This window comes from Eublepharis macularius, chromosome 4 (genome assembly GCF_028583425.1).
Source record: "Eublepharis macularius isolate TG4126 chromosome 4, MPM_Emac_v1.0, whole genome shotgun sequence".
NCBI lineage: Eukaryota > Metazoa > Chordata > Lepidosauria > Squamata > Eublepharidae > Eublepharis > Eublepharis macularius.
In genome coordinates this window covers 69290066-69362154 of record NC_072793.1, presented here as the reverse complement: position 1 = coordinate 69362154, position 72089 = coordinate 69290066, and the positions used below count along the sequence as shown (strand labels likewise).

General features: G+C 43.4%; 1 protein-coding gene across 3 annotated transcripts; it reads right to left on the bottom strand.

Annotated features, from left to right (window-relative positions):
* Window positions 1–35552: 35552 nt before the first annotated feature.
* On the bottom strand, window positions 35553–71594 carry KIF3A (kinesin family member 3A). Of its 3 annotated transcripts, XM_054978236.1 has the most exons (19): window positions 71511–71594; window positions 67171–67444; window positions 62519–62663; window positions 62057–62141; window positions 60856–60961; window positions 57945–58084; window positions 56706–56903; window positions 56218–56392; window positions 55587–55688; window positions 52218–52289; window positions 50640–50648; window positions 49495–49651; window positions 47326–47506; window positions 44619–44729; window positions 43560–43685; window positions 42800–42853; window positions 41264–41332; window positions 40567–40691; window positions 35553–39492 (listed from the first exon to the last, which is right to left on the bottom strand). In XM_054978236.1, exons 1-19 carry the CDS (start codon window positions 71514–71516, stop codon window positions 39444–39446), a joined length of 2184 nt encoding a protein of 727 aa, XP_054834211.1. In that variant the 5' UTR covers window positions 71517–71594; the 3' UTR covers window positions 35553–39443. The 3 variants fall into 3 exon arrangements, with proteins under 3 accessions (XP_054834211.1, XP_054834209.1, XP_054834210.1); XM_054978234.1 differs by lacking the exons at window positions 50640–50648; window positions 52218–52289 and having other exon boundaries at window positions 41258–41332; XM_054978235.1 differs by lacking the exons at window positions 50640–50648; window positions 52218–52289.
* Between the last annotated feature and the right edge of the window lie 495 nt (window positions 71595–72089).

Sequence of the window (72089 nt, the reverse complement as noted above, 5' to 3'; positions counted from 1 at the left end):
TTAGTCATTTTTGTAATATTTACTTTCTTTACAAATGTACAAGAAGAACACTGGAGAAGCCTCAGAGGCACTCCTACAAGGAAGCAAGCCCACTATTCCACATAAAATCATTTGGGAGGGATAGAGAACCTGTGTTTCAAAGTGCTTGGAGAGGCTCATGTCCCCCATGATCTGAGGGGTAAATGAGCAGAGCCACTGGGGAGCCATTAGAGAAGGAGCATAGTATAGTGGTTAGAGCGGCTGACAAGGATCTGAGAGATCCAGGTTCAAAACCCTGCTCAGTCATGGAAACTCACTGGGCAACCTTGTGCCAGTCACAATTTTTCAGCTGAAGCTACCTCACAGCATTGTTGCGAGGATAAAATGGAAGAGAGGAGAATGATAGAAACTGCTTTCACCCCCCACCCTTGGAGAGAAAGGTGGGGTTCAAATAAAGTAAATAAAATAAAAATTCCTAACAGTTATCTCTCCATGATTCCACAGTAATTAAGAAAATGGGTTGCCAACCTCCATTTGAGGACTGAAGTTCTCCAAAAATTTCAACTGATCTCCAGACAGTAGAAATCAGGGCAGCTGTAGGAAGTGGCAGCTTCAGAGGATAACATCTATGAGAGTGAGCTCATGATATCCCTCTTGAGGTCTCTTCCCTTCCCAATCCCTTTGCCAGAGGACCTGGCTCCGGGGCCACAAGGCCACAGCTATTCAGCATCGTCTGATAACAGTGTCACATTGGATTTTTTTCATTTACAGTGCAGTCCTATGTCCATTGAAATCAATGGGCTTAAACTGGAGTAACTCTGCATAGGATTGCACTGTTAACATGTTTCTAACTACTTGGGTTAGAGGAATCTTTATAAATTATACTTAAATATCCTCCAGTTTGTTCTACGATAAAGCCAAGCCCCTTCCATAGCTAGATCAAGAAAAAAGCAGGTTGTGTGAGCCTCTGTGTAGCTGAGATTTCCTATAATCAAATTCAGCGCCTTACCCGTCACTAGGACCTGCATCTCTCGCTAGCTCACCACCTCACTAGGACTTATGACAGGTCAACTTGTGAAGCACTGATAAAGCACTACATATTCTTGGCTCCCTACTAGATATGAAATAAGAGGTAATGGCTTGAGAAATTCTAGTGTCACCTATAAGCAAGAGTGATAAACTGACTGTTCACTCATTAGTTATGGTCCAAAATGACATGTAGTATAGACCACGGGTGGTTGCCAGAGCACCAATCATGGCTCATATAACACCTATCCTCCGTCAGTTGCACTGGTTACTGGTTGAGTACCGGGTCCGGTTCAAGGTTTTGGTGTTGACCTATAAAGCCATATCCGGACTGGGCCCAGCATACCTTCGGGACCGCCTCTCCCCATATGTTCCCCGGAGGTCGCTTCGATCAGCCACTAAGTACTTGCTGATGGTCTCTGGCCCCAGGGAGGTCCACCTGGCCTCTACCAGAGCCAGGGCCTTTTTGGTCCTGGCTCTGACCTGGTGGAACTCTCTGTCAGAGGAAACTAGGGCCCAGCAGGATTTGTTATCTTTCCGCCAGGCCTGCAAGACGGTGATGTTCCGCCAGGCATTTGGTGGGGGCTAGGCTGTTCTCTCGCCAGCCATACCACTAAAGACCTTCCACCACCCATGCAGGAAAATGCTGTATTTTAATATTTTATACCCGCCAATTTTAATTGTTTTGATATAATGTTTTAATATTTTTATAATGTTTTTACTGTTTTAAACTGTTATTAAACCGCCCTGAGCTCGTCTGACGGGGAGGGCGGTCTAGAAATGTGATAAAATAAATAAAATATTGTCTAGTCTACAATCAAAGGATTAAGTCTCAGATGGAATTAGTTAGTTTTATCTAACAAGCTCACACTGCCTTCAATGTGTCTTGGTCATTACTAACTTGAACTGGGCCTGAACCTATACATTTTTCTACCAAATAAATGGTTCCCTTTTCAGAAACATATTTAAATCTGCTATATAAATGACCTCTGAACACAGGTTGGTGTTATCTCTTTAAAAAAAATTACACTCCACTGATGTCAGAAGCTGTGTCAGATGATGACACAGGTTTTTGTATGAATAAAGCTTTGCCTCCGCTTTCCACAGATGAGTTATGACAGATGTGGTGAGTCTAAACACCTGTAAACTCCCACCATGGCTTTCAATGAATTCTCTGAAAATGTCACAGTGGGCTTATAATACTCTGTCCTCCAGTCAAACAATATGAACTATCATAATTATTTCCACTACCTTTGCTTCAGAAATTTTACTACCACTCATTTCTTTTTAGCACCACTTTACGATAAAAATCTTATCTTTCGCTTTTCTGAAGAGACGTGCTCCTCCATTCTAAGAACTCTTCCACCTCTTTCTTGATTATACAAATATCAAATCACATTGCGGGGAGGTGGGATGAAAGATTGCTTTCTTGTGTAATCTCTGCAATTAGTGTGTATTCCCTACAGCAAGAGCATTTTCATTGTATTAATCCATATCAGCATTCAAAATACTATGCCAAGAATTATATATTTAAGTTTATTGGTTTAGTTTTCACTGTTATTTGCCACATGACTAAATAAGTCCTCAAAGCAGTTTAGAATAAAATCACACAAGTAAGACAATAAATATAATTTAAAAACCACTGGTAAAAGCATTTCAATCATCAACAGGAACCTTAAGTGGGAGAGGTTGTGGCACAATGTCCAACTTTCCATGCAGAAGGTCCCTGATTCAGTCTCTAGAAGCTGATAAAAAGTCTTGAGTCTGAAATCCCAGAAAGCCATTGCTACCTTAGCTGGAATAAGAGACAGACACAGGCTTGGATATAAAGGGCCGTTTATTATTATAACAATAACATAACTACAACTACAGCAAGGGCAAACTATGCGGTACAGGTCAAGCCACGGGGTCGCTCCAGACTTCCGCCTTGACCTGTCTGGGCGAGCCCCAAAGCCCCAGGTGTAGGCCATCCATGGAATGGCTGCAACCCGGCCAGCCAGGCCATTGGATCCCCCCATCAAGCTCCTAACACCCCAGCCATACAGCATGAGGGAAGGACTTGTTCCTGGGGATCCCTGCAGGCGTCTGCCCATGCTGTGGCAGCCGTCACAAGCATACTGCTCTGATGGCAGACCCTGTTCCCCCACTCTTGGGGGAAATGCCACCAGCTCGCTCCCTATTCCCCAAGAATCTCCTGCCAGGGGAACCTAAATGGCACCACCCAGGCCAAAACCTCTAACCTCTGCCAGCAGTGTAAGGTAGGCGAAACTCGCCCCCCGCTCTAATCAGCCAATAAAGAACAGGAGCAAAAAATTCCTACCTGGCTCTGGAAACAGCAGCCAGCTAATCCTGCACTACAACAGGGTGAGATGGGTGGGCCAAGCAAACGGCACAACTGATGGCTGGGGAAGTGGAGCCACCTTCTAAGGTGCTGGCTCCACCCCCGGCCCAATACTCATATGCCCAGGAAGGAGAGGGTCTGTCTCTCCACCGGGCAAGGTATCAAAGAATGGCCCCCAGCTTCAGCAGTGTTGCTGCCGCCGGGCATGCCAAACTGCTACCTTAGCCGGAATAAGAGACAGACACAGGCTTGGCTATAAAGAGCTGTTTATTAATATAACAATAACAGCCTTGGACAGCCCCTGCTTGATCCAATCAGCCAGCCAGCGATCAATGCACCAATGCCCTCGAAAGTATACACCAAAGCTCAAGGCTCCAGATGCATCAGAAGTTACCTGAAGCTCGGCCTCAAGCAACAAATCCTCCCTCCAAAACATCACTCCATTAAAGGACTCCAGAAAGTCCCTCCAAACCTGGAGATCATCACACATTCCCTTACTGAGGCGCAACCGGTGATGAGGCAGCCGCAAGTTCCCCATAGCCTCACACAGGTGCCTTAAAAAGGTCCTGCCTGGAGCAATTGCCTTACAAGCAAAATTCAAATGCCCCACAATTGCTGCAATTTAAGAAGGGAAACTTTATTCCTTCCTCTAACTTCAGCTAGCTGCCTCTTAAGGTCCTCAACTTTGTCCGTGGGAAGCCGTAAGGACTGCTGGACTGTGTCCAACTCTATGCCCAGAAAAACCAAAACTGTGGAGGGGCCCTCAGTCTTCTCGTGCACTAGAGGAATGCCAATCTCATCAGCCAGGGAAATAAAGCTGGCCAACAATGTAGCACATTGCCCAGTGTCAGCCAGCCCCATGAACAAAAAGTCATCTAAATAGTGACAAGTATCGGGGCAGGCCATACGGCGTCACAGCTCCCATTCCAGAAAGGAACTGAAGCGCTCAAATGCCGAACAGGAGATGGAGCACCCCATAGGGAGAGCCCTATCCATGTAATACTTGCCTTCAAAAGCAAACCCAAGGAATTCAAAGTCCTCGGGGTGGACTGGGAGCAGGCAAAAAGCCGACTTAATGTCTCACTTTGCCAATTCCACACCCATCCCACAATGGCGCACCACCTTGACTGCCTGGTCAAAGGACGTGTAGCGCATGGAACAAAGATGCTCTGGAATGGCATCATTCACAGATCCTCCCCAAGGAAAGGACAAGTGGTGGATAAGGCGGAACTCACCAGCCGCCTTTTTTGGTACCACTCCCAATGGGGAAACCCTAAGACAGGGAACGGGAGGGGCATTGAATGGACCAAGAACACGGCCCTCAGCACACTCCTTTGCAATTTTAGCCTGCACCACACCCTCCATGCCAGCCACAGACCGAAGGTTGGCTACCATGTAAGGTGCCCGCTGACCCTGAAACAGAATACGAAAACCAAACTCAAACCCAGAAATCAAATACTCTGTGTCAAGGCGGCGGGGGTAAAGGCGCAAAAGGCCCTTAAGTGCCCTCAGCTTTACTGGGCTGGGACCCTTTTGCAGATCCCTCTTGATTCCCACTGCCCCCAAACTGCTTACCACCACTTCCCTGTTTAGCCTTGGGCCACGCTTCATAGGGATGGGGCCCTGCGCAGGAAGGGGACCCATGACAGTACTTACAGGTCTTCCAATTACGTTGCCCCTTGGATGTGAAATCCCAGCAGAGCAGCCGGTGTTGAACCTGCTGCCCCGCGGGGATGCGGGTACCAGGTGGAGGCTGGGGATGGTGAATCAAGTGGCCGCTATCTGATCTGTCACCTGAATTCGGCTTAGCCGGGGACATCACCTACAGCCATAGCTGTTGGTGAATCTGATCCCACGGTAGGCTAGGATTCATGGCAGCATGCATCCTGAACTCCTTGTCATATTGGAGCCAGGCAGACCCAACAAAATCCATGGACCCTTTATAAATTATGTCCATTTATTGAAAAAGAGAAACCGTCCTCCAGGGCTGTGCTCTAGCCAATACTCCTGCTTAAATAACGAACCCTGGCAACCAATTTGACCAATTTCGGTCAACCCTCTGACGCCTGATTTTTTTCCTTATCTCTTTCTTCCAAATCATCTTTATCCTTCTTCTCCAGCTCCCTGAAGAGAAGGGTAAAGACATCCACATATTCTCCCTTAACAATTTTATCCCTGGTCTCTTGAGTTAAATGGTCCCCAAGAGGCAAGGCCGTATCCCCAAAAGGCAGGGCCCTGTATGGCACAAAACTGTATGGAGAGGGCCCGAAAGAGGAAGGACCCCACTGACTCCCATAACTGTACGGCCAACCCACTGCTGGAAATCCCGAAGATGATGCGACCGGGGATTGCTGCTGGCCTTGAGAGGTCCCAGCACCCCCCTGCCAGCCTTGTGAAGCAGTTAGGGGCCAGGCCAGCGTTGAATGTGATGGAGCCAAAGAGGGTGATGAGGTCCAAGCCAAAGCAGAATGTGATGGAGCAGAAGTGTAGCCGGGAGGCGCAGAGGCCAAAGACTGACCCCAGGGCCCCCAGGGCCAGGTGCATGGCTGCTGAGGCAACGCCAACTTACCGTCTTGCGGCACTGGCTCCACATCTATGGCAACCTGCCCGCCATCCCCAGCTGCCTCTTGTTCAACCTCAGTCACAACCACCTCCTCTGCCGGGCAGGATCCTCCCTGGGTGTCACTGGATTCACCACGCTCCATGACTGAGGCCGCCTCCAGAGCCAAAATGCACTTCATCATATCCCTCTGAAAAGCAGCAGGAGTAATTTTTTTAGTAGGTTGTCGAGCTCTAGCCCCAGACACCTCTGGCTGGGCCACACCCCGTGCCTGTTCCAGAGCCGCCAAGCGATCCAAAATTTCCATCATGCTGGGCCCACCCTCCTCCTCATCAGAAGATGACAGCACAGGAGGGTGAGGCCTTTTAGTGGCAGGCCGCTTGGCAGGCTGTTTACCCTTGGAAGAGCCACCACCCTTCTTAGGTGGCATGCTGAATTAACAGATTATAACAGCCACTCAAAACTAGGAACCAGAGGGAGACACCTCCTAATATCAAAACAAGTGACTATGACCCAAAATGGCCACCGCAAACTAGAGGCAGAAAAATGGCACCCAGAAGGCAGAGCCACAAAATGGCCACCGGGCCCAATCTCTGCCCCTCAGAGTTAGGAGCCCCAGATAAAGGGGAGATGGGCAATGTGCAACGCACTGGGGGTGCAGCTAAGGCAACCACCCAACGCAGGCAGTGGACCACTACTACCTAATACCCTGTTACCCCCTTACCCAAGGGGGGCGAGGAAGCCCCTGTTAGCCCAGCAACCCACAACCCAGGCAGCCAACAACAGGTGGTACCCGCAGCCGCAAAGGCAAAAAGCCCCAAAAGGCCAGCTCCAGGCGCCAATAAGTCGCCGCAGCCGCAGCAGGAAACATGCTGCAGGCAGCCTGAGGAGCGCTGCCACTGGCACAGCAACCGGGAGTGCCCAGAAAGGCCCACGCCAGCCGCCTCCAACAAGCAGTGCCACGGCAAAAGAGCCGCGCTGCACGCAAGCCGCGGCAAAAAGCCGCAGGGCTTGCGAGCTGCAGCTGCCACTCATCGTCCTATGCTGCTCCGACACTCGCTCGACATTTGCTCACTCACCGCCCGTCAGCCTCACTGCCACAGCAGGTAGGCCACGCTTGTGCTCAGAGAGATAGGAACGCTCCTTCCCTCTCCGAGAAAATGGCGCAACTGATGGCCGGGGAAGCAGAGCCACCTTCTAAGGTGCTGGTTCCACCCCTGGCCCAATACCCGTATGCCCGGGAAGGAGGGGGTCTGTTTCTTCTCCAGGCAAGGTATCAAAGAATAGCCCCCAGCTTAAGCAGCATTGCTGCTGCTGGGCATGCCAAATTCTAACCACAGGAGACACAACACTGAGCTAGATGGACCAGTGATCCTGCCCACCTACCCCCCAACATATTCCATATACATACATTTACTATACACTGAAATAGCACATCTTAAGGGCTTTGCCTCTTTCTTGAAACTTAGAGTGCAAAGTCTGTCTTGTAGTACTAACCAACACTCCCAGCAGCGTGGAAGCCAAATTTCTCATGCAACAGAAAGGAGAGTGAGGAAGTTCAGTCAGCTTTGGCCTAATTCAATGTGAATTGACCTGGCTTGCATAACAACTACATGGTTGAAGGAATATGATGTAGTGAGTTTATCCTAATTAAGTCCACCTGGTTATGTAGTCCTCTACCAGCCCCAAATGTGGCTGGGGAGGAATCCCTCATGCGTCCGTCAACTTCCACAGCAGTGATAATGGCAAAGAAACATTATTTCTCTGCAACCATAGCATCAGCTGCTTCAAGCTCATCCCAATTGTTTAAGGTATCTCAACATCTTCTGACTCCTCCTAACCGGGAACTTGTACTGTCTCAAGAACAGACAATTAGCTGTGACACCTTTGCAATTTTTTTTGCTAATAAAATAGCACAAATATCCTATGACCTGGATGCTGCCTGTAATATAGGCAAGAGGGAAGAAATGCTTAATACATTGTCTGGTCCACTCATGGATCATTTACCCAGTCACAGCAATTGAAATGGACGGGATCCTGGAAACTGTGAAGGCCACTACTTGTACACTGGATCCTTGCCCATCTTGACTGGTAAAATCATGTAAAGACCACCTAATGAAGCTTTTGATGTCTATCATAAATCAGTCACTAACACAAGGCAACCTCCCCAGACCACTCAATGAGGTGATTATTCACCTGTTACTTAAAAATCCATCCCTGGACAAAAATGATGTCCAGTTATTGCCCTGTATCTAATATGTCCTTTCTAGGCAAAGTATAGTTTCAGATCAGCCTAAAGGACACAGACTACTCTAGTAAATTTAGCTGATGACCTTCGCCAAAATATAGACAAAAGTCATACTTCTTTTTTGCTCCTCTTGGATCTACCTGCAACCTTTGATACAGTAGATCATGCCATCCTGTTCAGGTATATGAAGGCAGAAGTACATATAAGGGGATGTATCTTGGACTATTGGAATGGACTCAGAAGGTTGCTGCTCATACCAGCAATCTTCATTATGGCAGTTATCATGGAGGAATCCACAGGGCACAAACTTGTCCCCCAAGGCTTTCACATTCAAAGCCCTTGATGGCTTATTATGACCCTCATATCTACAGTTCTGCCTTTCTCCATATGCTCTGCCACAGAACCTTCGCTCAGGTGAAGAGGGCTTTCTGCAGATACCACCTTGCAAAATCAATAGCTGCCCGTACATGTGCATTCTATGTGATGGCCCCGCCGTATAGAATGGCCTGCCTGAAGAGGCCAGGAAAGCACCAACTCTCCTGGTTTCTGCAAGCTACGCAAAACTGATTTTTTTTTCTCACAGGTTATAGGGCTATACTGCAAAAAATAGCTCAGAAACTTGTTTTTGATAAATGTATAGGAACTGTAGGCAATACCACTGGGTACTGTCTGTTCAAGTCGAAAGTTTCTGCATCATTTAATGTCAAATTATTTATATTTTGTATCAGCAGTCTTTCATCTCTGTCTTTGGATTCATGCTTGTTTTCAAATTTCTGCAATCCATACCCTATTGTATTGTTTATTGAATATCCCACCTGTTGTACATACTGACTTACAGTGTAATCCGCCTTGAGACTCAGTGAGAAGGTAGACTATAAATGCAATAAACAAATAAATAAGCAGCATGAAGAAATGAATAAAAACCCATGTGGTATTGCAACTGTCTGACATCTCTCTTAAAACAGGCCCTTCGTAGCTCTGTGTATACCTTTAGTGAATGGACCCGCACAGCCCGCCTGGGAGTCGCCCTCTCAAAGTAACAGTGTATGCATAGCAACTGAACACCTGTTCAGACATGACACTAGACAGATACAATTCCTCATGGAAAACCTCTTATTCCAAAAGATTCTGGTTTAAACAGGAAACCCAAAGGGACAGTCAAATTTTCAATTGATAAGCCCTTCGGGAATAGTGTGAATTTTCCCCTTTTTTGATCAGGTATTAAGCATTACCCATTTTGTGTTGAGAGGACAGTAAGATTTTTATCACATCAGGAGGCTGTTGAGAGAGAGAGATGTGGTTTTTTGATTTGGGGGTGGGGTGGGGAATCCACACACACCGCAGTCTTGACGCCACCTACCTTTTTCCCTCTGGCACATGATATAAATTATTGGTTGACAAATGAGCCACATACAACTGGCATTCAACTTGTAGTTTGTAACAGTCAGTTGAGTACAGTCATGTTTTTGAAAGCCTGTTTGGTGTTCAGTTGCTTGGTTCTTCATACCTTGTCAAGGCCAACATCAGAGGCGATTTTTCACACCACTTCAAGCCCAACATCTGAGACGAATCTGCGCATAAGAGATCTGCACCAGATACAGTCTGCTATATCATCTGCCTTGAAATCTTCAAAGGTAAATCTAGGCTCCATCTTTTTTTTTGTATGGTTATTAAGAATTGTGTTCAAAGTCTTTAGTCATGTAACACTTGCAAACGAAGCAAGCGGATCACTTCATTACTGGACCAACTTCTTTTTCCAAAATATGCAAACCGTTGAGCTCATTGTGGAAGATCCTCTGTGGATCTTTCCCACTTTCCCTTCCCACAGCACCTCCTAAGACCAATGGATACTCAGGGTCATAGGGACCCATGAACAAAGGCACATAGGGTGCTGTGAAAAGAGAAAACTGGGTGGCATCACTCCTCTTCTTTGTTCCACTGGTACCCTTTCTGCTAACAACAGAGGTTGTACCAGTGCCAGAGGGAACTGAGGGCAATGTTTCCAATTTCATCTCTCCCAGCCTGTTTGTGGGATCTGACTCATTACACCTTTAAAGGATATAGCCTTTACTGGAATACTGGAATGAGCTGCCTGTGTGAATTACATGCATGTAGTTAGGCTGCTATGTGAGGGCAGGTATGTTCCTTTCAATTAATTAAAAGCAAGCTGATCTCAATCATCCATGGTCCCCACCTTTTTTTACTAGAACCCTCTGTGAAACCATTCTGTGTCTAGCTGGTTTCTGCTAATCGTCTCCTGTTGTTCAACTATTGGGTGATCAGGTACATACATGGAGGTATAATTTGGGGGGGGGGGCGTTACTAGGGGTCCTTATAACAATAAATAGAAATTGCCTGGAACTTTCAAAGCACACTTATATTGATCGTGAGTGACTTAAGCTTCCTACATCTGAAAAGGAAATGGGGGTAGGGGAGCCATATTGCCATAGTGCAGGCTTGTCAGCCAAGGCTCCCACCTCCTGCACAGCACAGAAAAAGCAATGCATGGTTGGAGAGTAGACAAGCTCATTCCAGCATGTAGAATCAGCAGTAGATGTTGCAGGATAAATAGGGGGCAAAGATGCTCTCTATGACTTGCAGAACAGAAGCTGTGCTTTGATATCCACAAATATTTAAAAAATTAAGGATTCATATTTTCATGAAAAGAAAAGGCAATCATAGGCATGAAAATGCTTGATATTGGACTAGGCCATGGCTGTCTCTGGACTCAGAGGAGAAGGCTCCTTCCTTATTGGATCTCTCTCATTTTGTCCAAAAACAGATTAATTGCAGCAACAAAAAGGTGTCAGCAATCAACTTCACAAACAAAAACAACCTGGTGAGTTCACTGTTTAGGACAAGATCACAGTTTATATCATATTTCTGTTAACTGAAGCAAATCTAAAACATAGATCTCCTCCCTATTCATTGATTTGTTGATGTTAGATCTGTTGTTAACTTGGGAGTCAATATTTTTGCTTTTCTGTGGTGTGTGTAGGGCATAGGGGATATTGTAAGCCACTTGTGAGTCCACAATTGAGTAAAGAAAAGCCAATTAAAAGTAGCTTAAGTAAAGAAATAAATGGTTACATGAAAAATATCATTAAATCATTAAATAACATGAAACAGATATCAAATGTAGATTGGCTGCTTCCACACAGTGATTTCCCTGCATTAAACGCAAGAAGCCCCCAGTTTAAATGGGAGCATCAAAGCCAGGCTGTGCCCTTTTGAGCTCAACACTTGGGACTCCTGGGGCTTTCCCCTTTCAACCAGATCAAAGAAAGGTGTCCTTTGCTTTGGTTCAGAGGAGAAACTGCAGAGCAGCCACTACAGAGAGGGGCCAGAGCTAAGATGAGCCTTCAAAGTGGCAGAGCGAAGCCCAGCATGTTCTTGCCCCTTTCAAGGGTGTTTGTCTTTTCCCAGCTGAGCAATGCTATAGCGTTACAGCAGTGGCAGGGGACAACAGCAAGTGATGTGGGCTGTGTGCCATGTGGAAACCATTCCTGCCCCTGTCCACACTACCAGCTGTTGCTGCCATGCTAAGGTCAGGAAAGCCAAATCCTCCATTAAATGGCAGTCACATCCTCTTTAGAGGGTCTTTAACTGTCCTTATGTCTGAAGCTAGTATTTTTTTTTACACTCTCCAGGGGTCTAATTGTGTTTGTATTTATACTTTTTTATGTGAATAAAATTTTATTTTGAAAAAAGTAATGAGAAATCCAGGGTAGTAAGGACTGGAGCCCCAAATAAATTTCCTAAACAAAGCATTAATTTTATGAATATAGCAGCAAGGTATATGAAAAGGAATTGCATGCAAAACATTTATTCTAATGACAAAATTAGTCAAACTCTTGTGTTTAGCATGCCTTAGAATTGATGATGTATTTACATTTCAATTTTTAATACAGTGTGAAACCTACCAGTCTACGTTCTGCCAAATCAGCAAAGCTCTGAATGCATCCAGCTGTACTGATTCTAATGTGAAAGACCTTCAGGCACTTTCAAATCAACTGAAAGGAAAGGTGAGTATGCTGGGGAAACACATATTCCTCAACTTTGAACACAGAATAGAGGAATGACACACTTATTATGTGCATAGATCCAGAGGAGTTAGCCATGTTGGTCTGTAGTTGCAAAATAGTAAAGACTAGTCCAGGGCCGATTCCAGACGGCCCTCCCCATGGCGAAACGTCGCGCGTCGTCGCGCAGAAAACACAAAATATCACGTTTTCTTGTGCGAGTTTTGTGCGACGTCGTGCAAAACTCACGCGAGAAAACGCGATATTTCGCGTTTTCCACACGACGACACACGACGTTTCGCCATGGGGAGGGCCGTCTGGAATCGGCCCAGTAGCACCTTTAAGATTAACCAACTTTAGCATCTGACAAAGAGAGCTTTGGTTCTTGAAAGCTTATGCTGCAATAAAGTTAGTTAGTCTTATTATGTGCAGAAACTGTTGGGGATGGGTGCCTGCCAGCATGTGATTAATAGGGTCACTCTCAGGTGTTTTCACTTCCTACTTTTCTGCACAAGAATGTTTACACATATGTCATCAGTAAAGATGGTGGCATTTCCTGTGACTTTCAGTGAATTCCTAAGTTACTACCACTTGGATGTTCTGGGTTTGGCATCTAACCTGGAATGGGGTTTTTGGAGCATTCAGAGGATGTCACCCCCAAATGTCTATTTCTACATATTCTCCTGCTTTGATTCAGTCGTTCCCCAAGCTGTGGTGGAAAAGTTGCAGTCGATGAGTTTTAGCATGCCATGTGGATAGAAAGGCATGTGGTTTTTGAAGGCCCCCCCAACACTGGCACCATTTTCTTTGCCGTAGCCACCCACTATCCCCCCTCCTCCACAAGAGGGCTTTTTTAACATCAGAAATTGTTAGATCATTACATCACAATAAAATTATCACAATACAGAACTGCTGTCTACTAAGTGTCATTGAACAAAAAGAGATAGAAACATTTTAAAAAGAAAGGTGGAAATTCAGAGGAGCTAAGATCGGGGCAATGTGTTGTTACAATATTGTTGCACTATACAAATCCAGGAACTGCTGGTATCAAAAAAAGCTTGGAAAATTAGCCTCAATAGGGATATATGTGTGTGTGGATATGGTGGCCACAGGGGGTTGAGGGAAGGAAAATGCAAGAGTAGATTGCGGTTATATTGTTACTGAAGTTTTTAAGCTTCTGTTCTAAGCTCCATGGGGGAAGGCACTGTATAAGTGCTTCCATAAAGAAAATAATAAATATTAATAAACGCAGGAGACACTGGAGAGTGGATACTCCATTGCTGCTTGGAATGTCTCCACCTTTGCAGTGTCCATGAGAACTGCATGAAGAATCATTGTTGTGTAGAAGAATTCCTAAACAGAGTTTCACCCTCATAAATCTCTTGAAGTCAATAAGCTTTGAAGGTTGCAGCTACTTAGGATTACACTGTAGGGCTATCACTTTGCAATCAACAAGAGGCTTAAGACACGTCACCCCAGTTAGAAATAGTTTTGTTATTGTAAGTTTTACATAATATCTACAATTGCATTAGTAACAAAAAGACTTCTATCCAAATAGATATAATTACTTGTTGCACTATAACAACAAAAATGAAATCTCTTAATATCTCCCTGACCTTTTAAAAAAATCTGCTGCATCAAAGAGTACTGTTGCCGCTTAGTGGCAGAATTCCAAACTTAAAATTCAGTTCTAATTATCTATGAGCAAAATACATATTGGCCATTTCCACACACGTTGAATAATGCACTTTCAACGCACTTTTGCAATCCTTTGGAAGTGGATTTTTTGTTCCACACATGGAAAAGCAGTTCCAAATGTTCACTAAAGAGTATTGAAAGTGGATTATCCAACGTGTGTGGAAGCAGCCATTGTCTACTAGATGGGCCAAAATAAACCCAAGTCTTCTATTACTAGTATTCAGCCTTTAGATAGCACTATCCATCCTTGTTAAGGACACAATCCAGCCCAAGTCCTACTGGATTCTCAAGACCGATGTCCCCCCAAATTTCCTGTGAGGATTGGGCATCATTTCTTATCCTTAGAACACTGAGAGCTCTTGAGAATTAGTTAAAGGGGGGAGGGGGATTAGGCTACCAACATGCTCAAGTTAATCAGATTCTAGAGAGGGAGATTTGGGTCAAAACCGACTGCCGTTCCTCAGGTGCTCCCAGCTCACTCCTTCTAATAGGAAAATTCATGGTTCTTCGTGCCTATGAAGAAGGTAGCACAATGGTTTCTTATAAAGAAGAGATGGTTTGATATGGGCTCAGAAACTTCTGGGATAAGCAGAAAAACTTTAGTTAGGAAATGGGCACACTTGCACAGATTCGTTCCAACTGTATCCTTGTGTTTCTATTGGTTGCTTCAGTCAAGAAAACTTGATCACATTGTTGTGAGGCAGTCGCCCATCCTCCAGCTCCCGTTTGTACACCCAGTGGAAATGTTTGATCGTTTCCCTATGAAACTTAATGTTGTATTTGTATTCTTTGACAGTCTATGGTGGCACTTTTGAAAAGGAAGGATTTCTCTTACAATTAAAACTTGGGCAATGGTTTCAGATTTTTTTTCTTCTTTTTAAAAGATTAACTGCACATTGCCAGACAATCACAGAAAAGATAATATGCAGAGATTCTTGATGTTCCTGGACAACTATAGAATTTCATTAACTGGATGCAGTACAAGAAGGTGAAGACTGGAAAAAGCATTTTACCAAAGAGAAGATGGTGCCTGATATAAAAACAACAACCACCCCATTCAGCTTTGTTATGCTTAAAATATGCTGTCCAAAGAAGTCTTATAATAATTTATTCAGTTAGTTATTTGATGCTTAGCAGCCAAGAAAACAAATTCAGTCTTCCTGGAACACCCATTATTGGTGGATTCTGTCCTTAATGAAGCCATCATCAGCCATCTGTGTCCACAGCAGAGCATTTGCTGTGAGCAAAAGGTTATAGATTAGGTCATAAATCCAACATTGTCATTAGTACAAAGCAAATGGCCTTCCCTAATCAGATTCAGGTGGCAGAACAAGAAAGGGAACAGTGCTGCTTTCCTAGGCGGTATGAGCAAGAGGTTTCAGCCAAGGAATGGATGGAGCAGGAAGAGTAGTTCAACAGTGAGGAAGTGTACAGCAGACATTAAATCGTATGCCAAAACCACCTTTCACCCCATAGTTCCAAGTCAGGATATTTCAAGTTCAAAAATTGTCTTTTCATACATAATGTTATTGAAATGCTTGGAAACACTGAATCTCCCATTCAACCATTCAACACTCAACACAGAAATCCTATGGTATTCATTAAGTTTGTTTTTGTCTGTCTTATGTTCCAAAATTTGCACTATTGGATAGATGCAGATGAACATTTCACCAAGTGGTATCTTACCATAGTATCTATGTATGTAAGTGCATGTTAAGTCAACCATTACACTGTTGGCCAAGGGATAAGGAAAATGTTACCATACATCATGTACACACGTGTGGTGAAATGGTTGTCTGGATCCCTCTCTAAAAAGTAAAGGCTGTGTGAAAGGACTAGTGCCTATTTATTTTTGGTGCCTTTTAGTATTTCTATGCCATTTTGTTGCTTGGACTTATTTATCTTCTATTTTAAAATAAAAAGTATTTAATATTGTGAAAAATTTTGTTGTCAAAATCAGAGAGCAAATCTGCTTAAGTGTCATAATAAAAAGTAATTCCATGTTACTTCCTGAAGAGGAAGATTTTCTGAGACTACTGACCATAAGAATTTAGCATTGCCAACTGCCTGGAGAGAAAGTGTCCTGCCCCTTTAACAAACAGTTACTGTGTAGTCATTTTCTAGGAAATGTTATCTACCTTCATGCCACCAAAAGCTTCAACTAGTTATTTTCATATATTACAACATTGTCCCTATCATCATTTAATCAGCATTTATGTGTGCTAGGTTAGGCTGAGTGTGTGTGATGGCTCAGGGCCACCCGGGAAACTTCCGTGGCAGAGTGAGAACTGGAGCCTGGGTCTCCCTGGACCTAGTCTGACACTCTAACCACTAGGCATATGTTAAAGGGACGGGACATTGTTCTCAGCCTTTTGACAGTCCTATAAACATTTTGCACGGTATATAATATTTAAATAATATTTTGGACCTATACTATACTGATATTTACAGCTACCTCATTGTCAAACCGTTGTTATTGTTTCTTTTAACTTCTCAGATTTATTACTGACCTGTAATTTAATACACATATTTGTATTACCACTAAATTGATAATATATTTACGTCGACTTGGATGTCTTTTATTTTTGTATATCAAGGGGATGATGGAATTGTAACAATGTTTCAGTTACAAAGCACATAATAAAATGTTAAAACAAGGCTTCCTGGAAATGCTGTAATTGGCACAATTTTTAAGACGTTTGTATGGGATTCAAGCTACGTTTCTCAGGCAGTTCCTCCTTAAAGAGGTTTCTCAGCTGCCTGGAGAAAAAAATGTCCTGTTCCTTTTTAAAAGAGGCTTTTATACGTGATTTTATTTATCTGGTGATGTGGTTGCCCATTTCTATACATTAACTCTCTGCTCAGGCTTCTGCAGATACCACCCTGCAGTTGGACAAAATCAACAGCTGTCCACACACATGCTTTCCCTGTGGTGGCCCCCACCTTATGGAATGGCCTGTGTGAGATGGTCAGGAGAGCCACCACTCTCCTGGCTTTTCTGCAAACTATGCAAAACTGAATTATTCAGGAGGGCTTTCTACCAGGGCTGGATCAACGGGGTGCGGGGGGGGGCAGGCACAGCTGCCAGCCACCGGGAGCGCATGGGCGGCTGAGCAGAGAGCTGGAAACCCACCTGTGCTATTCGCCTGCCCTGAGGGCAGGGGGCGTGCAGAAAGCCTGCCGCCCCATCAGCGGGGCAGGTGAATAGCATGGCAGCCTCCCAGCCACCCACGCTGCCACCGCCAACTCCACAGCACGCCGGGGCAGCTGGCTTGCCGTGCGGGTGGTGTGCTCCGCTCTGTGTGATGATGTCACGGAAATGATGTCATCACTCAGTGCCAGAAGCGTGTGCACATAGCGCACGCGCGCGCAGGGGGCCGGGCTTGGGTTGCACTGGGCACCGGCAATGCTAGATCCGACCCTGCTTTCTACTTAGATTACAAGAGTGTGTCATGCTCAGAGAGATGCCTTGGTAGAGATGGGGGACTAAATACTACACTATTGGGTACTGTCTGCTGATGGTGATATGCGACCACTAGGGAGTTTCCACACTGCTAAACGTACCATGGAAATTGATTATGCTTTTTAAAGATACATTTCATCTCTGTGCTCAGTATAGTGGTTTGGTGTAGTGGTTAAAAGCAGCAAGACTCTGATCTGGAGAATTGGGTTTGATTCCCCACTCCTCCGCTTGAAGCCAGCTGGGTGACCTTGGGTCTTTCAGAGCTCCCTCAACCCCACACACCTCAAAGGGTGATTGTCAGGAGGATGATAATAACACACTTTGTAAACCACTGCAAGTGTGGCATTAAGTTTTCCTGAAGGGTGGTATAGAACTTGAATGTTGTTGTTGTTGTTATCATGCTTGTTTTCACATTTTCTGCTTCTTTATCCTATTATATGTTTCCCTGAATGTCTTGACTGTTGTTCTTTATTGTACTTCACTCAGTGAATGTCCCACCCATTGATTTCACTTGCATCGTATAATCCACCATTGATCTCAGTGAGAAAGCGTAGTAGTAGTAGTAGTAGTAGTAGTAGTAGTAGTAGTAGTAAAAGGCCAGCCTTAACCAGAAATCACATCAGTAAATCATTTGGACCAGGGGCTTATACATACTCTATGCCTAGAATTGCCTCCCCTACCCCTGCTGCCAAACTCAGCCATGTTGAAGAAGACGCTTCCTTCTTCTTTCAGTCATCCACAAAACATTTCCTCAACCATTTCCTTTATCACTGTGATATTGTTTTATGTTCCCCCCTTCCCCAGCCTGCAAAAAAGTTCCATGGTCAGGACGTAGAGAGAGAGACTAGAGACCTATAGCTGCCTGGAGATAAAAAAGCACTCTCACACCATTGCAAGGGGAGTGTGGGAACCACCCAGCCAGGTGGAGGCATGGTGCTATGTATGGGTCACACTGGGGCAGAACAGCTAAGCCAGGTACCAGCTGCCTGCTGAGGCCGAGGGGAGGATATGCATCCTGACGGTGGGCATGCTGGGCGTTTGGGCTATCCCTTGTTCTGGAAGCTCCAATTTGGCAGCCAGGCAGACGACTCTCCCTGGGAAGCGAGAAGGTGGCACAGCCCAGACAAGCATGGTGGGCCCACCTCTGTCCAGGGAGAGTCGTCTGCCTGGCTGCCAAATTGGAGCTTCCAAAACAAGGGCTAGCCTTGCAGGGCAGGCGAGGGTGGCCACGCCCCATGGCTACCAGAGTTGTGAGTGAGTCTCCCCTGCTCCGGAGGCTGTGGTGAGATGGCGGCATCACCTCTGGAGGTCCTGCCGCTGGGTTCGAGGTGCCGGTGCCTGGCATTCATCTTTCATGGGTTTGTGAGGGGCAGGGGCAGCTCCCCTGATGGAGCTGTCACTGAGTCTGAGCTGCCAGTGCCAGGGGTTCCCAGACAACCATCTTACATTGGCTTGCAGAGGCACAGCCCTGGCTTCCCTGTTAGCCTTAGATTTTTTTTCTTTCTTTGAAAACAGTCTTATTTTCATTGCCTCTTCCAGCCTGCCCCCTAATCATGAGTGCATATGAAACAGAAGAATGCATTAATTCAACAGTGATGGCCAGACTCAGTTTTCCAACTAAAGAGGTGTAGCTAAGGGCTTCATAGGGTCCACACATTTTGAGAGCATATAGGAACACATTTTTTCTCATGTTAAATTACAGTTCGCATTGGAGCTGGTTACTTGGGCCCCTCTTGCGCCAAGTGCTTCCTCTGTTGCCCCACGTCAAATGTGGAGAACAGCTGGGGCACAGCCATTCCAGGTGCTGCATTCCAGCTGCCATGGCACAATGGAGAAAGGGAGTAGCAGTAGCTCAGCAGTTACTGTCATGGTGGGGTCCGGCAAAACTCGCTTGGAAATCCAAGGATTCTGTCTTTGCTGCTCTGCTCCATCTGGAGTCCAGCACGAGTGACGTGGAAGCTGAAATGTCAAAGGAAACATTGTTAAGCTGCAAAACTGGGGATGGTATGTGTGAGGATTTGAGAAAGTTTTCGGCAGAGATAAGGATACGCAGTACTAAGCTAAGCTGTTGGGAGGAAGAATGTCATAGTCAGAATAAGAAGCAGCTGTTCTATAAGGCCATAACACTGGTTAAAAAACCAATCAAATTTGGGCATGGGCGGGAGTACTGTTTTTTCTCATTCATTCATTCTCTTCATTGTCCTTCCTTTTGGGTGCGGTAAGACAGAGCAGGAAATCCCTCCTTACCCATTCATGTGACCACATATTGGTTGGGTCCTGAAGGAATCTAAGGGAAAGAAAGGAGTAAAAATTGTGTTACACTTGAACAGAACCACTATAGGTCCAGATGGCCAACGAGCCCTGCTGAAGAACACACTGCCATAGGTGTTAGTGGCAAACAGCAGAACATTTTAAACTTGTCGAATACAGTTAGTTTGGAACTGGTGTCATAGAACTTGTTGCCTCTTCTGGTGAAGCCTGAATATGTTTCCTATAACTGTCCTGTCCTGTGTCCTGCCAGTTTAAGTGTTGCTTTATTTCTCTGGTTTCCATGTATATGGTCAGGTTTTGAACACATCAGCTGTTCGGAACTTGAGCCAGCTCCTACCTTCCAAAGCAGACCAGAAAGTGTATCAAGCAACACCATCAGCCTACATGTCCTCATAGTTCAAGCTTGGGAAGTTGGCAACAGGAAGATTAACTATGAGGAAGACCAACTTTTTCACTAGCTAGAGGAACAGGTGTGAGCAGTAAGAGTTGATGATGTCATTCATCTGGGAAAATACCTGTTCACTCTGCATGATCATCTGAGGACAGGAGAGGATCTTCTGGGGCAAAAGAGAGAGATCTAGCCAGATCATCTCCTTCGTGGCCTAACAAACCAAGGGATTGGAACCTTGCAACTCAGACTATGCTAAGTACTCCCTAACCATTTTGTCTGCACAGTCCTGCCTCTTGAGTCTCCTGTTCCCATTGGAGCCATAATGCATGTTTCCCAGGGAACTTTTGAAGAATGCTTGTGAGGCAGTGGTCATGAGTAGAAATGGGCATGAACTGGAAAAAAAAAAGAACCATGCGGTTCATGGTTCGTCATATTTCACGAACCATGAACCATGAACTTTCACAAACCTTCCCCGGTTCGTGAACCAGTTCGTTTGGTTCGTGAAAACGTTACATCCAAGTCAGCAAATTGTCACTTCTGGGTCAGCAGAAGGTCACTTCTGGGCTAGCAGAAGGCCACTTCTGGGTCAGCAGAAGGTCTGAAGGAAGTCCAGCCCCTGTTGTCTAGGAAACTGATAGATTGGCGCCAGGCTGTCTGCAGTGACAAACCAAAAAATGAACCAAACAAAATCAGCCTAAAGTTCATGGCGGTTCATCAGAAATGGGCTCTGACAAACCACCAGTTCGCAAACCACAAACCGGCCTGGTTCATCATGACCTTTGGTTCGTATTTTGGTGCGTGCCCATCTCTAGTCATGAGTGGAGCCTCCCCAGGGTAAGGGGGACAATGGGCCAGGCCACTGCCTTCACCCTCTTGTTGGGAAATGCTCCCATCATGACCTGAACAGACCACACCTCCCTGAAAAGTTCCTCTGTCAGTGGATGAGAAGACTGGCTTCTTGGGTGATGGTACCCTTGATGCACAGGTCACACATGATCACCCAACACATTGACCTTTTCCATGGTCAGTGGCTGGAATTGGGTGGTGACATCTGCTTTTAGCTTTCAGACCAGGACCTAAGGCTCTGTACTCAAATTTACAAACCCTTTGAGGAGTGATCTCTTCCAGCTCTGTCTTTTAAAAAAAACCCTTGTGTAGAGAGGTGTAATTGACAGAGCCTTTAGGGAGGCAAAGATGAAATTAACAAACCCTCTAAGAAGCAATCTGTGCCAACACTGTCTTTTTAAACTACACTTCCCGGCTAACATTTGAGTGTCCTGTATAAGAAATCTTATGTAGAGAGATTCATTGTCTCTTGCAGGGAAGGAGAGGATCATGCTAGACCTTGGCTAAGGGCCTCTAGCCAGAAGTTTAAAAAATCTCTGCCACCGATGTGATGCTATTTTAATTCATATTCTGAAATGTTTGTGTGTTAGATTTAGCCATTGTCACTTAATGTTTTGGCCAAAAGATAAGACATATGTGCTCGCTGTAATCAGATATGTTGCTGGGAGGATAAAAAACCACTTTTTAAATGTTGTCGTGTTTCTACTCAGTTTTGAGTTCAGATAAGATGTGATGACTAATGATTTTTAAATCCTGCTTTTGATTGACGATGAAAATGTAGTACTCAAATCTCTCACAGGTCTAACCAAGTTAAATTCTGCTGTCTGTAGCCTGAGAAACTCTCTAAATGAGACAAATTTCACAAGGATGCTCAAGTGAAGATTGTCAGACTGTGGCTAGATAATGTCCTTCGTACAGGTTCTCCTTTACAAGCAAACAAGAGTCCATTGTTTGAATAAGGAAACTTTACTGCAGAAATGGTTCATTATAGTCCACTGTCCTGAATAGGAGACTCAGGATGGTACAAGATCATTGTTACCAATGAAGGGCAAAGCATGAGGTACAAAGTAACAGTTCCCAGCTGAACCAGCCTCCCCCCACAGTTCTCAAAACAACATCTTTCAGTCTTGGGAAGCTGGACTCTCTCAAGGCCAATCCATGGTAGGATGGTGTTAGACAAAACAATCTCGTTCGGTGAGAAGTCTGCTTGGGAACTGGTGCACCTGTGGGGAAAGCACTTAAACACTAGAAGCGTTAGAAAATGGAGTCAGTACAGCTCATATACACACTGAACCTGACATTCTGCCCCCCTTAAAATAAATCCCCTCCAGGTTTATATGGGTAGCGAGTATGAAAAGCTTTGGTTAATCTAGGAGCATGAACATGTACAGAATTCACCCATTCATCGAATCCAGAGTCAAAGTCCTTCCATCTGATGAGGTAAAACAGCTGATTGCGTTTGATCTTAGAGTCCAGGATCTGTTGTACCTCATAGTGTATTTGGTCATCGATTAACGTTGGAATGGGTGGAGCTTTGACGTGCCATTTATCATCTGATGGAGCCTTCTTTAATAGGTTGACGTGGAATGTATCATGAACATGGCGCAGATTTTTGGGCAAATTTACAGCAACAGTCACTTTGTTGATTACTTTGCGCACTGGAAAAGGCCCAAGGAACTTTAATGCCAGTTTGCGGCTGATTTGTGCCAGTTTTAAATTTTTGGTGGAAATATAAACATGATCTCCAGGTTGCAAATCCCATTCGGCCGCACGGTGGCGATCAGCATACTTTTTGTAATCCTGTTTGGCTTTCTCGAGGTGTTTTTTGATGAGAGTCCATTGTTGAGCTGCCTCCCCCCACCATGAAGATACGTCTGGCGCAGTTAAGGGGAAGGAAGGGGGAGCGTCCAACGGAAAAGGGTTAAAGTGGGCCCCATACACGACCTTGAAAGGGGCCTCTCCGGTAGAGACATGTACACTGTTGTTGTACGAAAATTCTGCTAGAGGGAGGAGGTCCACCCAGTTATCTTGTTGGAAGTTGATGTAGCAACGAAGGAACTGTTCTAAGATTTGATTAGTTTTTTCCGACTGCCCGTCGGTTTGAGGGTGATGGCTTGAACTGATTCCTTGCTCAATATTTAACATTTGTAAAAGCTCCCGCCAGAAGTTGGCAACGAATTGTCCGCCGCGATCCGATATTACCTTGGACGGAAAAGAATGTAATTTTACAATGTGTTTTAAGAACAGATCTGCCAGTTTTCGAGCGGTGGGGATAGTGGTACAGGGAATGAAATGGGCTTGCTTGGAAAACAGATCCACTACCACTAAAATGCAATTATGTCCCTTGGAAACTGGTAAATCAGTGATAAAGTCCATGGATATCGTTTCCCAAGGTCTGCTGGGCGTTTCCAATGGTTGTAATAGACCCGGAGGTTTCCCTTTGCGGGTTTTGGCGCTGAGGCAAATGGGGCAGGAGGCTACGTATTGGGAAATGTCTTTGCGCATGCCCGGCCACCAGAACTGCCGTTGTATTAAGTGCAACGTTTTCAAGTACCCATAGTGTCCTGCGGTGGGAGCATCATGACACCGCTGTAGGATCTCCTTTCGTAGACTGTTGGGTACATAGAATCTATTTCCTGACAACCAGTCCCCCTGCGGGGATTGTTTCAGTTTGGATTTGGGCACCTTATCCCCCTCCTTCTCCACCTCAGCTTTAAGTTTCGATTTCCAGTCTTGGCTGTGCGAAAGAGGCTGGCTTGCGCGGCTGCGTGTAGTTACCACGCCCCCCAATTGCGTAGGTGAGAAGACTGTATCTATAGTCTCCTCCCTTTTGCTCTTGTGTTGGGGCAGGCGCGATAGGGCGTCCGCTAGAAAGTTAGTTTTGCCCGGGAGGTAATTTAAAGTGAAATTGAATTTGGAGAAAAATTCGGCCCACCGCAATTGCTTGGCATTCAATCGGCGAGGGCTTCGGAGGGCCTCCAGATTTTTATGATCTGTCCAAACCTCAAACGGGTGGCGTGCCCCCTCTAACCAATGTTGCCAGTTCGTAAGGGCTGCTTTTACTGCAAAGGCTTCCTTCTCCCACACATTCCAATTTCTTTCTGCATCAGAAAACTTTCTCGATAGGAATGCACAAGGTCGAAGCTTCCCGTCCTCCCCCTTCTGCAATAAGACTCCTCCAATTGCAGTATCGCTGGCGTCGACCTGCACTATGAAGGGGTAGTTTTCATCGGGGTGGCAGAGAATGGGTTCTGTTACGAATTGCAGTTTTAAGCCTTCAAAGGCTGTTTGGCATTCAGGGGTCCATAGCAATTTGGAGGAGGGTTTTTTCGCTTGGTCCCCTTTATCTTTGGTTTTTAACAGTTCCGTCAGGGGAAGTGTGATCTGTGCGAAATTTGCTATAAATTCCCTATAGAAGTTGGCAAATCCCAAGAAAGATTGCAGTTCTTTACGGGTAGTGGGAGTTTGCCATTCTTGGATCGCCCGTATTTTGGCTGGATCCATTTTCAAGCCATTTTGGGATATACAATAACCAAGAGTTCAGTCTTATGGAATTCGCACTTGGACAGTTTGATGGGCAGTTTGTTATTCATTAAGGTTGCTAGGACTTTTTGAACCAACTGTACATGGTCCTCCTCTGATTCAGAATAAATGAACACATCATCAAGATACACCACCACTCCTTTATACAGAAATTCATGCAGTACTTCATTGATCATAGACATGAATACAGATGGGGCTCCAGTTAATCCAAAAGGCATAACTAAGTATTCATATTGTCCGAGGGGTGTATTAAACGCGGTTTTCCACTCATCCCCCGCTTTGATACGAACATGGAAGTAAGCATCTTTCAAATCCAATTTTGTAAAGATCTTACCTTGGGCCACGACGTTGAGAAGATCTCGGACGAGTGGGATGGGGTAGGCGTTGTTGGTAGACACAGCATTAAGTCCTCTGAAGTCCGTGCATAGCCGGAGTCCGCCGTCTTTCTTCTTTACGAAAAGTACTGGTGCTGCGTGGGGACTATTGGCTGGACGGATGAACCCCCTCTGGAGATTGGTGTCGATGAATTTTCTAAGTTCTTCCCTTTCATAAAGACTCATAGGGTAGAGACGGCCTTTTGGTAGTGAGGCTCCCGGTATAATCTCCACTGCACAATCGGTTCGTCTGTGCGGAGGCAGGGTGTTGGCTTCCTCTTCGGAGAAAGCCGGTAAGTAAGACCAATAATGTTCGGGTATTTGGTTTATTTCCTCCTGAGTAAGGAGAGCTTTCTCGGTGTGGGTCGGATTGGGACCCCAGTTTTGATTCCATCGATGGTTTTCGCAGTTAGCGTGACTGAAGGTGATGCTTCCCTCTGCCCAATTTATATAGGGGTTGTGATCGCATAGCCACTTACTGCCTAGAATTAGCGGGTATTTGGCTGTGGTGCTAATAACAAAAGATCTCTTTTCCCAGTGTTGGCCCATGCCCGTCACCACCGGGGTCGTTTTTGTGGTGACGGGGTTCATGTTAGTGCCATCCATTTGCTCGAAAATGACTGGGTTTTGTAATTCCCGCACTGGTAACACTAATCCATTGACCAGGGCTGGGGCAATAATGTCTCTAGAGCAGCCGGAGTCAATTAAGGCTTGTACACGGATGTGCATCTTCCTTTCAGGGTTTAACAAAGTCACTGGTATGAACAATATGGACCCTTGTGGCCGGTCCCTAGTTGGGACGGGTCGAGAGTGGATCTGCCGTTTGGGCCCTTTCACGACAGATCCATTTCGTTTCCCGATTGGGGGCTTTCCGGATTCTCCTCTACATTTAGGGTAGTGGGATCATATTCCATGAGTTCTTCCGCTTCTAGCCCTCTGTCTGGGGCATTTTGTTGGGAAGAGCCGCGACCCCTACCCGATCTGGGAGCTGGTGTTGGGCGTTGTGAGGTGGGAAATGGAGCAGGGGTTGGACGTCGTAATTGGAGCGGAGGTCTTTGCACAGGCCTGTAAGGACATTGTGCTGCAAAGTGGCCAGCTTGCCCGCATTGCAAGCACAAACCCTGTTGCCATCTAGCATCTCTCGCTCCTCGGGTAGCATATCCCGCGCCCCTTCCTCCCCTTTGCAAAGTTAGGAGCCGTCTTTGCCCCGATTGTTGTTGTTGTTCCACTAACCGGACTTCTAATATGCGATTTTCAACTTCACAGGTTAGTTGAATCCATCCTAACAGCGTAGGAGGATTGTCTTGCATGAGAGCCCGGTCCAGGAGTTTCGGGTTTAGCCCTTGTTTGAATAGGATTATTTTGGTGGACTCTTCACACCTAGGGCATTTAGCGGCTAGCTGTCGGAATTTTGTAACATAGTCTCTGGCCGACAAGCTGCCCTGTCTAATAGCTTGCAACTCTGTTCTGGCCCTGGTTTCCTCTAAGGGGTCCTCATATTGTGCTCTAATAGCATCCACCAACCCTTGCAAGGTATTGAGTTCTGGGGCCCCAACATTGTATAGTCCCACATACCAGTCTGCCGCTCTTCCTTGAAGCCGTGAACCGAGATGTTCGATCTGGCTGGCCTCACTTCCGAATAGGTGTCCCCACCGATTGAAGAACTGCACCACTTGTACCAGGAAAAATCCTAACTTGGAGGGGTCTCCGTCAAACGTGGCTTCCAGTTTTACCCAGCCCATGGGAAGATCCTGTCTTGGGGCTGGGGCGGGGTAATAGTCCGTCGGAATGATCAGTTGGGTTTGCGGCGTAATAGGAGGCTGCTGGGGAGGTGGGGGTAGTTGCGGCCAGGGTTGTGGCTGTGGGAACGGCTGCCCTGGCTGCGGCGGCAGATGTGGGGCCGGTTGTGTCGGCGGTGGTCTGATCGGTTGGGTTGGAGGTGGTATCACCGGTTGAGATGGCGGCGGCCGTACCGGTTGGGTCGGGGGTGGCCGAACAGGTTGGGCCGGGATGGGTCGCTGGGGTGCAGGCCGATGGGGTCGAAGTGGGGGAGGCCTTACCGGTTGATCCGCAGGTGGCAACACCGGTTGAGTTGGAGGTAACCTGACCGGCTGTTGTGGTGGTATTTGTTGAGGTCGGAGCGGAAGGGGCCGCTGCGGCAGGGGCATGGTAGGTGCTTGGCCGCGCGGGCTTGCCCCTCCCAGCGTCGTCACTCTCGGCCTCGGAAGGAGTCCCCGGGGTACGATCTGCAATGGTTGATCCCCCCCTGGGGGTTGTTGTACAATAGTAGTTGTAATAGTAGTCGGTGCTTGGTGGGGTATCTCCCCCCTTGGAGGAGCTGGAGGCTCTTCGAGCTGATCCGGTTGGGTGACTATCGGAGAAGTTGGAGGGGGTATTACGGGGGACTCCGTCGGTCGGCTCGGTTCCTCTCCGTTCCCTCCTGGGACCTCCGCCGGAGCATCCCCGGGATTTGGATTTTCCTCCGTTTTTGGAATTTCCGTTGGCGTCTCTCCAGGGCCAGGATCCCCCTCTTCCTCTGATTCTGATGTGTCATCAGCGCAGGAATCCCCTTCGCCTCCTTTCCCTGGGAGATTCGTGGGCAGCGGCTGCAATGGAGCGGACTCCCTCGGGTTAGAAATAACGCTTTGTAGAGTCGCTATTTGTATTGCCATTTCTTCGGGTGATGGTCTCTCTCCCGCCACCATTAAGGAGAGTAGGTGTATGGCATGGGCTAGGCTTTCTTCCATATCGATTAACCTAGCTTCTAGCATTTGGATTCTACTTGGACCCGGTTGGTCCGTTGTAGAGTCCCCAGCGGCGGCAGCCACCGGGGTGTTCGGCCCCCAAGGTGGAGGGTCTCCCTGATCGTCTTGCGATCTCGCTGCTAGAATTCCTTTGGCCAGTCCAGTAACTGCCGAAATGCCGGAATCCACAGCCAGGGTACGGTTTTGCATCTGTACCCAACTCTGTTCGGAGATCTCTGGTTGCTCCGTCCACGGAGTGAGTTCCGAATAATCCCAACTTAGGACGCCGCGGCGGGACGTTTCCCATTCAATCTGTTCGGTCGTCCTGTTCCAAAATAGCCATGGTTGGCTGCTATCCAGTTCAGGGACTGTTTCTAGACTTCGGCGCCCATCCATGGGTAACGACTGGGGCACCCCACTGGCCCTGTGCTCTCTCGTTTCTCGGGGTCGGGCTCCCCACTCCGAGGGTGTGGGTACCGAGAACAGCGGGAGGGTGATGGCCGTCGGCTTTTCGCCCTCACTGTGGAGATCGATGAGAGGAGGGGTGGTAACCGAAGCTCCGTTCCCTGCCAGAGCAGGGCCTTGAGGTTGTAACTGTTGATCACCGGGAGGAGCATACGGATCAAACAAAGGATCCCTGTCTGGGACTGCTTTGGAATCCGAAGGGCCCGGCTTAGACATGATTGGTAACAAAATGTCAGACTGTGGCTAGATAATGTCCTTCGTACAGGTTCTCCTTTACAAGCAAACAAGAGTCCATTGTTTGAATAAGGAAACTTTACTGCAGAAATGGTTCATTATAGTCCACTGTCCTGAATAGGAGACTCAGGATGGTACAAGATCATTGTTACCAATGAAGGGCAAAGCATGAGGTACAAAGTAACAGTTCCCAGCTGAACCAGCCTCCCCCCACAGTTCTCAAAACAACATCTTTCAGTCTTGGGAAGCTGGACTCTCTCAAGGCCAATCCATGGTAGGACGGTGTTAGACAAAACAATCTCGTTCGGTGAGAAGTCTGCTTGGGAACTGGTGCACCTGTGGGGAAAGCACTTAAACACTAGAAGCGTTAGAAAATGGAGTCAGTACAGCTCATATACACACTGAACCTGACAGAAAGGCGCAATGCTAACCAAGAAGATGAGTTCTAAAAGATAGAAGGCCTTGTCAATTTCCCCTCTCTTACAAATATTGCTGCTCTGGTGGGGTTGTTTATTTTCTCTTAGGCTCCCCAAAGGCTCTGTCAGTTTCATCTCCCCTTCTGGGAGCCAAAGTGGAAATAAACCCCCTGAGGAGTGACATTTGCAAGTTCTGTAGAGAGAGGAAGCGAGTTCTCTCTCCAACAATTCCAGCAGATAGAGAAATATGGCTCCATTTGTCATCAAAACAGAGATCCACAAACCTGTTGAAGCTATAGTCACTTTTGAAATTCAGAGAGATGACAATGACATCCATCACCAAATGAATGCCGTAGGGAAGGATCAACCACAAGATGTATGATTCAAAAAAGGTTGGGAGGTTCTAAGCTGTCTTCCTAAGAAGCAGCTGCTTCTGGATGGGTTTTCCTTGAATAAGCAATACCTTCTGGAGTCTTCTGAAGTACCTCTTGTATCAATGAGATAGATGAACTCTTTGTCTTGGGAAGAGGCATTGTTTAGTTTCAGTCTTCATGGTTTTGCTGCTTAAGGTTTTCCTGGGTAAGCAGTAAGAAAAAGAGGTTACTGAGGCTATAGTTACAACAAAGTACTTAAGCTGAGAGCACACAGTGGTTACACCCCTGCCCAGGATGAGCTCAGCATTTTTGCTCATCAGTCAGCTGGTATGGAGCAACCAGGAGTTCCTCTCCCACCCACCCACCGTTCCAACATTTCTTCCAAATGGGCTTGCAGTGACACAAGAAAATCTCCTTCTCCATGTGAGCTGGCCTCAGGTCTAGGGGAACAAATCCTGTGTGCCCAGATGTTTGTGATATAAAGGAAAAGTGATGGCTGCTAAGTAGACATAGAAAGGTGGGGAAAAGACTATAATGCTTTGAAATGGTCGGAGATATTTTACTGAGGAGAACCAAGGTTTCAGGCAGGCAATCAGAACAATAGTTCGATACGTTTCAGCACAAATACCACACTGCTCATCAATACCACCAGTACCTTATCCTGGCACCCATTCCACCCAGTAGTTATAAGGAGTAAGCACTGAACAAATTTCCATTTCAGTTTCAAGAAGTTCCAGAATAATTACTGCCTGTCAGGGCTGGGAAGGTGCCAGGTCCACCCCCCTCCCCCCGATTTCATGAGTTTAGGCCCATTGTGTGCGCATGGGCCACACCTGTACAGACTCATGCTGTTCTTTGCAAGGAGGGTGGGGCAACAAGGATCTGGAGCGGCTGTTTTTGCACTCAACAGCACCAAAATAGCACAGAACACAGTCCTACCTCTAAACCATCAACCCACCGAGTCTAAGAGCATGCGACAATGGAATTCCATATTTCTGACCCAGAGAAATGCTTGGAGAAGGCTTGTGCTGGGGCTTGTGTTGGGCAGCTGTGCATGCAGGCATGCATTTTTTTTTCAATGGGAGTGGGGATGGGGGTGGGGAAACAAGGCTCTATTTGTACTTAAGCAAAAACTGCATTGTCCAAAAAACCATCAATCCCATCAGTTTCTCCTCAAGCACATGAAAACTCACACAACAATGGACCCCAAGAAGGTAAGTAGCGAAATGCCACTAATCTGGAAGGTGATAGTAATTTTAAATACGTGGGTTGGCCAATCCACCCTTGCTTTGTGCAGCCTGAATTATTTTATATAACATGGTCACATGGTTGCTTTGGTCAGTAACAAATTGGAAAAGAGTAGAGGAATATCTAGGGAAAGAAAACAAAAATTTAGATTTTTGTTTTTAAATTTTTAGTACTGCAGTCTGACCTGATTAAGAAATACAGTTTTGTTCACATTTTCATATCAGTTTCAGTTTTCTGTAGTGCTGGATTTATATCCTCCACTCTTTCTGAGAAATGTACTCCCAAGCTCCTAACATTTTGGGTTTACCAGTTGAATTCTATAAACCTCAATCTTAGTTAATCTACACTGTCTCCCTATCTGTTTCTCAGCACAGTTCAAGGTTCTGGTGCCAACATTTATAACTCTTGTGGTTTGGGACCAACATATCTGAAGGTCCACCTACTCCCTTATAAATCTACCCAACCACCGTGGTCATTTTTGAAGGCCAAATTAGGGTGCCCCCACCTTCTGAGATTAGGCAGGTGGCAACCCGAGAGAGGGTCCTCTCAGTAGTGGCACCAAAACTCTGGAACTCTCTCCCCAGGAAGATTCTCCTGTCTCCTCTGTTGCCATCTTCTGTTGCCAGTGGGTAAGACTTTTTTGTTTCTCTTGGCATTCCTCCAGTGATCCCTCCTCATTCCCCAATGTTTTAACTATTATTTTTATATTTTGAAGTTGAGTTCTGGTTTTAAATTGTTTTAGTGGTGTATTACTGTGCTGGTTTTAATGTCTTTTAAAATACAATTTTAATTTGTGAGTTTAAATTTGTTAGATGCCTTGGTGTCCCTATGAAGGCAAAAGGTGGAGGAAAAATTGTATAAATTCTATTGTCACCTATAAGCAAGGGTGATACACTGATTGTTCACTCATTGGTTATGGTTCAAAATGATATGTAGTATAGAAAATATTGTCTAGACTACAATCAAAGTATTAAGTCTCATATAAAATTAGTTTTATCTAACAAGCTGATACTGGCTTCAATGGGTCTTGGTCATGAGGTGGGTCTGAACCTATAAATTTTTCTACCAGATTCTGATGTGAGAAGCTGATGTTGATGACAAGACAGCTTTTTGTATGTATAAAACTTTGCTTCCACTTTCCCTGTATGAGTTACAACTGATGTGATGAGTCCAAATTTTGATATTCTGATTTATACACCTGTAAACTCCCATCATGGCTTCTAATGAAATCTCTGAAAATGTGAGCTCATTATACTCTGTCTTCCACTCAAACAATATGAACTATCATAATTATTTCCAGTTCCTTTGCTTCAGAAACTTTTTACTACTGCTCATTTTTTTTCAGCACCACATTGTGATAAAAATTTTTTATCTTTCGCTTTTCTGAAGAGACATGCTCCTCCATTCTAAGAACTCTTCCACCTCTTTCATGATTATACGAATATCAAATCACATTGGGGGGAGGTGGGATGAAAGATTCCTTTCTTGTGTAATCTCTGCAATTAGTATGTATTCCCTACAGCATTTTCATTGTATTAATCCATACCAACATTCAAAATACTATGCCAAGAATTACATGTTTAAGTTTATTGGTTTAGTTTTCAATTTTATTTGCCCCCTGACTAAATAGGTCATCAAAGCAGTTTAGAATAAATTCACAAACAAGACAATGAATATAATTTTAAGCATTGGTAAAAACATTTAAACCATCAAAAGGAACCTTAAACAGGAGGGGCTGTGGCACAGTGGCCGACCCTGTGCTTAGCATGCAGAAGGTCCCTGATTCAGTCTCTAGGAGCTGATAGGAAGTCTTGTGCCTCAGATCCCAGAAAGCCATTGCCAGCCACAGGAGACACAACACTGAGCTAGATGGGCCAGTGATCCTGCCCACCTACCCTCCAACATATTCCATATACATACATTTAATATACACCGAAATAGCACATCTTAAAGGCTTTTTTCTTGAAACTTAAGAGTGCAAAGTCTGTCTTGTAGTACTAACCAACACTCCCAGCAGCGTGGAAGCCAAATTTCTCATGCAACAGAAAGGAGAGTGAGGAAGTTCAGTCAGCTTTGGTCCAATTCAATGTGAATTGACCTGGCTTGCATAACAACTACATGGTTGAAGGAATATGATGTGGTGACTGAGTCTATCCCAATTAACTCCACCTGGTTATGTAGTCCTCTACCAGCCCCAAACGTAGCTGGGGAGGAATCCCTCATGAGTCCATTAACTTCCACAGCAGTGATAATGGCAAAGAAACATTATTTCTCTGCAACCACAGCATCAGCTGCTTCAAGCACATCCCAATTATTAAGAGATTTCAACATAATCTAACTCCTGAACTTTTACTGCCTCAGGAACAGACAATTAGCTGTGACTCCCTTGCAAAGTTTTTTTGCTGATAAAATAGCATGAATATACTCTGTGAAGGCCATGACTTGTGCACTGGATCCTTGCCCATCTTGGCTGCTAAACTCATGTAAAAAACACCTCAGTCAGCCTTTTGTATGAACAAGAGGTGGGACATACAACAATAGAACATCTTATGGATTGCAGAAATTTGAAAACACGCATGAATCCGAATGCAGAAAGATTGCTGATACAAAACATGAGTAATCTGACATAACATTAAATGGTGCAGAAACTTTCCATACCAACAGACAGTACCCAGTGGTATCATCTACAGTCCCTGCACATTTACCAAAAGTAATTTTCCGAGTCATTTTTTACAGCACAGCCCTATTACCCATAGAAGAGGGAGCCTTCCAGTTAGTTTGCAGAAATCCTGTTTGGAAAAACACTCCTGAATAATTCAGTTTCGCATATCTTGCAGAAACCAGGAGAATGGGAGCTTTCTTGGCCTCTTCATATTAAAGGAGCATACTAGCCCCAGAAACCTATTTAAAGGAATCCGTAGTTGGGCCTTAGCAGAATAATATTACAGGGGAAGGGGAACGCATGCCTCATAGTTCAGAGACAAAGGGCAGAGATCATGACCGGTAAACACAGAGAAAGCATCATTCCCTGCTCAGTTTGCAATAGAATGGGAGTAGAGGCGAGAATGTGTTTTTCCAAGCAGACTCACAGAAAAAGAGCTGCTCACAGAAAAAGAGCTGCTCAGGGACAGACAGAAAGCGTGTGCTTCTGAAGAAAGCAGATTTGAGAAAGAGAAGATGCTAAATCTCACTGTTCCTATCACATTGTGATGAATAATGAATTTGAAAGTGACAAGTTCATTTTGGAGAGATGCATCTCGCTAATGAATTATTACACCTCCTGCTACACCAAGTGGAACTTGCTTGGCTGAAGGTGTTATATACACATTATTGATATTGGACTTGCCCAGTCAGTGGAGGGAATGAGTGATTCTTTGATTCTTTCAGCAGCAGTTATTTTCAGTAGAAATTGACTAATGAATTAAACTACCTTTTGGTAAAAGCAGGATATTTTGTATGGAGATGATTGCCAATTGATTATTTTTGATACACAATTTTGATATGTACTTCTTACACTTGGTATTTATATAACAATTTTTTTGTAAAAGGATTATTATTATTTTTACTTCTACACAATATCAATAGAGAATGATTTGATATATATTGGTGATAGATTTTGTTTAGTTAGTTTTCACGGTATTTTCTGTTGGGGATATAGGTCCGTGATTCTCTCCTGGAATACCTACCATGCATGAAAAAGCTGAAAGCAAACAAATTGAAATTGAACCCAGGCAAGACAGAAATGATGCTCACTGAGAAGGCAGAATCTTGGAGAACATCGTACTCCCAACTTTTGATGGCGTTTGTCTGACCCTTGCAGACTCAGTTAAGAGCCTAGGAGTTATACTGGATCCAGCACTGCTGCTAGAAAAACAAGCTAAAGCAGCTGCAAAAAATGCAATCTACAATCTCAGTCTAGCCAGGAAGATGACCCCTACCTTGACATGGCTGATCTGGCTACCTGGATCCATGCCATGGTAACACTGAGACTTGACTACTTAATTCATTGTACAAAGATCTCCCCTTTAAGCTAAGAGACTCCAGTAGGTGCAGAATGCTGCAGCTGTTACTATTGGGAGCTAGGAGAAGAGTGAATATTATTACCAATTTGCAATTACTCCACTGGCTACCTATCAGTTACTGGACTCAATTCAAGTGTATTTTTATTTATTTATACGTTTGATTTATAGCCTGCCTTCCGTGTAAGCAGGCTCAGGGTGGGTTACAATAGCATCAAATATACATAAATACAATAAAATCTTATTATAAAAATAATCTATAAATCTAAAGCTAAATTAAATAGTATTGGCTATCAAGGTATTAGCTATCACATACAAAACTCTTCATGGCCTTGGTTTGGCATATTTATGGGACCACTTCTGTCCTTAAGTTCCACCACAGCAGCTTAACTCATTTGAACAGGGCCTTCTGCAGGTGCCACCTTGCACATGGGCAAAACCAACAGCTACCTGTACACACGCATTCTCTGTGGTGGCCCTCACCTTATGGAAGGAGTCAGGAAATCTCCCTCTCTCCTGACTTTCACAAACGATGCAAAACTGAATTATTCAAGAGGGCTTTTTACTCAGACATGAGGGCTGTACTATAAGGAAGTGGTCTTAGAGGGACGCACCAGTGGAGGGACAGGGACCATAGACTTTACTACTATGTGCTGTTACTTTGGATATGATCCTCCTGAGTAGTTCTATGTTGTTTAATGAGCCAGTCTTAGAATTGCTTATGCTCTATTTCAGTATTTCTTCAACTCTGTGTTGCAAATCTTTGCAAATGTGCATTTATAGACCCCATTACATTTTTTCTTGAAATGTCCTTGAAAGTGATTGTACTAATGTAAACCACCTTGAGTCTCAGTAATAAATAACATAAATAAATAAATCACATTTTTAATTCCACACCCCACCCCTGTATAGTCTTAGTATGGAGTCTATATTGTCTTCTCAGAATTCTACCACCTCATTCTGGTGAACCTGTACACCACGCCTTAGCCAACGAGTGATAGATGTTTCATCACTCTCCACGCTGCTGTAACCATTAAACCCATTAACAGTATAATACTAAGCAGTTACAAACTTCTAAACCCATTGACTTCAATAGACCTAGAAGGGTGTCATTCTATTTAGGCTGCCATGTTAAGATGAAAATAAAGCACACTGCATTAGTGCATTACCACTTGCCTGAATTTAGTAAACTACTGCTATGTTCTCCAAAATAGTTACTAGGATACTTTCCAAAGACAACTCCCAAGTGTATAGTAAGCAACATATACAAACAAATAAATACACTGGGAAGCCATGGCTTTTATTTCTTGGCTTCAACAATCTCCACGTAGAGATGTTATACCACTATATACATATACAACATAAGGAATACAATTTGTATACAACAATACAATAAAACAAAACGTTAACTCTAAAAAGCTAGCAAAACAATAAATACGTGTGAATTGTACATTGACCATTTTTCTCCCTTATATACAGAACTGATGGCATGGATTGACGACCAACTGCTCTAATTTAGAAAGTATAAGAGTACTGTATAACCGATTGCAAAGGCACTAAGAGAGACCAATTTCCCCTCTACCTCTTGCAATTCAAGAACCAGTTAAATAGTTTGTGTGTGTTAGTCTAACAATATTTTAAAGAGAAAACACTAGGCCAGTTCTCTTAAATTCATTTGAAAGGAGCGGAGAGAGAAAAGTAGAACACGCACCAAGTGTGGATCGCAACAGATCACTAAATTGTGCTGCCATATACTTTCACTGGACCCCATCTTGCTCCCCTCATCAGCTTTATAGCAAGCAAGAGCCAGCAGCAGAATCCCCCAGAAGGGCATGGTAGGGTGAAGGACAAAATTAGACTACAAGGCAGATAGGCGGCACGTGCCTGGAGATGTGGTTAAAAGATAATGAGAAACCTACCATGTGTTATATTTGGTACTGCATTGGCCATAACCTATCACTGCAGCAACACAGCAGGGAAAGAGTTCAATCTGTAATTTTTCTTCCCTTTGCAGAAGTTCCTGCAATTCTTAAGATGGTGCTTAAAGTAGCTTTTTTTTCAAAGACAAAATAAAAGGGGCATTTTGTTATAGAGGGTGTTTAAGACCAAATAAATGGCCTAGGCATAAACTAGAAGCCATATAAAATAGTAAATTTTCCAAATGAAAAAAAAATCTGCTAAGTACATGCTTTCAAAACAGAACAATTTTAAGTTTCCTATTTCTCAACAAGTAATTTAATATCCAAAACAAAGCTCATCAGAAAAAAATACTAAGCTAATCCAGTAGTATCAAAGGAGAATGTATACAAACAGCATTTCCTTTGCTTGACTTTTAGGTGTCGCAGTTTTTCAACACAATTATACAACCTATATTTTAGCACACAGCAGGCATGTTCAGTGTGTATGTCCCCATACCCTGGAGTCACCACTGGGCTGCCAGATACCCAGATTATTACAACAGCGTACTGAGTAGAAGAGGAAGCTCTTGTGTACCTAGCCCAGCAGGGTAGAATAGGAATGTGTTCTGTATCACAAGTTTCAACAATCTCAGTTCTATATGTTGGTCTATCTCCAAATACTGCAGTGAAATCCAGGAGGGGACCCACCATATAGGTTCATGGATTTCAGATTAGCTGGCTGCTAGAAAATGCCACTATACTTTGCCATGATGGAGTGTATTTCAGCTGAGAGGTCTGTTCCCTCTTCAGAGTTACTGAAAAATGAATATTCAGAGCAATAGTACAGCAAGGTAAGTTTAAAGTCCCATGAGGTTAATTTTTTCATAACCTAATTTAGACATTTAATTAAGTTTTTAGTGGTTTTATGACCACATACCACAAAATATGCAGCTGTAAGCTTTTCTTCAGCCCACAATATAGCACATTTTTGGTGTCTGGACCCAATGGTGTTTCAAAGTTACCCCTATATTTACCCTGCCTCTCAATAGAAAGGGCTACAGCAAACCTGAATTACAGTCCACTGATGTTCAAAAGGACAACATTTAACCTGTCCATATATATGCTTCACACTTGTATTCAAGTGTTCTTTAGCTGTAGTTAATGAATTTATAAAAGCAACAGTGACTAAGACTCAGCCAAATTCATTCATTTTTTTCCTTAGCACAAACACATCTCCATTTTGTTTGGAGCATTTAACATCACATCAGCTGTCAATTATTTTTACAATTTAAGTCACACCATCAGCTTATGTTAACATTAGAGATCTTTGTCTCTTACAGTGTGCATTTTAATCACCACATCATGTACATGCTACAAAAGGAATACATGTAAATTATTGTGTGTGGCATCGCAGTTCAAGAAGAGTTTGGGTTTGGAAAACAAGCAGGGAAGTGGAAGGATAAGCCAAAAAGCATCTGCAAGTGGGAAAAGGAAACTCTACTGATGAGAGAGCACCAGCACACCAAGCAGCTTGACCAGTGTAACCCCACTGCTTGTTCCATAAATTCTTTCAAAAATTGCAGATAAAGGAAGTTCTTGATGTCTTGGAGAGATGCTATCGTTCCTTTTAGCGAAACTATGCAATACAAGACAATTGCACTGGACTCATTATTTCCAAGCTCTGTTTTCCCAGTCAAATAGATGATTTGATGAAAAAGAACAGAGCCTTTCTTCTAAAATGGCATTACCCTTTAAAATACGTTTTTGAGCTTCCTGCAAATCGACAGCATTCAATTTTCAAGGCTCAAGTAATATTCCACAGCCACACACATCAGCAGATGCTCTCATGGAAAACCAGAAAGAAACTTATTTTAGTTAACAGGAATCTGACAGGTTCAAGAGTAAACACACACACACAAACTCAGAAACTGATTTCATTTCCAGTCAAACTAAGTCTCAGAAAGTTAGTTAATAATAAGCTATAAGCGGAGGGAAGAAGGGTGATTGCTGATCACTGTGCACAGATGTCATTGGGACTCACTGATCCCACCATAAGGCAACATCCCCAAATTCTTCTCAGGAAACAGAAGTCATTTATATGGCTTCTCTCTCTGCCTCTACATAACATATGAAGCCTCAAGGCAAACACAACATGGATCCTTCTTGGTGTCTCTGAGCATTTAGGAATTTAGGAGCCTGCTGCAAACAAGCATCACTTTCTCCACTCCTGCAAAGAGCACTCGTAGTCTGCTGAAGTGAAGATGCATTTTTCCAGAGCAAGGGAACAATGACTCCAAGCCCCAACATACTGCTCCTATACAGCCTTAATGGGAGCTTTTAGGTCCATATTAAAATGAATGAAAGTTACACAGCAGATATACTAAATGGATTGTTCCCATAATCAAGCATGGCCCCTTTGAAGAAAGATACAGACTACAATTTAAATCCAAATAATTTCGTGCCTTCTAGGCATGGGCAAATGCAGAGCCACCTAAATTTACAGTATGAAGACTTGGATCTACCAGAGAATTTTCATGTGTGCTTGGGGCGGGGGGGGGGGTACCCCTACCTGCTATTCCTGGGTATTCCTTGTGCCCTAAGAGCAACATTTCTGGAAGCATTTGGGGCTGGAGCAAGAGAGGGAAGTAGGGAAATCATGACTGTAGTCAGAAATCCCCTCAAATCACCAATCTTCTGATAGATCTAAGCCAAAGTTTATGCATACAGTATACGTGCAAAAGAAATGGAAAGTTATTTATATAGATGTTTGTAGAGGATATTTAGGGAATCCAGAGTATCTCATGAATCTGCAGTTGCCACTCTTAAATAAAAATAATGACGTCTACAATAGTGCAACGTAGAACAAAGCAAGGGACACTACACAAAGTAAAAGAGGACTCAGGATGTGAGTTTCCATTTATCTACTTACAACAAGGGTAATATGATTAAAATAGTCACTCACAAAATTTCTTCTTCCTATACATTTCCTTTTAACACAGGCTACCTCCCAGTAGATTCTCTTGCACAACACCTGGAGCAGCATCAGCCACAATGACAAGCTCACAATCACTATACAGATTAGAATGAATGTATTATGTTATGGTAACAGAGGACATAAGGGCAGAGGCATTTTGAGTTGTATCCATGTCACAAATTCAGGCCTTCATAGCTACTTCTGTGTCAATATCACATTAAATTCCTCAATGATCGTCAGAGATCAGGATCTGTAGATTTTGGCCAAGCAGTAAGCTCATCTTTATTGCAGTCCCACCACTGTTTGAGTCTACTGAAGTAATGAATCAATCACAGCTCCGGGCTTGGCAGACCGTTTCCTGTTTGGAGAGAGAGGAAAATGCAACTCTGAATTTCAATATAGTTGTTTGCAAGAGAAATAAAGAGAGAAATAATTTTAAATCAAACATAAACAAACGATGTGAGCAAAAACTGTAAGCTCAAACTCTACAGATGCCTCTTCAAAAGGTGTATGTGGCCACTGTGTGGCATTAAAAGGGACCCGAGCACTCTGAACTGCTAAAATTATTACTCCAGCTGCTGGGTGACTATATTCAGAATAGGTGTATTGCACAAATAAGGTCTAAACCAATGCTAGGTGAGGCTGGGGGTGTGAGTGGGGAAGTAGCAAAGGCAGCCAGCGGCATGGAGGGGCACAATCACTGTTGTTGGAAAGGGGCAGCCACACACTGATTGGTTCAAGTGAAGGGCAGGCAAAACACTTGCCTGGCTCTACTCAGGCTGTCCATAATACACTTTGGACTGGCCCTCAGTAGTATTAGCTACGTATTTTACATGTTCTATAGACCAGTATGAATAGGTAGGCAGTTGATTTCTTTAAAATTCCAAGGCTGCCACACATAATTAAAACGTAAAACATAACATGTTTTAGTCAACTTAAGTTACCTAAAAAAAATGGTATTATCTGTAGTAGAAATACTGCAGTATGCTGTGGGGCAACAGTGCCCCAAGACACAGTTTTCAGGGCAGGGAAAACATGTAAGATTTGTTCACGTGCAGAGGAAGTCCCTATGGGGAAAAAATTAATCCACTTGTGATGTCATCTTCATCAGCACCATTTTGTAATCATCTCTCCTTTTAGGTCAACGTAGCTTTCACCTATTGTGCGATCACTTGCATTTCTTTGCACATCTATTAAAGCCTTCCGTGCTTCCACAAGCAGAGTAAGAATGAAAACCAAAGTAAGTAACATACAATTCCTTTGATGCCAGAATTCACATAACAGGAACATTCTCTTGGCAGCACTGCAAAAGGGATGCACATGGAGCTCTTGCGGACAGTGAAGAAAATAGAGACGAAGTGCTGCTTTCATAGAAATCTGCACAAGAGAGAAACAGTTCCCTCTGGGAATAGAAAGATATTTCATTTCTAACCTCCTGCCAGTTTTGGGCCTTGATCTTCCTTTTGAAGTTCTTGGTCTCTCTAGCTTCATCAGAGACTGTCTCAAGCTTTCCTCGGTATAAGCCAGATACACATGGGAAAGGTCCACCTCAAAGGGCTGAACAGGGAAGCAAACACAGACATTATGAGGGGCTGTTCGCATGCCAAGCCAAAGTACATCCAGAGTCATTACATAAAAAGCTCCCTTCTCTCTTCTAAGTTATAGCCTTTTAAATACTTAAAGAGAGCAATCATGTCTCTCCTCAGCCTCCTCCAAACGAAACATTCCCAGGTTCCTCAGTCTTTCCTCATAAAACTAGCGCTCCAGATGAGGCTCAAATTCACAGCCTTAATATGGCTTTGACAAGTACTGCTATATAAGTACTGTGCACTAACTGATTGTGCCACTAAAAATGCAGAGTAACCACATTCTGCAAGCCGAATTGAATAGACACATGAAGCTGCTTTATATAGAGCCAGTCCCTTGGCCCACCAATATCAGTATTGCCTACTCAGGCTGGCAATAGCTCTCCATGGTCTCAGGAAAAGGTATTTCACATCACCTATACCTGATCCTTTAACAGGAGATACTGGGGATCGAACCTGAGATTTTCTGCACGCCAAGCAGATGCTCTGCCACTGAGCCACAGTCACTCCCACTGAGCCACAGCCCCTCTTACTTACACTTACATCTTTTTCTTTTTTATCTGGCACAGGAGTCTGTTTCCTCATGTTATTTCCTGTATATGCCACACATTTCTTAAAGAAAAAAAAGCAAGTAGAAGTCAATTCATTATTGCAAGAGTAATCACACTGCTGTGAAGGCCTTTATTTTGAGAGACTGATGGCAGTGGTTAAATACCTAAAGGGAAAACAAAATGCCTAGTTAAAGCCACCCCCTTGTTGTTTTGTGTTAAAGGGAGGAAATGTTTCCGAATCCATTCTGACACTTCCTTTGCTAATTCAAGATTCTAACACAAAAGAATGTTCTAATCCTTTTCATTATCAGTTTTGTGGGTTTCAACACTGAATGTGGGAGAAAGACAGAACCAGCAATCTTCACAAGGTAAATTTGTTTTATTATGGAAGATAAAGCAAAGGCAACAAATTAACAGTGCAACCCTAACCAGATAGTGGATAGCTGTGTTAGTCTATAATAGAATGAAATTTAAGTTCAATAGCACCTTAAAGACCAACACATTTTCCCCATGTATAAGCTTTCATGAGGTAAAGCTGACTTCACAAGGTATGAACTGAGCTTTGTTTCATGAAGGTTTACACCCTGGAAAACTTGGTTGGTCTTTGAGATGCCTCTAGACTCAAATTTTGCTCATCCGAAGGACCGCTACACCCTTCGAGTCCATTTAAATGAATAGGCTCAAGGAGGGTATAACTCTGCTTATAACGGCACAGGGTGACTGTCTGGAAGAAAGGAGGACTGTAAAAGGAGAAAGCAAATAAGACACAAACTGCTTCCCCAGCAGCCACTCATTTACCCTGTCATTTTAATTACCTACAGTTCATTAAGAAAATATCTGGTGGGGTTAAGCTGGGAGTCCAACATTATCAGACAGCAGCTCTTCCCTCCTTCATTACATAAAGCAGAATGAGTGGGGATCTCACCAACGGAGGCAAGGCAATCTGTGTTCCAAATCTGCTCAGTACAAATTAAGACTGCCATCTTAAAATGTGTACCTGAGAGCAAGCTACATTGAAATTAGTGAAACCAGCTTCCAAATAAACATTGCTCTGAAATAGTACAAGAAAGATATTTTACCTAATAGAAATGCCACATATTTTGTACTGGATAATGAAAAACGAAACACAATGGATTGGATCCCGTGCTTCCTTCTCACTGTTTCAAGGGAAATTTCGGCTGCCTGCACTGGCATAAGAGGCAGCAACGGTGCTTTAAACTGCTTCTTCTTCTTCTCTGCTTGTTCAACAAAGCTTTTCATTTTACATAGCTTTTACATAGGGGAAAGCATGAAAGATCTGCCTCTGCCAGTGCCTTCCACTGGTACTGTACAGGATCCAACCCCAAACCCTTGTAGAAGCATTACTTTTACAACTGGTAGCTGCTGCCATTGTATCTTGCTTGCAATACATTATGCGAAGCACTGGCAAGATCACAGCGGTATTTTTGTCCAGCATGGGGGAAGACCCTTCAGGAAGCACTGACATTGTACATCACCTGTTTCCCTTCACAGAGCTGTGCTTACGTACCAACTGCCATTCTCCAATGTCTTCATTCCAATGAACATAGTTTTCAATCATTTCCTTGAAAACAATGAGAAAAAAAGCCCTTAACTCACATCCTCGCTCCTCACTATGAAATAGGGAGCTTCTATAACCATATAAACCCATTTCTAATAGGTCACATAAAGCCAATTGTAACATGTTTCTTGAACCCTGCCATTTCCTTTGCTTCCCACTGCTGATGAGGTTGAGTTAGTTTTTATGTTATAGGAGATATAATAACATTACATAACAACATTTGATTTATATACTGCCCTTCAGGATAACTTAACACCCACTTGGAGCAGTTTACAAAGTATGTTATTATTATCCTCACAACAATCACCCTGTGAGGTGGGTGGGGCTGAGAGAGCTCTGAAAGAGCTGTGACTGACCTAAGGTCACCCAGCTGGCTTCAAGCAGAGAAGTGGGGAATCAAACTGGGTTCTCCAGGTTAGAGTTCAGCTGCTCTTAACCACTATACTGGCTAGGTAGTGGTGGCTGACACCATCCTCCTCCCCCTGTTCCTACTCCATATTGCTCAAGCACTGTTTGAGCTCAGGACATTGTGTAAGAAGTAATCACAGTAGCAGATACTCCACAGGATCTCTGGGATTTGAACACTACAAAAACGATGCATCTCTTTAATGAAATTATTGCTCCATACAATGATAAAGATATAAGGACAAGTACATTTTAGTACGACTGAATCCTTCAAAACAAAAATGGGCTTCCTTGATTTTTGCACCTGATAGTCTTGAGGTATAAAGTTGTCTATGATGAGCATTTGAAGACGAAGTTCTCTGCTGAGCTGTCGAATGTTCTCCAGTAAGCCTTCAATTTCTCTTTGATGCTCTTGCTGCAGATCTGCCATCTATTAATATGAATACAGAAACAAGCCTCGGCAATCTACAGCTAGAATCGGCTGATAAGAATTTTAGAATAGCACTGATAAAGACTCTTCTCTCCCAGCGCGTTAAATTTGTGGTAAAGATAAATCAAGAGTATCCCTTCTGTTCTAAAAGAAACGTTATGTTCCGAACCAGTCCTGCAGACTTGTGGCTGTTCAACCCTCCATCAGGGACCTTTTGGGCCATTCTCTACTTAGCAGGCCTGTAAAAACATAACTGCAAAGGACTGCTGCCCTGCAGCTCTGTACCTGTGACAATGGCTGCTCTAAGTCTGCACAAGCTTCAAAATGTTAGAGAATTTCAGCTCAGAAATACTAAACAAATTAGATACCACGTGACACACACACACACACACACACAAAAGCTGGTATCTATAAAGTAAAATGCAACAAATCAAAAAAGCATCAATGTTTCCTCATCCCCAACCATAAGAAAATCCATTAAATTGTACTTGCGCATGACTCTCTTGCTATCTTTGTTGTGCTCACTTCCCCCCTAGGATGAGGTTTCATTTCTAACCTCCTCAGGTTACAGGTCTCTTTTTGAAATGCTCATCCTATCCTGCAAAAGTACCATATACACTAATAGAACTGTATTTAAAAAAAGGCAAATAATGCAGAAATGTATTCCTGGCATTAAACAAATGCAGTATTCATGCTAACTTATGTAACTATGTAATCCTGTACATCCACATAATGCATGTACACATAGATCACCAAAAGTTTATTCCATCATGTAGCAATTACCTTTTCATATTACTAGGAAACAGCATATTAAGTTGCATAGCAGTGGGAGGCCTCCATTTTCATTTGCTTATCTATCTGCAACACTGCTTGGTAACACACCTGCTCAGTTCCTGTTATACAAAATCATGCTTCATTTCTTTTAAGACCTACCTCTGACTTTGCAGCCATTAGCATTGTCCAGACCTTCTTCAGCTTCTTAGTTTTCCCTTGGGCTTCCTCTTGAAGGCTGGTGTACTTCTCCTCTATGTCCAAACGCTCTTGCTATTTGCAAATAATTAAAAATGTCACAAGTTAAAATATTTGGGCTCACAGTGGTACACAAGGACCAACGTGTCCAGGGATAGACTAGTAAAAGAACACCTTTCAGCATGGACTTTTTGGGACTTTTTATAAGGCTTGCTGCTTTTACAGGGTAATCTGTTATAGAAGTATATGCCAATGCTACTAGAGAAAAACTTTTTTAATTTTACAGACATCATTATGCTCTACAAGAATATTTTATTTATTTATATTATTTATTTACATTATTTATAGTCCACTTTTCTCATGAGACTCAAGGATGACTACACAGTATGTCAGCACAGTCAGTTTCAAAGTCATTTCAATAAACGTAATAGGGTTTATACAAGTAAATTTGCAAAGATTTAAAACCAGCAGAAATCCAACAAATAGTTGAAGAAATGCTGAAACAGAGCATAAGCAATTTTTAGACTGACATATTAAACAATATATGAACTACCCAGTAGGATCATACTTAAAGCAATAGTAGCTATGTCTGTAGCCATTCCCTGTACCCTTTACTAATGCAGCTCTTTGAAACCTCTCCCTTGTACTACGGCTCTCCTATCTGAGTAAAAAGCCTCCTTGAATTAATCAGTTTTGTATAGTTTGAGGAAACCCAGGAGAGCAGGAGCTAGACCGAGTCTGGGGAAAGCATTTTTGCAGTTTCCTTAACTGGTTTTTCTAGCAGTATCTCTGGATCCAGTATAACCCCTGAGCTCTTCATTGAGTCTGCAACAAAAGCAGGGAGTACAATGTCCTTCAAGATCTCAGGCTGCCTTTCCAGCCTGCATCACTTCCATCTTGCCTGGGTTCAGCTTCAATTTGTTAGCTTTCAGCCATTTAACCACAGCACTCAGGCAGCAGCCCAAGATCTCTACAGCCTCACGTGGTGATTTGGATAGTGAGATACAGAGCTGGGTATCATCTGCATATTGATAGCATCCAGTTCCGAAGCTACAAATGAGTTCCCCTAAAGGCTTTACATAGAGGTTGAATAACATGGGGGATAAGATTGCACCCTGCGGAACCCTGCAAGGTAATTCCCACTCTGGAGATAGCTGGTCTCTCCAACAGTAACAGTCTGAGTCTGTTCCATGAGAAACAATTTAAACCAGCCCGAAGCACATCCTTTGACACCCACTTCTGCCTCCAAACATCTCAACAAGATGGCATGGTCCACTCAATCAAAGGCTGCAGATAGATCCAGAAGGAGCAACAAAGAAGTATGGCTTCTGTCTACATTCAGGTGGAGACCATCAACTACAGTCACCAGAGCCATCCATGTTCCCATAGCCCAGCCTGAATCGAAACTGAAAAGGGTCCAAAGCACCAGAGTTATTCAAGAAGACCTGGATTTGTTCAGCTGCAGTTCTCTCAGAAAAGAGACTGGGTGGTAAATGACCATGTCACTTTTGACTAGAGATGGTTTTTAAGTAGTAAGTGGATAACCACCTGTTTGAGTGGCCGAGGGAAGGTGCCCTGAGTCAGTGACTGATTTTGAGGCCTCAAGGACGCATATATGTGGTCCATACATGATTTTAACAGCCAACATGGGCACGGATCCAGTGTACAGATAGTGGCCTTCACAGAAGCCAGATTCTACCAATATGCATCGCTGTAATTGATTCAAAGCAGTCCAAGTTTCTTTGCTGCTCTCATTGCAGTTTCATAGGTCTTCCAATGGGCTCTGTACCATACTCTATCAATGAAAGTGCAAGTTTTCTGCCAGCGTCTTTCTAGACATCGTCCAGCCATCTTTAGGATAAACTACAGGGATGGCTTCTGTGCCAAGAGTGGGAGAGGTTGGCAAGGAGTAATAGCTTCAAGGAGCTTCACATTCCAAGCTCCTACCACAGCCTCAATAGAGCAAGTGTTTGGAATCCTAAGGTCTCCCAGGGCATTTTGGAATCTAGAAGGGTCCATAAACCTTTGTGGGTGAACCATTTTAACAGGTCCCCCCTTTTTGCAGGGTGTCGAGGCCATATTCACGTTTGTCTTCAGTAGATAATGGTCAGAGCATGGTTCAGGCCAAATCTCCAACCCGTTAACAAGACTTCCCTTCAAAAGTTCCATGCAAAATATTATGTCCAACATGTGGCCTCTTTAACGTTTGTGGCCTGTCACCATTTGAGAGAAATCCAGGGTTGCCAGGAAAGCTATAAATTCCTAGGTTGGGCCCGATGTGGAGCAATGTAGATATTGAAGTCCCCCAGAACAATCAGTCTAGAGGTCTCCAGCACCATATTGTCAATTCATAGGGTGCTAGAGAGGTTAGGTAAGCAGTGAGCATCCTTGCCTGATACTGACCACCTTTGACAGATACCACTGCCATATCTGTCAGCTCCCACCTGCACTGGAATAGTACATCCTGCACTGGGTAGAGGGCTCAAAAGTACATCCCAAAAACCACATATCCAAGATGTTAGTGGCCATAATGACTTTTACAACAGTCCAGGGCTACAGAATAGACACAGTCTGTCATTTTGGACAAGGCTTACTGTGCATGAGACCATAAACTACGTCATCCGGATAAACAAATGCATTTAGTAATGAAGCAATCAGAAGAAAATCAGACCTCTTTCTCCTCAAGCTCCTTACGCAGCTGTTCTGCTCTTTTCCTTCGTTCCTCAAGCTCCATGTTAGATTCTTCTAGAAGCTTCTCCTGTTCCTCTGCTTTTGCCAGCAAGTCCACACCTCCCACTATTACTTTCTTTTCCAGGGCTGACAACTTCTCCAGCAGAGACTGATGCTCTTGCCTGGACACAAAATTAAGAGAGGAAAAGAAATAGAACTTCCCGTGAAACAGGATTCTAGAAACTCCAGCCTAACTCGAATGACATACACAATGGTTGCCTAAAGTCAATACAAATATATCACTTGGGGAACAGTGGATGGAAAGAAATACAAGTAAGATATGAGGTCATGCATTAGTTCTCTATTAACATCAGTCACAATGAGCAGGGCCTGTGTCTGGTCTGTTGCCCACTGTCCCTCCATATTGTTGCCCAACGTATGATATGTTGCAATAGCCTCTTGCACCTGCTTCCCTCGTTGCCTTCCAGATTCCAGGATGGTCGAGCCCTTATCTCGGATGGCTCACCGCAGCGGCCTTGGGACAGCTCCTTCCATCCTGCTACTGATTGTGTTCAGCTGGGAGAGCCAGAGGGGTGAGGGAACAAGCGAACGGGTTGATATAATGTATCCTGTACTCAATGCGTCATTCTTAACAAGAGACCTGTGTACAGCCAGACGCCTTTATTGCTTCTGTGTAACCTATGGACATATGTATGGCGAAGCCTATGATATCTCAATAAAGACCCATTTACTCAAGAGTAGACATGGGCATGAACCAAAAAAAATTACAGAACCAGAGGATCGTGGTTCGGTGCAGACCACGATCCCGAATTCCCAAACAGCAATGAACATGTCCCGTTCCCGAACCCGGATCGTGGATCATGAAACCCAGCCTGGGAGCCCATGGCTATTTATAAGCATGGGTCCCATTCAACAACACAGGTGGTCTGTGTTTGGCCGTCAGAGCTGCCTATCAGGATTGCAGGGATGGGATTGGAGTGCCCATGGCTACAGAACACCCCCTTTCCCCTCCCTCCCCTGGGTGTCTTCTCCCAACTTGTGACTGCTTTGCTGCTCCGTGGTTGGAAGGAAGCCCTGCTGATCAAGGAAACCTGGGCTTCCATTCAGGTTTCCAGGGCGACAGAAGGAGGGCAAACAGAGCTCAGGCATTCCCCTGGCTCCGTTGCCAGGGGAATAGATTGCTGGCGCCTGAGGGTCTGGATCCCCAAATCGAGCCCAAATGCCACGATCCAGGCCTCTCCCAACTGCTGGATCGTTGGCCGTGGACGATCACGATCTGCCGGGTCACGATTGCGCGATTGCCATTTTCATGGGTTTTTTATGTTCATAATGCGGATCGTGCCCATCTCTACTCAAGAGAGCTTGGATTTCTTGCTGCAAGGGTTGGGAGTCAACTTCCACGTATCCTGTCTTCCATAGACTGACAGCCTGCTTCTGGCAATTCATCCTACTCACCAAAGCACTCAAGGTAAAAAGGCAGTCTTATCCCCTACTCTCAAAAATCTCCCCTATAGTTTGTATCAAACTTGACAGCACAGGGACTCAGAACTGCAAAGAGGGCAAGTCTGAATGTTCCAAATTCTGCCCCATTCATGGTTTCTTATTTTCTCAGCATCTTCTAAAAAACTGGGCAGACTAATCAAAATCTCAGATTAAGACCCACCTCTCACATTACAGAAGAACACTCGAACAACTCCAATACACATTTGTGGTGTATGGATGTTGTACATGCCTAAAAGGCATGTATGCAGGCATGGAGTGAGAGATGTCTCTTTTCTTTTCGCATCTGCTAAACAGGAATAAGAATGCAGTTTGTGTGTGTGGACCGAGAGCATATTTCTATATTGTGTGATGTATGCACTTGCATTTTGGAAGCATTTGAAGTACTTTTGGGGGCTCTGGAGTATGACACAGTCATTAGGACTGGAAGTATTAACAAATATGCATACATTCAATCTAAAACATAGTACTTGGCTTACTTTTGCTTGCCAAAAGTATTTTGCCCAAACTGATCAGTAAATTCCAAAAACCTGTCACTAGACACATTTTAGTGGTTAAAACAAGCCTTAGTTAGTGTTTCAACCAAAAATGAATCACTAGCAACTTCTGCCACCTTCAGGTTTCACGTTCCAATGTCAAGAACACTCACTGTGCTTTGAGCAGGTCTTTCTCCCGCTTCTCAAGTTCAGCCCTGGCTTTGTTTCGTTCTTCCTCTTCCATGTCAAGCTTTGTTTCAAGGGCTTTCCTCTCTTCCTCAATCTTTGCTTGCATCTCTATCATCTTGTCAGGGGAAACCTTCTTCTTTCCTTTCAAGGGAGTTATGGACAAGTTTAAATAAAAACAAAACATATACCAATGAGCCATTTTCACATTAGATTATTTATTTCAATGAGGGGAAAAGGTCAAAGGGATTACAGTTACTACTGTAACTAAGCAGCCATGAGAATGTACAAATTTATCATACGATCCTGTAATACATCTCAGTTCTGCCAAACGTGTTCCCGACGGTTTACTAGCAATGATAAATTTGATCAATGCCCTTAGTAAGGCGCTCACATCAGAAACTTTTAATCGTCAGTTCTATAGCAAAATTCTGATTTGTTTACAGACATATGCAAGACTAAAGGAATTTGAAAACAACCCGTGTGGTATGAAAAAAATGTAACATTAAGAATAAGTTAGATATCAATAAGGGCAATTACTACAATTACTGATGCAAGATTTTCTTGATTTGAACCAATTGGTGCGAAACACAGAGCACTGTAAAACAACGAGCCAGCACCGTAAAACAAAATCAGAAGTTGCATAGCACTGGAATAATCACTGGAAAAATATATTACTGTTTGAAGTAATATATTAAATGCTGAAAGAAAAATAAAGAGCAAAATCTATCAAGCAATTTGCAAAGCCAAAAGAAGTGCTGATTAGAGATAAGAAAAGGGGCAGGGAGACATTTTTGTTTGCCCTTGTTTTGCTCCTTCTCTCCTATGCAATCGAATGCTTCTAAGCCAAAGACAGAATGTCTGTGGATAAAAAAAATGTACTCCTTTAAGGGGAACTCCTTTAAGCTACTCTTGCTCTAGCTCCCACAGCTATATCTGTGTGATAAAGAGTCTACTCCACTTTAATTCAGTTCAGACTGGACTGAAATCATCATCTTAAAGCTATTGAGTTATTTTTACTGTATCGCACTTCTGAGGTGGCTTGGTAGGAAAAAGGCTAGGCATTCTGAACCAACCCTTAGGCAAAAATCATTATACTGTATTAGATGGAGTGCAAATCAAACGCACCAACCTGCTTGATCTTGCATTTTAAGAGGAAGAGGCAAACAAATCGCAGGTAGGCAGCACACGCACAAAGAGGAAGGGGATGGAGAGGGAAGAAAGAAAAAATATTATTGCTGATTTGTTAAAAAAAAAAAAACTTTAATCTAAATCTGCATGAACATAGACAAGAAAAAAATAGCAAATTAAGACACTAAAATGCAAGATTAAATGTCAGCATTGCTGTCCAGTTTCTGTCTTGAATCAGGGTAAGCATCTCATGCTAAAGAATACTGTTAAATTGATCTTCAGATCACTGCAGGTTAACGTTGTTTTCCTGTACAACGTTATGCCAATTCTACTCTTCAAAGGTCATGCCCTATGAAACATCCAAGAAGGTTATCCACTGCTCTAGAATAAAACCAGAGGATTTCAAGTGGACAATTTGGTACAAACGTCCAGTTAAGCTTGCTTGTTATTTGATTAAAATTGACATGTCAATTGTTTGCATCTCATACGACCAATCATACATATTTGTATTTATTCACTTTCTTCATTTAGAATAAAGAGGACCACCACGAAACATTAATGTTGATTTGCCAACAGATTCATTTAAAAAAAATCTTAGATGCTTCCAGAGAAGTAGTGTCTAATTTTTGACAGGTGCTGCCAAAGGGGAGGAGAGCAGGAATGCAATGGAAACATGCAACATGCAAAATAAAAGTTGTTACACGGGGAAAATATTTTTGCTGCAGTTTGAAGGCCCAATCCATTTTGCACTTTTTTCAAGCTGAATTTAATTTGAATGATAGTCAAGTTTTCTCCAGTTGGGAGCATTCCATTGCTCAACATGCTATTCAGGCTAACCATCCTAATGCAATTACAAAAGAACATTTGTTTCAAATTGTTCACAGAAGTTGCTAAGATAGGAATACAAATCAGTGGCATTCATGTGCTCGTGACATATAAAACGCTGCAATCCAGCAGCTCCAATGTGCCCAAGAAAACAGGCAGACACAAAGGCTCTCCCCCATTCACTTCTATGAGAGAGAAGTGCATGGAATGCAAGCTGGGAATGTCAGTGCACATCTTCAAAGACTCCAGGCCCCAGCAAAGGAAACAGAATTCATTTACTGTTTAACAGGATTCTCACATTATAGGCATTAGGCAGATTCTGTCTAACTCCTTTCCCAGATTACATCTACAGGAACATTGTGAACTTCCAATTATAATATCTGTGGTATAATTAGTATAACGCTAATAAGTTAGCTCACTGATAACAAACAAAAATGGGAACCAATTTCTTTTTTCGCCCTGGCTTTCTACACAACCAGAACACTAATGTGCCTTCTGCCGACCTGAAATTAGCCGACAGTAAGCCTCTTAAATATACTTTTTAAAGAAAAAGTTTGAAACAGCAAAAGAGAAAGCATGCTTTACTCCGTGGCAGGTAGAGAGGGAAATCCACATTTCACTCTGAACAAAATCAATGGTTGGTGGGGGGGGGGGGGAGGGCAAGGAGCAAAATGCAGCATCAAAACAATGAGTGCAGTGCATAGGTTATGGAAAGGCCAAAGCTTCACTGGAGGACTTAAGCACGCCCACTCACTAGTGAAGGACTTATCCAGAGGCTTCTCTATGACAGAGCATGTGGAGTCTGAACTACTGCTGCTGCTACTGCCTGGAAAACAGAGAAGTGGGGCCCATGGAAAACCCGGGAAAGAAGAAACAAGATGAAGAAACACACAGCCAAGCATCAGTTCAAAAGGACAGGGAGCAGAAAGAGCCAGCAGACCGGCTGAAATGGATCTCATTTCCAGACCTTCCTTACAATGCTTTTCTGTACAACCACCATATCGGGTAAATAGAACAGCATGCACCCTGGCCGGTTAATAACTGGTCCAAGTAGTTCTTTTGTGTGAAATCACAGCAGACAACTGACAATTGTCCTGGTCCCAACCAGAAAAAAAATCAGAGGGAAAGGAGGTCTCCTTTTGTGGACACAAACTAGGGAGCCTTTCAAACCTCAACAATGTATTTGTTTCCAGGTCTTTTTTGGAATAAGGCAGACTATCTGTAGAGTGTGGACAGGACACTCACCAAAGAAGTTACATTTTCCAATCTCATTCTTTCCTAGGTCAAAAGCAACAGTCTAGTAGCACGTATAAGACTAACGAAATTTGTGGTAGGGTATGAACTTTCATGAGTCACAGCTGACTTCTTCAGATATATAGTCAGATATCTGAAGAAGTGAGCTGTGACTCACGAAAGCTGATACCCTACAACAAGTTTTGTTAGTCTTATAGTGCTACTAGACTCTTGCTCTTTTCTACTGCTACAGACAAACACAGCTACCCATCCTGATCTATTTCCTAGGTCAAGTTCAGCAAATGGAATACACTGAAGTAAGAATTGCCAATAGGATGTAGATCCAGAGGAGTTAGCCGTGTTAGTCTGTAGTTGCAATATAGAAAAGAGTCCAGTAGCACCTTTAAGACTAACCAACGTATTTGTAGCATAAGCTTTCGAGATCCACAGCTCTCTTTGCCAGGATGTAAAATCTAACCCTTTCTGGAGATGCTCAGGACTTAACCTTCTGCACATATATAGCACATGTTCTTCACCAAACTATCCTTATTGCTCATCATTATTACTGAGCTTGGAACAACAATATCTATGTTGCATCTCACTGTGTGGCTCAAAGGAAGAAATCTGTGCTCCTTGGTGCAAGACTGTATTTTTAGCCTCCTGTGAGAAGCAGCTAGCTACAGCACAATGGGCTGAGCAGCACTACAGCACAGCAAGGAACTTCCTTCTGAGGCCATTGCTCCAGTTCCATATCTATCACTCTCTGCTTCCTTCCTGAGTTGACTTGCAGAGTGTCTGCCCAGGTTACATTCGCCACCCAGAGGCCACTGGAAAGAGCTTCCCTGCAGCGACTGCTCCTCACAGCAGCTGGAACAAGTTTGCTGGGCTCTCCAGTCCACCTGCCTCACACCACATGGAGAACTCCACGTTATTCCTGGACATTCCCAGCAGCAGCTGGCAGTGGCAAAACCACAAGCATCATGGACAGCCTGGGTGAGGTCGACAGGCAACAGGGTTGTGTTCTGTGTTAAAAATATTGGCATTTTTTAAGGAAAACCTAAGAAGCTGTACAGGTAATAACATGGAGGTAGACAATCATTTTGATAAACATGGTCTGTCTTCCTTTGCCACTTAGAGTCCCCCAGCAAGTCACTGCATCTCCTGATCCTGAATGCCTGCTATTTTGTCATTAGAATTACGTGAGCCTTCAAAAAGTCCTTTCCTTTAAGGAAGCCTCCTGCTACCCCCCATTCACGTCAAAGACGACGGTGGGTATACAACTTGTTGAAGGAGGAGATGGCCTCCAAATGCCTTTTATTGTAGCACAGGGAATGGAATAAGCTTTCTCTTATAAAAATCTGACTAAATCAATTATGGAAATCTGATCTGGCATCTCAGACAATAGCTGGTATGTATTCTTCATAGTCGGCAAAAAAGGAACCAACATAAATTGCTAACTAATGCAAACCACATTCTTCCCCTCATTCCCCCAAGTACAGAATAGGCTCCTCAGGTCTCACAGCAACTGGTACGTTGCTCTGAATCAGAAGCAAAACTGGAGTGGCAAAAGCTGCTTCTCTCAATTCAGATCACAACAACCCTCGGGATTCTTATATTTACCCATGTCCCAAAGAGAATCCACATAGAAAAGATGAGAGCTATAAACTACCACAATAACACACCAACTTAAACAGAAGGCACACATCCCACTGAAAATCTAACAGCTTGCAGCCCTACTATCACCGCCCTGATTTAAACAGACACAGCACAGGACCTATTTAGACATTATCCTTCTCTGTGGTGACATTAACAGCAGGAACCACAAACTGCCTCCTCATCACATGTACAAGATAATACAGTATTTTTCAGTTCCGATATTTAGATGAGCTAGTGGTGTTCTCTAGTGGGTCCAATACTCAATATGCAGGTAACTTCCATGTTCACATAACTGCAGACTCTCAATGTTCGAGGTTCTCTTCTATTTGCTGTAAGGGATGCAGACAAGAGCAAGTACATACAGGAACCTAAGACCCAATTCCTGATATGAATTCATATAATATTGCGGGGAGGGCGAGATATAACAACAACAACAACAACAACAACAACAACAACAACAACAACCTATGACTTCATACCACATCTTTAAATAATATTATTTGAAAAGAAATATCCAAATCAGGCTGCACTCTTTAAAAGAGTTTAAGGCTTACATTCTATTAGACAAACAAAAGTAATTTCCCCCATCTGACGAACTAAGTAAAAGTCAGCAAATGGCCTAGCTGACTTTTTTTTTACTATTTTTACTAGAAGCAACATGACAGAAAACTTGCTACAATATAGTTTTCCGAAAGGAAGATATACAACAAATCATTTGCAAATCATAGGGATTACTGCAGCTACAAAAATAAGACCGAGGCACTAACACTCCTAAACCCATTTATTGAACTGAGTCCCACTAACTTCAGTGGAACGTCCTTTCAGGTAATATCCTTAGGACTGGGCTGTATGCCCAAATGCATAGCCTTCTGTTCCAAGTGAGCTGAAATACTGAAAGAAGACTGCAGCCATCTAGATGTAAAAACAGCCAAACAATATAGTTCTTGACTGACGTCGGTCTGATATCAGTTTCTAATATTGCTGGACTCACAGCCCACACCCTCCGTTCCCATGTCATTTGAAAAATCAAAGTCTCATTCTATTCAAGGAAAAAAGCATCACCAGCAAGCTCTGAATTATTTTCTTTTTTGTAAGTGCAACAAATCAACCTAAACATAAACTCTTCAAGACAGCCTGTTTCTAAGAAGGCCAAGGTAACTGCAGCAGGCACTGCAACTATGAAAACAATAGTATTGAAAAGAGGGAAATTGTGGCTGCTTTTTAACCATCTTACCCCTTCGTTTCTTCCTCTTTTCTCCATCCTCTCTGATCTCCCCATCATCATCTTCATCGTCATCTTCAGAGCCACTTGTCTCAGAACCAGAGATCTCTTCCCCTGCAGTATGATTGGGGTTATTATTATAGATTTAAGAAACACAGGCCTTCCAGCAATCCTTCATTAGCACAATTTTATTGAATTAGATCCACAGACTCCGCGAGGCTAATTTAAATCTCTGCAAACAATTCCAAGGGCCCAGGAGCTGGGGTTGCAAAGAAACCAGGCAGACTCTGCTGAGGACCCTGGACATGGGTCACAAGGATAAATACACGTAACCCTGATCTAGATAATTGTAAGCGCCATCAGTTTCAAGTTAGAGTACCCTTTCCTCATCTCAACTGCAATTTGTAAGAAAACTTGAGAGAGGGAAAAGAGGTGATGTTTACCATCCAACGATCATTTCAAATACCATCTAGCAGGCACATCTAAATACATTTTTTGTTTTTTAAAAAAGTAAATATTTAAGCCATCGGCGTTTCTGTGTATTTCAAAGCACTTCAAATTATCGCCAGTACTCGTTCGTCATTTCCACAGAAAGAATGGACTCAAGAGAAGCCGGAAAACCAAAGAAGGGCTCACAGATTACCTTCCTCCAACTTTTTCTTAAGCTCCTCAATTTCTTTTTGAAACTGGCGAAGCAAGGCATCCTTAGGGTCTTCATTGATTCTGGCCTTGTTCTTGATGTTCTTGGCACGGTTGGCATATCGCAGAGTGCTGATAGTCTCATCATAATTGTAGTCTGCTGGGCCAATGTTTGCACACTGAGAGATGCATGGAAAAGTTAGGGATGTGCGTTTACAGAAACAAGGGCAGAATGAGGACAAGGACAAGATGACGAGGAAAAAGTGTCACTGCAAGTAACTTGATTTTCTAAACCCATTAGACTGAATGTGACCAGCCCACTACCACCAGACAAGAGGTACATATAAATATTAATATTTAATACAACAAAAACATGCCATGCGATTTTTAAAAAATATTGACTCTTAATCTGTCACAATTCAGTCATGATCGTGCTTCAGACACACTTCCTCCCCCCTCCCCCCCTCCATTGCTATTGTATCTGATTATTACCATCATGGTTTTGGAGTTACCCCCAAGGGAATCCTGTAACAGTCGAGTCAACTTAGAGTTACGATAAGGCACATGAGTGCTCTTTCCATCCACCAAGGCAGAAATCACATTCCCAAGGGTGGAGAGAGAAAGATTAATTTTTGTCGCTTCCTTCAGTCGCTGTCCAGTGGCTCCAGTTTTTGCTTGCCTTTCTGATCCCTACCAAAAAAGAGGTGGAGAGAGAGAGACAGAGAAGGAAACAAGAGTGGATAAATGACAAGGTGGAGGAGAGCTTTGGTTAATCAAAAAATACACCCCAAATATGGCCTACAGTATATTCTGCAAGTGGACAGAAAGGGAACAACCGAAAATATTTTGCCACCTCAAGCAGCTATGTTGTACCCGTCAGTAGCTGCACCTCAGAAGAAAACAAACAGCTGTGACAAACTAAGTGGAATATAATTGTAAATAACTCGTATCAACAATAAAGTATCAAATATATTTCACAAACTAGTAGCTGCACCTCAGCAATATTGCTACGAACCCTGGTGGGCTCCTCTCAGATTCTACCCTGTTTCATTAGTTTCCCCCATATTTAATTGCCCCAATAAGGTGCCACTTGTTCTGCTTGTATGGTTGGACCAGTCCTGCACAGAAAGGAAAAAGCAGAAAAGCTGCTGCACTACAAGAAGACAGGACAGAAATAAAGCTTCTGACCCTCACTATTGAAAAGACAAGCAGACAGATCACAACACCAGCATATTCTGGAAACTCACAAGGTAGGAGTCAAGCTAGAACAGAACGTGTTCTGTTCTAGCTTTACCAAGTTTTTTAACATCATGACTTCAAGAAGCTGATATACAGTTTTTAACCAATGGTTGCCACAAGTAGCTGGAAGACTCATCTGCTTCAAGGGCCTAACACATTTTTCCTCTATCTCAGAATCTTGTACCTTCCTCAATAGATTGTTTTTATGAACAAGTGGGCTAATTAATATCTTGAAAGCTAAGCAGACTGTTCATGCATAGCCATATTCTGGATTCATGCCTTAAAATATGTTCCGTTTGACACTTAAAAAATGGTTCACTTGGGTGCTAAAACGTTACTGCTTGGGCTCGGATGAACATGCCTAGGCTTACATTCATCTGATCTTTATTCCCTGCCAATCAAGGTCCCCCATAATGCAGGTGGGGGCATTTCATTTCCAACTCAGTAGTGCTAAGACCCTGCCAGGCATTAAAAATGTCTACAAGAACTTACCGCAAGATCTACTAGATGCAGCTTTCCCATGCGAACGTGAATATTCCCATCGATGCCCTTTTCGCTGCACTCAATTGTGATTGTAAAGATAGCATGGGAACGGGAACTGTGCTCATTCATATTAGTGGCACCAACAGATCCTATTGGTACAGAAAAGCCAAAGTAATTTTAACCTTTAACAATGACGTATGTTGGCCCAATGAAGAAATACTGCTCTAAATCTCACCAGAGAAACTGCTAAACTTTGTACAGCTTATAGTTATTATTATTGCTGTTGTTTTTGTTGTTGTTGTCATTTATAGTCCACCATTCTCATTGAGACTCAAGGTGGATTACATAGTGTGAGATAAGTACAGTCAACATCAAAGACATTTCAATAAAGAATGACATAGGGTCTATAAATGCACATTTGCAAAGATTTAAAACTGGCAGGAATCCAACACAGAGTCGAAGAAATGCTGAAAAAGAGCATAAGTAATTCCAGGACTGACTTTAGTCAACACAGAACTACCCAGTAGGATCATACTTAAAGCAACAGGAAATACATAAGAGCACATACTTAACGCAACAGATAAGATGTAAAGCAACATAGTAATGAAGTCTATGGTCCCTATCTTGCTAGTGAAGCATTTCTTTGAGACCATCTCCCTACAATACAGCCCTCCATCTGAGTAAAAAAAAAAGCCCTTTTGAATAAATGAGTTTTGCATCGTTTGCAGAATGCCAGGAGAGCGGGGGCTCTCCTGACCTCCTCAGGCAGGCCATTCCATAGGGCAGGGGCCACCACGGAGAATGCACATGTATGGGCAGCTGTTGATTTTGCCCATGTACCGGGTAGTACCTGCAGGAGAACCTGTTCAGAGGAGCAAAGCTGCCATGGAGGAACATAGGGAGAGAGGAGGTTCCGTAGGTATTAAACACTTGTGTTGTTTTCTTTAGATGTTTTTTAATTCAAGTAATTGTTTTCTTACTACTAAAAGCTATCATTCTATATAATTTCAATGCTTTACTGTGCTGCCTGGGAGGAAATAAGAAACAACAGTAAAAAAAGAGAAAACACTGCTAAGGTGGAATGGCAAAATTAGTTTTTGGCATTCTTACCTTACAGTTTGTGGGTCAGCCTTGCATATATTCATGCAACAGGCCATAAACAGATTTAGATCTAGCTCCCATTCTATACAGAAGAGATTAATAAAACATTTCAAGAATTCAGATATCAAGAATCCACTGCTTGGGGCCAATTTACAAGCTTCATATACATGGGAAATGTGTCAGAGTGATTGTTATGAATTTTTTTGCCTTTGGTTTTCACTTCATCTCCCCCCCCCCCACAACCCATTTTTCCAGTTCTTTTGAGATTACTTTTATGCCGATGGTTTTTTGAAGCCAACGTCCCTCATGCAATGGAGCCTTTGTTCCTCATGCAAAATGTCTGTTTGTTCTACACACTCCCATCTACATCCAGTCCCATCCAATCTAATCACCAACTTTATGGCAATTAGATGTTTATCATCATACTACTCCTCCCTCTCTTCCTTTATCCCCTCCTGGTTCCATTTTCAATCCTTTTTCTAAATGTCACTTTCATATCGCTATATCAATATACTGTCGTAATGATAGATTCAGCGTATTCTCTGAATTCCCAGATTTCATTTTTTAAAAAGAGTAAGTCTCTCTAAGCCCCTTCTCTTGCAGAGATAAAGGAAAAGGCATATCTCCACAACGAATGGGGATAGAGATGTACTTTTAAAAAATAAAATGAATGCTGGGAATTCAGAGAACATGCTACATCTATTATTACAATAGTATATTAATATCGCAATATAGAAGTGATGATTTTTTAAAAAAAGAAATGCAAAAGCCCTGGTGGTGCGGGGAGTGCTCACTTCCAGCACCAGAAAAAGACGCACAGTCTGAAAGGGGCATAAGCTGTTGTTGCTGGGGGCTCCATCACCACAGAGGGCAGTTTGCCCTGCTGGTGCCTCCTCGCTCTGGGTCCTCTGGCTCAGGCAGGACATCCCAGTTTGGACTGGGGGGTTAGAGGTGTATAGTGGAGCTGCTCTCCTTTTAGGCTTCACCATGCAAAGTCTGTTCATTTTTTTATATAAGAATGCATACAAAATTTTTAAAGAGGGGGGGGTTACTGTGACACCACCAATGACAACGCCCTCCCTTGAAAATCCTGATTATTTCATGCATGTGAGGAAGAAAATAAACTGACTCCACAAACTGTAAAAATGCAGGGGGAGGGCAGAAGCACAGAAGAACTGTACCCAAACCAATTCCAGTGCTTGTGAATCAGCTTCTAAGAAAATCAGGAATAAGTCAAATATGCAGAAAAGCTTTAGTTACTGTTAACCAATCGCTCTCTTCAATATAACGACTTTGCATGCTTTCCCGAAGGTGGAGCTAGTGAACACCTGTATTTCTCTTCCTTCTCATACAGGCCAGTTGAAGAGACAATGTCACACACAAGAAAAAGAGGCCTAAATGTGGACAGAAAGTCATGCTTGAGGACCTGCTTAGTCCTGACATGCTCTGGATGGCCCTGAACAAGTTATCATCTCTCCGCCTAACCTACCATGCACATTTTGCTACTATTAAGTAGTAGATTATTCCATTTTACTACTAAGGTAAAATGGGATAAACTCCTGTACATCACTGTGAGGTCTCTGGAAAAACACCAATTTACAAAACTATCAAATTAACGCTATTTTTTTTTTGTCAAATTTTTTTCTCTAAGACTGCAAAACCTGTGTATGCAAAACTGTCTGTATCACAAGTAACACACGAGTTCAAGAGTATTAAACAGGCCACTCCTCTGAGGTGCCTCATAGTTAGCCACATGCAATAGACATTATAACAATCCACAAAGATTTGTGGGAACACCAGGAGGAGCCACAAAACTTACGGTTTTTGTGTCCAAGTGTCATAATCCTATCCATATCATCTGCATTGTTTACAACGTAAGCTGAGAGATCTTTGATATAGACTCCAACATCAGGTCGTTCTTTAACCTATAAAACCAAAAAAAAATTTTAAGCATTTTTTAAAAAGGTGCTGAGAAAGGATATTTCAGAAATACTGCTCCCTGTAACTTCTGTATTCACAAAAGTAACACTCTTTCAGTAATATTGCTTTAAAATACTTGGATCCTAACCCATTCTTCGCGGTGCTATTTTCCTTTGCAGAGGCAGTCCTCCATTACAGCACACACTCCTCTGGGCATTAGGTACTTTCTGCTCATTGCAAGGCACTGATCTCGTAGCAAGAAGGAAGTGCCTACCCCCAGGGGAACATGTTCTGCAGCAGAGCATCACCTCAATAATGGAGGGATAGCACTGCAAAAGCAGGTACCCCAACGGAAGGCAGTTTATTTCTTTAAAAGTGAGTATGTGGCAGAAGAACCCAATCAGAGCAACTTGTGACAGCTCCATTAGATATTACATCCATTCTCACTTTCAGTGAAGATAGGCGGGGGCGTGAAAGCAAGAGCTGGTAAAAGTAACTTATAACCATGCTCCAGATGCCATTCCGCATTTTGTGAGATACGCAGTTAGACAGAGAAGTGTGCTGCTTCTCTTAGTACCAAGATTTCCAACACAGCGCTTCTGAATACTGAGCAGCTGTTCAACCTATACAAAATGAGTTAAGCGGATGAGGTCTGCAGCCAACTGCCAGCTAATCAGCTTACTCTCTCCTTTCTTAGAAACACTAAGCAAAAAATTCAAAGACAGCAGGATTTGAGTCAGTGGGATTTTAATATCAGTTGATTCCAAGTGACAAAAATGGCAGGAGAAAAGAACAACTAAGAAGGAAAACAAATCAGTTAAGGGCAAAGAACATTTATTACACATATGCAGCTAGCTATACTAGGAAGGCAATTTGTAACCTCTGCCGATTAAGCCATACCTTTACATCCTTAGCTAGAAAGGTAAACAGTTGTATAATTTTGCCTCATTTGGTTAAAACGTAAACACTGCCTTAAAATGCACTGCTTTAAAAAGATACAAAGTTCAGGAACTGAGTGGCTGGCTGGAGAGAATGGGACTACAATTCTTTTAAATACATTTCACTTTGTGAGCAATGACTGAGGAATCCTTTGTTCTTACTTCTAGCCTCTGTGTCTGATCCTTCCCAAGCAAATCCCGCACTTCCTCGTTGTAAATTTCCAAGTAAGAGACTCGAACCAAAAACCTGAAGTTCAAAATGCCAATCATCAAGAGCATAATCAGAATTAAGTCACTCATACAAAGAAACAAAAGCAAACACAGACGCTGGATTGGTTAAATTAGATTTTACACTGACTTTTAAAAGACAACCACCACCAGCAGCCACAAGGGGGTTGGAGCACTTTCCTAGTGCTAAGGTATTTCTGGTTTATGACATACTGCTGATTACCAAATATAGGGGACAAAGGAAAAAGAAAGGACTGTTACTTTCATTTCATGCTGGTGGTCTTCCCAAGGACACCCTTGGTTCTTGTTAAGCACAACAGATGGAAATTTCCATCAACATTACTTTGAAGAGAAGTAATGGGGTTGGTAGCAGAAAAAGGCAACGAGGTGACTTACCTTGTATCTCCTTCTGCCTTTGCAATGTGCCCAAAGACATGAGCAAATGAATTCGGAATGATCCCCCTGAGTTCTGGCACGGCACGGACACCTTCCATAGTAAATGTTTTTCCTGTTCCTGTCTGTCCATAAGCAAAAATGGTACCTGCAGGACAGGAGCACCACCGGTGATTTATCATAAATGACAATGTAAGGTTTTTAAACCCTTCTTTGGCACCAGAACTATTAGGGCAAAAGAATATAAACAGCAACCTGCATATATATGTGCTTGGAAGGGGAACACATAGGTGCCTTCCAGACTGCAGCACTTTCATTTTATTTACATTATTTATAGTCCAGCTTTCTCACCAAGACTCAAAGCAGATTACACAGCGTAAGTCGATACAATCAACAGCTAGGATCTGTTGTTTCCTCACTGATACCGCAATCCCAAATGAAGCGCAGTGTCAGTGGTACTTACAGATGAGAGGATTTCTCTACATTTTCCTTGTTAACTATAGCAGATCATCCATTACATGCAGATAAAAAATGCCTTTTTTGTTTACTTGTGCTTGATGATATATTAGTGTGATGCTGTCCAAACATGCTTACCTCCACCTTTCTGTTCCAGGTCTGTGATTGGTGGATAGTTTCCATGGGAATGCCTAACTGACTGCTACCTAGGCGCCTTGAACTGGCTTTAGTGATAAACCATTTTAAAATAAAAATAATAAATGGGGTATGCAATCAGTTTAAAAGGACAAGTCTGCAAGCCTGATTATGTCATTACAGCGATTTATCAATACTATGCTCACTTTAAAAAAATTCGCTGCCCACAGCACCTCTCAAAATGGTGCAGAGGTGGGCAGCTCCTTTTGAAACACAGTAGACCTTCCTAAAAAGGAAAACCCATGCTTCCAATGCATACCTCCAGGAAACACTGGGGCAAAGGTGGTTAAACAGAGACAACAGGGAATATACAATGAATCTGTGAGGAAGCTCTGAAATAATACGATTTAAGTTGGGAGCCCAAAACTAAGCAATCAGGTCACCTGGACATTGTCAAAGCAACATACAGAGCTTCACATCTGCACATCTGCACATCTGATCATTAAGTTTTCAATTCAAGCTAGGAGTGCCAGTCCCCTTAACCTCCCGGTGGCAAAGGGAGGGACCCAGTGCTTATCTTTTGTCCTTCCTGGATGGTCCTCACATGTGCACATCTGCGTGATTATGTCACTTCCGGGAAGTGATGTCATTGCACAGGCACAGAATGCATGCTTCTTTGGCCCCCATTTAGGGCCAAAATTGGCTTCCTGAGAAGCCCGGGAGTGCTCTCGGGGACGATGCAATGACATCACTCCCAGAGGTGATGTCGTCGTGCCTCCCTGGGAGTGCACCTGGGAGGCCTGTTCCCTCACCTTTACCCCCTGCCAGCCAGATGACTGAAGGCAGGAGCAAAGGGTGGGAGCAGGAGATTCCCTGCCCTCACCAGGGGAATGGCATCCCCAGTTCAAGCATGTCTCGGGGGCTTTCAGCATAGATTCTACCACTCACATGGGAACTAGAATACTATTACTGTGGCCATAATCTCAATGTCTGTGACCACACAAATTGTATGAGTGCATCATCTGCTTCAAGGACCTCTGAATGGTGATAAGCACATTGAACACCTTTCCTCCAGGAATAGTTGGTGGCATAAGCAGAAAAGCAAATGGTTTGCATGCTTGGGCCTGCTTATACACTGACAGTACAAGACAAAAGACAGTAAAATGCAAGCCAGACAGGTTTCTGCATGCTTTCGTAATTTGAAGAATTGGGGTCAAGTTATGTATGGCTGCATGCAATGCTCACCTAATGGAGAAGCAACACTGAGGGAAGAAAAGAGTGCTTAAACCTACTTCTACCCATTGCCTTTTTCCCCTGAAAGTTCTACAAAACACCGACAGGTTTCCAGGCCCATATCTATGATATAGATGTGGGTCTGGAACGCTGTGCAGATAGGGAGGGAAAGAAAAGAAGCAGCTAGGGGAGTTGGTGGGGAGGATATTGCAGGAAAGGATTAGACACACTTTCCTCTGGCTTTTCTTTGATTTTCCCCAGGCTGCTCTGTAACAGATAAGGGGCTGTGAGGCTTGGCTGTGAGGCTGTCTTTACATCTATCAAAGACATAAGTGCATCGGTTTCCCATGCTAGCTTGGTTGACGCTTTGAGGCTGCGTTTTGCATTAAGGTGTTGGGGGTTTCTTTGCTAATATTGGTTTTTATTTGTTTCTGTTATATTTTTCCTGCTCTTTATAAGTTTATTTACGTTCCATTTTCATTTATTTTATTCTTATTTTCTTTTGACCGCTTCTGGGTGGGGAATATTATTGGCAGATAGCCTGTCCCCTTTCCTCACTCCCTATTAGGTTTAACGACGTTTTAAGCAGTACTGTGGTTTATTTTTTTCCCTTTTGGTTTTCTGACTATCTCTAATCTTTCAGAGGACCTAGAGGATTGATAACTTTGATTTGCTTCCTTTGCTGTCATTTCCAGTTATGGAAGCGCTGGGCAGGGTAAGGCTGCAGCTGCATGTAAGTTTGATTTTAATTCCTAGTCTAGTTCATTTCAAGTTAATGCAGGACATTATTTGTATTTTTATTTTATTAGACTGTTATTAGTCTTATTTAGTATTTTATTATTCCTAGTAGCTTGAAGTTTCTTTTCAGTCTGTTGTTTGGCTAGAGGGCTTGGCTGACCTTAGCTTCTCTCAGTAATTCTTTATTCCTCCGTCTCCCACCCTTTGAAGATGCTGAGCTTCACTGGTTTATTATCTGGGTTTAGTTTAGTTTGCCAAAAAAATGTGCATGACAAACTGAAGAAGAACTTTTTCTAAAAGCTAAGCAAAGTAGATTGGATAATTTTTTAAAAGAAATAAGCCACCCTTTGTGCCACTAAAAAATCAGTTTGAGGTTTTAAAGAATGATTTAGATGCAAATGAGGGATTTAGTATAAATCAGGATCTTGAAGATGGACCTTCATTATTAAGTGTAGGTGTGGAACCGCAAATCAAAAAGAAAACAGATGATTTGTTAGCCTCTCAGACTGTCCTTATTGCTGATCATGTAAAATTAATATATGGAAAACTGGAGTTTATAACTAGCTATCTCTTGAAATCTTCCATAAAGAATCAGGATGATCCAGAGTTGTGGGAAAGTGCCCCAACTCTGAGGTGGTTGAAGGAAAACATCCAGTAATGAGTAAGCCCTAGCCTGGTAATATCTTCTCCACATCTGCTCTTGAGGGAAAGATAGATTACAACTGAATAGATACCGCAGGTGGTCATTACAATCTTCCCCTATCAGGGCAGGTTGGTAAATTGGTGGGGAGAAAGAAATAGCTTGCTTCATTTTCCCTATTTGTTTGGTATGCCACCCCCTACATAGATCTGAGATACATGGAAACAATTCAGGGTCCTATTAACGGAGAATACTGTAATTTGACCCTTTTTGCCTAAAATTGATGGAAGTTCAATTCTTAGATCCATGTATTATTTCTAACTTATCTCATGATTCTTTAATACAAAGAGATGTTAAAGTAAAAGTGAAACCTTGGACTGAAGAACTGGAAAGAGAAGTGAGGGAAACCAAGTTTTCAAATCTATGCTTAATTATGGCTAAACAAATTAGGGATGTTTCTTTGGTTGTGCAAAAATTGAAAGTAGTCTTTTTGAAAAATTCACATCTATTATTTCAAAACAAGTTTAAGAATCAGGGCATCCTTAAAAGTTAATGGTTTGACGACGATTGCAAACTTTTAAGGTACGACAAACGCAAAGAAGATTCCATAAATGCAATCTTAAACTGGTTCTACTGGAGTTACTAGGGCTGAAAAAAGGATTTTTAAAAACTGATAAACGAAAAGAAAAAAGAATGAAGGGTTGGAAACTGCTGCAGGAAGCATCACTACCAGCCAATTCTAGTATATTTTGGAAAATGAAAACTGAGCCTAAAGTCAAGATGGAAGTTTATGTGCCACATTGATCCATCCGTGCTGGAACAACATTTTCGACAGTTGTTGTTTGATGCAACTTTTGTAAGCTCAAAAGTACTAGATATACTGGTGGCTCCTGAGTGGCCTCCAGTCACCAGTAGAGAAATACTAAGTTTAATTAAAGGATTAAAATCTCATAAAGCTCCTGATCCAGATGTATGCCCAGCCAAGTTATTCAAGGTTAATTCAATGTGGTGGGCTACGATTCTTGCTCCTATTTTCACTGGAATCAATAGTTCAGCAATTATGCCAGATTCTTGGAGGAGAGCTATTATTGTTCCTATTTATAAGAAAGGAAGCCTTTCAGATCCACAAAATTATCAACCTATAAACTTATTATCCGTAGCAGGGAAACTCTATGCTCCATTCCTGTATAATAAACCAACTTCTTGGATCTACTCATCCAACATTTTGGGAACAGAACAAACTGGCTTTCATAAATAGGAGCAAGCATTTATATAAATGATACAATGCCTTTGTAATAATGAACAAGTTTAACAGTGAAATCCTAAGATAACTTTCCTGAACGTCACACTGAGTAGACCTGCTTAGGATTGCACTGCAAGTTACAGAAGACTTTTTCCTTCAAACACCCCCCACCCCCACCCCTGCCACTTCATGCAACCAAAAAGCACCTACCATTATATCCTTCCAGAACAGAGTCTATAATTGGCCTTGCAGTTAAGTTATACACATCAAGCTGTTTGCTCTCTGGTCCAAAAACAGTATCAAATGTAAATGTCTTGGGAGGTTCATTGGAAGAATCTGTTTTATGGACAGTAATGGTGCCTCTCATCTCATCCACATTAACAGCCATCTTATAACACATCACTTTCTCTCGTTCATTGAAAGGCCGACAACGAACAACGACCTTGACATTGTCAGAATTGTCCGGCTTCTCCAATTTGTTAATCTATGTTTTTAAAAAAGGAAATAATAATCCATGAAAGAGTAAGAAAAAAGCATTTTAACCTTTTAGAAAGCTTCTGTTTCTGAGGCTAGCAGAAGATCATTAATCCACTTTAGAACGGAGACCCATAATCCGGGTTTGACAACTCTGTGCCAAGTTTAAATTGCCACAGAAGACTAGTAAAACTATCAAAAGAAACAGGCAAACAGAAGCACTTTGGGAGATTCAGCAGCAGTGAACGTCTCTTGTGTTTTTGGCCATTATCTCATTCACCTTTGATATTAGAATAGCCCCCCCCCCCGCCCCCCACCGCCGCAAATAAGTTTCACTTCAGGAAGACAATCATCACTTTTTTCCTTTTATGAGAGTTGACTATGCAGACAATTTAGAGAATCTCTACACAAGACATCTTACATGGGGTTGCTCAAGTGTAGGGAAACGCAATGCTAGCCGGGAGGCATAGTTTAAAAAAACAGAGCCAAAGGCTCTGTCAATTTCACCTCTCTCCAGGAGGGTAGTTTTAAAAGACAGAGCCAGCAGAGATCACTCCTCAGAGGGTTAGTTAATTGACAGAGCCCAAGGGGAGGAGAAGATGAAATTAACAAACCTCTGAGGAGTGATCTCCACAGGCTCTGTCTTTTTAAACGACCCTAGTGTAAAGAGGTGAAATTGACAGTGCCTTTGGCCTGATCTTTTTAAACTACACTTCTGGTGAACATTGAACCTCACTACGCTTGAGCATCTCCATGTAGGATATCTCATGTAGAGAGACTCTTAGTGAAACATGGTACTTGTTCAACTAAAAACGTGTTTTATGCAGTACACAATATATGAAACAATTCTAATCGGAACATCCTAGAATGTGCTATTTTCCCACAGTTTTTTTTTCAAATGATATCCTCCAAGAAACCTCCAGCTTTATTTTTCAGTAGAACTATGAATAGGATCTTGCCGTAAGTTACACAGGCTTACATATTATGGGTACAATTTTCAAGTTTTAACAGTATTCTCTAGTTGAACAGAACACATCTATATCCATTACAGTTGCTGAGTGACAAGGTTTTGATTGAGACAAGTGAGGAACCACAAGGACTTGCAGGGGGCATCGTTTCCTCCCCTCCACCTCCTTAGCCTCTCCCCCTTTTCCTGCTTCCGTCTCTCCTTCTCAACCACCTTTGTCTGCCCCCTGTCTTCACCTTTTCTCCCTCCTCCTCTGCACAGACTCTCCCCAATAGCTCCGTTGCATGATGCCAGCTGAGCCAGGACCAATTACATGGTGGAGAACCTACAAGGACTTGCAGAGGGTACTACACTTTCTCCTGTATCCCCTTCCCCACACTATTTCCTTTTTCTCTCCTGCTGGGAACCTGCATATGCTCACCTTACCATACACTCTTCTCTCCATCAAACCCACTGAGCAAACTTACCTTTTATCTGACCCTGTCATATATAGTTATTAATTTGCTTCATTTATATACTGCCTTTCACCACAATGGAGACCCAAAGCAGCTTACATAATTTGTCTCGCCTCCACATTATTCTCAGAACAACTCTAAGATGTACGTTGGGCTGCGAATGTGTGACTGGATCCAAGTCACCCAGTGAGTTTCCACAGCAGAGTGAGGTTTCAAACCTGGGTCTCCCACATCCTACTTTAAAATCCTAACCCCTACACTACACTGGCTGGGGGAGGGTGGAGGCTGCTGTTGAACAGCAGCAAGTAGCCAAGGCTGGGCGAGTCATACAGGCCTTGTGGTATCAAGTCGCTTAGTGGTTGCTTCTGGGCCTGGCCCCAATGAGTCCTTTCTCAAAGGCCAAAACAGCCCTGGAAAGGACCCTGTTCTTTCCCCTACCTTTTATTGATAAAAACCAGGCCTGGAATACTGGCTGAACTGTTATGGTTGCCTAGTAACAACCACTGAGGGCATCTGGTTAAAGCTACAGACACTCCGTTATCATTTTGGGTTTTATTTTACACTTCAATGTATTTTTTTTAGATATTAAATTTTTCTGCAAATCTGGGGCATTTTTCAGGTTTATAGGAAAATCTGTCTCATCCATTCATGGCGCCAGTCTCAGGATTTAAGTATCTTCAGATCTTTACCCCTTGACTATTAGTATATGAGATGTTCAGTTCTAGTTAGATTCATAGAAACAGAGCTGGAAGGGATCCCAAGGGTCATCTAGTCCAGCCCCTGCACAACACATGCAGTTTACAGCTATCCTCCCCCCTCTCACTTCTCTCTGTGACTCCTGCTCTGTCCAGAGGAAGGCAAAACACTTGTTTTATATTAAATACCTCCAATTGCATAAATATAAATGACTTCAATATTTTCTAGAGAATTGAACCATTAAAACACAGGGGAAAAATGTGCATTTACATACAATGGAACATGGTCAAGATGCAATGTGCCTGGGATCTAAGGTCACAGGGAGAAGCCCTCCTGAATGATCCATTAACCAGAGAAGTTTGTCTTATGGGTACACAAAAAAGGCCTTTCAGTGGCAGTCTCATGATTACAGAACAACCTCCCCAGGGAAGTGTGTGTGTGCCCCCTAATGGTCTCATACCAGCAGAAGAGACCGTTCAAGTACGTGGGCTCTGCACTCTAAATGCATAAGAAATCAGAGGGCTGCACACACTCAGAGGCGTATTTCCTAGGAGAGATCTGTTCCACAGATATCCCTAACATAAAAACCTGAACCTTGGATTTAATTGTACTTCTAGATACAGCACAGCCATTTAACACACATGGGGAAAGCTCTTGTTATAAGAAGAGATTTTCTCCATGTTAGCACTCAGGGCCCAAAGCATGATTTCTCTGGGCTTGGCATAAACTTGAACCTGACTTGGATGGCCCAGGCTGGTCAGATCTTGGAAGCTAAGCAGGGTCAGCCCTGATAGGAGATCACAAAGGAAGTCCAGGATTGGTGTGCAGAAGAAGGCAATAGTAAACTACCTCAGTACATCTCTTCATTTGAAATTTTTATGGGGAGGATGTCACAGTAAGTCTGACATTAGGGCTGCCAACTTCCAGGTGATGGCTGGAGATCTGGAATTACAACTGATCTTCAGGCTACATAGATCAGTTCCACTAGATAAAATGGCTGCTTTGGACAGTGGAGTCTATGATATTATACCCCACTGAGGTCCCTCCCCTCTCCAAACCTTCCCCTCTCCAGACTCCAGCCCAAAATCTCCATGAATATCCCAGCCTTGAGCTGGCAACCCTACGTATACACACACACAGTACAAACCCGAAGAAGGTATCTGAAGAAGGGAGCTCTGACTTTTGAAAACTTATTCCCTGAAAATCTTGTTGGTCTCTTAGGTGCCACTGGTCTTAAATTCTACAAATCTGTGGCACTCACCCAATCCCATCCCATATGCACTAGATCACTGAAGAAAAAACAGTCTATTTTATGCCCTTTCAGATATAAACAGCCTATATCATGGTAATCTGTTTGCGACCTAGGCTAATCCCACCCTCCCTGGCCCCGGTAAAGTGTAGCCACGGCCACTCCACACCCACCACATCTGCCTGGGTCCTGCTTGCGCTTACATGTCCAAATAGCCCCTGATTATGATCGTATATGGAACTGCATTCTGAAAACTATTCAGTGCATGGGTCTCCACAGGCCAGGAGACGGACCTCCTGTCCCTTAATGGGATGTTATTTACCAGGCAATGCTACTAACTTCCACGCCAGGAAAAGCTTTGACTACCCATTTCTACACATCAAGCCTCTGTTAAAAAGGACAGGGCATTTTTCTCTGGGCCTGTTGGCAACCCTAGTTCAGGGAGACACAGGAAGCCATAACAACACCTTTGCTAAAGTGCCTCCCACCCGGCACTCTCAGCCCCATCGCATAAGCTCAGAGTCCAGCCAGCTACCAATGCCCTTTCCTCATCCATCCACCCATCCATCCCAATACCAAGGCCAAGCCCGGTCTCCGGCCCAGCACCGCCCCTAACAACGACGCTACAGACCGGCAGGGGAGAGAAAGGAAGGAAAGGTCCCCGGCGCCTGGGACTGTGGGTGGGCTGGGTCGAGGTCTGCTTTCTCACCGGCATCCTGCCTGCCTGCGGTGGAGCCAGCTCCAGCCCAAAGGGGAGAAAGAAGGCACAAAAAGGCGCCCGCAAAGAAGATTCCCGTCGGCTTTGATTCAATGGCAACAATGAACAAGAGCAGTGCGCCTGCGCGGTTCGGATGACAGCCCAAGCAGCCCATCCCCCCGTTCACGTCATGCAGAGGCCTCTCAGCCAATGGGCGAAGGATCCTGCCCGGCCCTCGCCGCGATTGGTCACCCACTATCGCCTTCGAGGGAAGGGAGCGCGGCGGCGGCGGCGGCGGCAGGCGGTGATATGGTTGAGGTAGCGCGTCGGCTGCCAGGCTTGGGCGGAGAAGTGAGAACACAACGCGGGGAAAGCCGAAGGAGAGGAGGAGAGTGCGATAGAGAAGCCAGCTCTGAAATTTGAGTCTTTTGCAGATGCGCTCAGGATTGATTCTATCTAGGTAGGCTTGGGCGCTGCTGGAAGGCTGCCCGTACTGGGCGGAAGCGCAACTCGAGGGCCAAAACTGCCATGGAATCTCAGCTTATCGGACAATGGATCGTGGAGCACCCGGATCCGACGTGAAACCTGAAC

Bases quoted from the DNA above. Each gene is read 5' to 3' on its own strand.
- KIF3A (XM_054978236.1), bottom strand. The intron at 62,664-67,170 runs GTAGGTGCTTTT...CCTGTCCTGCAG, and splicing joins TGTTCTGGAAGGATATAATG to GTACCATTTTTGCTTATGGA. The intron at 47,507-49,494 runs GTGAGTGTTCTT...TTTTGTGTCCAG, and splicing joins AAAGACCTGCTCAAAGCACA to GCAAGAGCATCAGTCTCTGC.